Source organism: Setaria viridis, chromosome 2 (assembly GCF_005286985.2).
Source record: "Setaria viridis chromosome 2, Setaria_viridis_v4.0, whole genome shotgun sequence".
Classification (NCBI taxonomy): domain Eukaryota; kingdom Viridiplantae; phylum Streptophyta; class Magnoliopsida; order Poales; family Poaceae; genus Setaria; species Setaria viridis.
The window spans coordinates 32827891-32898284 of NC_048264.2; the positions used below are offsets into that span (position 1 = coordinate 32827891).

The window sequence follows — 70394 nt, forward strand, 5'->3', positions numbered from 1 at the left end:
ATGAAGCCGTCGCGGTCCGCAGCTTAGAGTTGTACCCCTCTGTTGTGTTGTTGTACTCGATCGTGTAGTGCGTGTTTTGACCTTACCCCAAAAAGTGTTGTACCCCTCCCCGTGGCGAATTAAATAAAATCATTTGTGCTTGTTGTTTGTTAGTCTGTGTGCTTGTTGACGGGAGGTGGATTCTGTCTTTTCGAAAATACGAATTAATAACCTTAAAGATCACTAAAACCCAAATCCTAGTCTCATAAAATTTCTCTCAACCTGCAGATGCCTCCCAAGCGTTCCACCAGGACCTCCCCGAGTCAAGCCCATGCCACCCCCAGTGTGGAAAGACAGCCAGAAAGGCAAGAACCACCTCCGACAGTGCTTCACGAGGAGCAGGAAGTGAGTCAGCCTGAAGGTAGAGGAGAAAGCCAAGTGGGAGTACAGCAACTACTGCCCCCACCATTCATTGATCTGATGCAAGTGATGAACAACCAGACCCTTCTGCTGGAAGCCTTGGCCAACACCATCACTCTCCAGAGGCTCCGCGGATAGAGTATGAATGAGAAGTTGACGGACTTCCTCCGGACCAAGCCACCCACTTTTGGTGGGTCCATCAACCCTCTGGACGCAGACGACTAGCTACGAGTCATTCAGAGGAAGCTAGAGCCGTTTGGTTGTGAGAGCAGGGATAAAGTTCTCTTGGCTGCCCACCAGCTCACCGGGACTGCCTTAGCTTGGTCTGAGAATTACTACTCTGCCACCCAGGATGCCTCCACTATCACCTGGGATGAGTTCATGATAGAATTCCGGCGGCCACCATGAAGCGCAAGGCGGATGAATTCCGTGAACTGCACCAAGGCAACAAGTCTGTGGAAAAGTACACCTATCAGTTCATGGAGCTGGCCCGTTACGCTCCAGAGGAAGTGGACAAGGATGAGAAGAAGCAAGATATGTTCAAGAAGGGTTTGAATGCAGAACTGAGGACCCTGCTTACTCCTCAGATCTACCTCGACTTCAACACTCTGATGAACATGGCCATCTTGGCTGAGAGAGCCAAAGCAAACGAGCGGAGGGACAACAAACGTCGGTTCCTGGAAAGCAAGGCTCACCAGCAGGACTGATTCCAGAAGCCGAGAAGCTTCGGCCACCCATTGCCTAGATCCCAAGCTCCCATGCAGTACCAGACCCAGTCCCAAGCATCCGGCTCTCATCAAACCATTGCCCCATTCAAGAGCCAGAACCCTATCAAGGCCCCACAGAGCAGTGCCAGCCAAGTCACCAGCAACAGCAGGGCATGCTTTAACTGCCGTGAGCCAGGGCATTTCATCGCCAACTGCCCATATGCCAACAAGCCAGCAGCGTCGGCCTTCTCCAACTCGGTAATTGGACCGAGGGCAGCATTATTAGGAGCCAACCGTGTGCCAATCCATAGCAACAACAACCCCAGCAACAACAACAACCAGCAGATGAGGCCGCCCCAGCAGTTATTTGGACGAGCCCGTGTCAACCACATCAGCGCGCAAGAGGCTCGGGAAGCTCAGGGCGTGGTACTCGGTGAGTTTCTAGTCAGCTCAGTCCTGGCAACAATACTTTTTGATTCTAGGGCATCACATTATTTGATATCCTCAAGCTTTGTGGAAGAGCACAATATACCTACAGTACTACTAAAGTTATCCCTATTAACCCGAACTCCTGGAGCTGACATTCGGTGTCAACTAGGTTGTTCCCGGGTAAGGATCAATTTAAGTGGGGTAGAATTCTTAGCGGATCTAGTAGTACTTAAGCCTGCATGATGGTCATATAGGGGGTGCTGATAAGGTAATACACTTGACCAATCGGGACGATGTGCAAGTGACCTATCACACTCGAGGAAGTAGCCCAGACCCCATGGTTTTTAGCATGGAGGCCAAGGCCATAGAAGAGGTCCTGGTAGTAAGTGAATACCCAGATGTCTTTCCCGAAGAACTACCTAGAATGCCCCCAGACAGGGATATAGAGTTCATGATCGACCTTATTCCTAGAACCTCCCCTATAGCCAAGAGACCCTATAGGATGGCAGCATCTGAGTTGGCACATCTGAAGAAACAATTGGGGGGAATTACAACACAGTGGTTTTATCAGGCCTAGGTCATCCCCGTGGGGAGCCCCAGTACTCTTTGTCAAGAAGAAAGATGGGAGCATGGGGATGTGCATGGATTATTGTGCACTGAATGAAGTCACTATCAAGAATAAATATCCCTCCCCAGAATAGATGATTTGTTTGATCAGCTGAAAGGAGCCAAGTATTTTTCCAAGATAGATCTGAGGTTAGGGTACCATCAGCTCAAGATTAAGGAAAGTGACATTCCAAAGATGGCCTTTGTCACCCGCTATGGTCAATTTGAGTTCACTGTGATGTCTTTTCGACTGACCAATGCACCTGCTTACTTTATGAAACTAATGAATAAGGTGTTTATGGATGAGTTAGATAAGTTTGTCGTAGTTTTTATCAACGACATACTTATTTACTCCAAAAGTGTCCAAGAGCATGAGCAGCATCTACGTGTGGTGTTGGAGAAATTGATAGCCCACCGACTCTATGCTAAATTTGGCAAGTGTGAATTTTGGCTCGAGAAAGTGACATTCCTTGGTCATATCCTGACCGTGGAAGGAGTAGCAGTTGATCCTGAGAAAGTTGAGGCTGTTTCCAACTGGCAGCAACCCACCAATGTCAGTGAAATCAAAAGCTTTCTTAGTTTAGCCTGGTACTACAGGAGATTTATTGAAGGATTTTCCAAGATAGCCTGACCCATGACGGAACTACTCAGGAAGGACAAGAAATTCGCCTGGACAGAATCCTATGAGAAAAGCATCCAAGAGCTGAAGAAGAGGTTGACGACGGCCCCAGTGTTAACCTTGCCGGATATTCAGCGGGACTTCATCATCTATTGTGATGCATCCCGACAAGAATTAGGATGTGTCCTAATGCAGGATGGGAAATTAGTGGCATATGCTTCTCGCCAGCTTAAGCCCCATGAGCAGAACTACCCAACCCACGATTTGGAATTTGCCGCTGTAGTGCATGCTCTCAAGATTTGGAGGCACTATCTGATTGAGAATAAGTGTGAGATTTATACCGACTATAAGAGCTTAAAGTATATATCTTCACCAACCGGATTTGAACTTAAGGCAAAGAAGGTGGCTAGAATTGGTTAAAGACTATAACCTGGAAATCCACTACCACCCCGGCAAAGCTAATGTTGTGGCTGATGCCTTAAGCTGGAAATCCCATGGACAACTCGGACCCAAAGATACCCGTTTGCAAGAAGAAATGGCCCGGTTAAATGTGCACATTATTCCCTAAAATACCAGCCGCAAGCTAAGTGTTCAGCCCACTTTGGAGGATAAAATCCGAGAAGCCCAAGGTTCAGATCCAGACTTAGTGAGAATAAAGCCTCGGATTTCAGAGTGGATGACAAAGGAACCTTGTGGTATAAGGACAGAATTTGTGTACCCAAGGAAGGTGAATTTCGGCAAACCATCATGGAGGAAGCCCATAACTCGGCATACTCCATCCATCCCGGGTCCACCAAAATGTATATGGACTTAAAGTAGAAGTACTGGTGGAATGGGATGAAGGCGGACATAGCTCAGTTTGTCGCCTATTGTGATACTTGCCAGAGGGTCAAGGCCAAACACCAGAAGCCAACAGGCTTACTGCAACATTACCTATCCCGGTTTGGAAATGGGATGAGATCGGTATGGATTTTGTAGTGGGCTTGCCCAAAACTCAGAGAGGAAATGACTCCATATGGGTAATAGTGGACCGACTCACCTAAGTTGCTCACTATTTACCCGTACGGACTACTTTTGGTGGAGAAAGACTAGCTCGGCTCTACGTGGATAACATAGTAAAGCTGCATGGTGTGCCTAGCAGAATTGTTTCAGATAGGGGAACCCAATTCACCTTCAGGTTTTGAAAAAGTCTGCATAAAGCCATGGGCACTAAATTGGACTTCAGTTCAACTTATCACCCACAGACCGATTTCCAAACAGAGAGAGTAAATCAAGTTATGAAAGATATGTTGAGAGCATGTGTCCTTACCTATGGCAAGGACTAGGAACAGAGCTTACCCTATGCAGAGTTCTCGTACAACAACAGCTATCAAGCCAGTCTAGGCATGTCACCATTTGAGGCCCTCTACGGAAGGAAGTGCAGGACCCCTTTGATTTGGTCCGAAGAGGGAGAACGCACGCTAGTGGGACCCGCCTTTATCAAGGAGGCAGAAAACCGAGTGGCCGAAATCCGAGAGAAGCTGAAGGTAGCACAGTCCAGACAGAAGAGCTACTTAGACAAGTGGAGATGGGAATTGAGTTTCAATGTAGGAGATTTTGTCTATCTCAAGGTCTCCCTGATTCGGGGTACCCAAAGGTTTCAAGTACAAGGGAAACTAGCCCCTCGGTATATTGGACCGTACCAGGTGCTAAAAAGAGTTGGAGATGTAGCATACTATATCCAACTGCCCGAAGAAATGTCAGATATACACCCGGTGTTTCACGTCTCGAAAATGCTTGAGAGTGCCTGAAGAGAAAGTACCGGTGAATACAATAGACTTGCAAAAGGATCTTTGGTATCAAGAGGTACATGTCAAAATTCTAGACACCGTCACTAGAAGGACAAGGAATTCAGTGGTCTGAATTTGCAGAGTCCAATTGAGTAGACATGGTGAAGAAGAAGCTACATGGGAACGCGAGGATGTGTTAAAGAAGGAGTTTCCCCATCTTTTCAGGATTCAGCCGAATCTCGAGGACGAGATTCAATTTAAGTAGGGTAGGTTTGTAACGTCCACAAAAATCACCAACTTAAATCACCTGCTAAAAAAAATGTTTTCAAAATCTTTCAACCGTTGAGCTCCCAAAAATCTCAATCTTCCCGGCAATTCCACCGTCCTGACACCCGAAGCCGACAACCATCCTTTATCCTCTCCGTAAACCTCACCGCGTGCCAGTCAACAAACTGCCGCGCGTGCTCCGACCGCACTCCGCAATCACCACCGACTCTCCCTTTCTTTTTCTCTCTTTCTCCTATTTTCCTTTTTTCTTTTTTCTTTTTCCTCCTTCTCTTTCTTCCTTTCCTCTTATTCCTTCTTCTTTTTTCTTCCTCCTTCTTCTTCTTCCTGGCGCACACCCCCCCGATGCCACCCTCCTGGCCGAGCCTCCTCCCACGCCAGCCCCCCCGGTTGGCCCTCCTCCCCTCGGGCGGCACCCAACCGGGCCCCTTTCCCCCTCCTTGCTGCACCCCCCCTTGCAGCACCATGCCGGCCCCCCTCCCTGCAAGCACCACACCGGCCCCCTGCATGTCGGCAGCGCGCCCGGTGCCGGTACCAGCGCTGCCCGCCACGGCCGCGGCTCTCCTCCCCGGCCAACACCGCCCCGACCCCTACCATCGCCGGCCCCTACTCCATCGTCGGCGACTCGACCCTACCAGCCGCCGCCCTGCATCGACTCCGATCTCCACCGCCACCAAGGCTACCGCCGGCCTATAAAAGGGGGAGGGCGATGCCCTAGCTCACCGCCACCCCAACCTCCTCGCCACCCAAGCACCTGCCTCCCTTGCCACCATCTCCCACGCCAGGAACACCATCACCCGAATTGCCGCCTAGACCACCACCGGCGCCCCCTTCCCCGGTGCCGCCGCCCAAGGTAAGGGGGCCAAAATGGGCTCCCCTCACCCTCCTCCACCTTCCCTCGCTGTGGGCCTCGCCGCCGGCCATCCCCTCCTCCCCATCCCTCTGTCTTGGTACAGAGAAAGAAGAAGAGGAAAACACCCCCAATTCCGATCTAACCCCCTACTTCTCTCTATTCGCGAAATAACCCTCCCACCTCTCTCATACTCTTTTCATAGATCCGCCCCTCCACCTCCCAAAAGTATTTACAAATAGGTCCCTAGTTTCTCGCAGATTAGTGCTAAAGCCTTGTTTTAACCCCTAAATACACGGTTATCTCGTCATTTCATGCGCCAAACTCCCTCCAATTAATCCCAAATTCGACCACGTCATCCTCCAGTATACTTCCACCGAGCTATATCAAAATTTCCTGAAAATACTCACTCCTTCTATTTTCCGTTCGCGTTCTCTGATCGAAGCTCAACGGGTAAAACCTTATTTTCTTTTTATTTATTGTGTGCTCGTTTGTGTGTGCCGTAGGAGGAGCCCGAGGAAGAGTTTGACCGCGAGCTCAAGCCCGAGGACCAACACCGCGAGGAGGAACTCCCGGAAGGCTTTGAGGACGGCAAGTCCAATCTCACCCTTTGATGCATATTTATTCCTAGTTTTTCAAACACAACCTATTCGCCTGTTTTATAAAATTGCATATTGTTTTACTGCTGAAACACGGTTGGATAGCCACCCCTTGATTGTTATGACATTCCTTGATTATTCTATAATTATCTCTAAATATGATTTGCTCTATTGGGAGGATAATTGCTGCTAAAACGCTTAGGACCTTGTTACTCAATTCAATCATGACTACAATGGTGTATTTAAAGAATAAATGTGTGAGTGTTTTCAAATGAGAAAAATAGGTTTTCGGAGATAAAGAAAAGAAATGCTTAGATGAGATGGATGGGCATTTCTTGTGTGAAATGCCAATAAGTTGGGCTCGTACCTTTGTGGTTGAGCAAAGTTGGGAGATGTCCATCTTGTCAACAAATTAAGGACCGAGTTGATGTGTCATATTGCCTAACCCAACTATCGTGCAACCACTCGACCGTTGTATGTGGCAACGGCTTAGCATAAATCCAACTAGCTAGTCTACTAGTCATCAGGAGAGCTGGTGAGCAACGGGAGACCATGGACAAGGTCTAAAAACTTTGTGAACTTAGATCCCGATTAAGACCTTGTTGGAAGGTCGTTAACCCCTTGGATGCTTCCGTGTTGGCTAGTCATTCTTAGCTAAGGTGGGTAATGGCTTTGATAGGATCTGCACCGACACTAAGGTGATCGTGTTGCGGTACCCTACTTGTTGCGGTACCTCTGCAGAGTTAAAACCTATCCGGGTAGCCGTGTCCACGGCATTGGACGAGTTACAGCTTGATCACATAACTAGTGTTTGGAGTTGGGTACTTTTCATGGCGTGTGTTGGATTTTTGGACGTGTCCGGCTGTTGTGCCGTGAGCTACTGCGGACGGGGAGTCCGGTAGCATTAAAACTTGGATCCTTTGTATAGGATCGACCCCACTTGATGATTCGGTTACCAAACAAAATGCTTTGCGAAAACCCTTTTGAAAATGAACACTTGCATGTGTTGAAAAACCTAGCTTTATGGCAAATTAAACCTTAGCCTTATTCTTGATATATCCGTGCATATTCCTGGTTGTATCCCCCTCCATGGATGGGGTTGGACTTGTTGAGTACTTTTGTACTCACCCTTGTTTCGTTGCTACAGAGGAAGACCCGGACTTTGTCGCCGAGGATTTTGAGTAGGAGGTCGCTTCCGCACCCAACGTTGCCTGTGGTGTTGGCCTTCGCAGAATGCTCCTGCTACCGTGTAGTCCCGAGTGTTGTCTTTTGGCAGTCGCTTGGCTCGCTGCTGTTATTTATTTGCTTATTATTGCGGTGTGGCTTTCGTGCCCGCTCCCTCGGGAGTTGTACGGTATTTGAACTATCTGTTGAATAAATGTGTTATACGCCTCCTGGGACTGATATTTGTATCACATTTAGTTTCCGCTGATGTGGGGACGTTTCACCATGCCTCTCATGTTTGTCGGGGGCAATGTCATCAAAGAAATTCTTTTGTTAATATGATTTTTTGTTAAATAAAAATTTTCCATAAGCCATCAAGATGCTCTTGATTTCATATACGATGGCCACAGCTGATCCTCCCTCTTGTATTACATTGCTATTTTTCCTGTCGAGTTCATCTGCAAGGCGAAGTCTCAGTTTCAACCTTTGATATTCTTTATGTCTCAAGATGAGCTTACTTACCTAAAACTGCCACTGCATTACATAAAAAGTTGCCTACCCTTGTTGATACCATCAAAAAAAATGTTTTAAATCCTAAAACTCTCATTCACTCAAACAAATCTATAGTTACCCTTCCCACGATCCATTTCAATACCCATAGGAAGGTCATCAATATAGTATTTTGCAGGGGCTTTTCTACCCGAAGACCCCTAATCTTCACATGTGAGTTCCTGCACATGTCGCTCCGTATGCACCACACCGGCCTAGCTTGTAGAGCAATAAAGAGTTGACCCTACTTGAAAGCACCCCATTTGACACCCTTCATTGTCATCAATGGTTGTCTAGATAGAGGTGACACTGTCGAGCTGTGCTTATCTCCCCGTTGTGCTGCAGCCGTCGACCATCTCTTGCCCATCCATCAATGCATAGGAACACACAAAATTGGTTGTCCTACTTGCGAGAACCTTATTTGGCCCTGTTAATTGTCCTCCATCCATTGACATGCCATTGAGACACTATTGTACGAAGTTGTCTACTTGCCTCCATTGGGAGCAAAAATTGCTTCATTACAATGTCATGAGTTCCTCTTCTAACGGTGGCAGCAGCATCAGGAAGTATCTGATTTGTTCAAGCTATGTTGTGCAACCATTTAACAAAGTCATCACGCCACATGCTAGGAGCTCTGCAATGTTGCCACTCCAGCACCAGGTACCATCGGATGCCATGTATCACCGTGAACAATCAGACCACTCCAAACTGAGCAACCTTGCCAACCTGAAGTTGGCGATATTCAAGAAGATGTCATTTAGTGGTTTGGAACACGGAGTTGGAGATTTTGGGTTCGATTTTTTTGACTAAAACCATTTGGCCATGTCTCCTCCACCATTTCATACGGTGACCAGAGCTGTCATTCGCGTCCACAACAGCCTTGAGCCAAGCCGTGCCAGAGGTTTGCTCTTGCCACGCTGGAGCCATATTTGACAATTGAGGTGCTGGTAAGGATCAAAGATCCGTGGCAGACAGAGGGGCGTCATGGTGATGTAAGGAAAGGAACGACGGCTAGATTAGGGGTGCCTAATTTGTTCTCAGCTTCTCACAGATCAATCCCTCCATCTGTTTTCTAGTCATCTACTATCTACCATCTTCATCGATGATGCCGAGCCTCTAATCAGTTTCACCGTGACGCTGAGTCATTGTGTCTCTATCTCTCTGTACGCTATTGAATTGGACATACACATGTCGTGCACTAAAATACTATGTTCGTAGCTGATGAGCACTACAAACCTATAGATAATAATGCTTAAACATTTGATACAGAAAAACAATATCAAGACATGATTGACATTCTTTGAAACACTCCTTCAAATTTAAGGACTTATGCAGATTAAATTTAATAAAATAATTTCTTTGAAACGCTTGCTCTCAAACATTCTAGATAATAAATAAGCAAACAATCATGATATATGTTTCCTAATACGACTTTATTTGCATTCCATTCAATGTCTTATGAAATGTGCAAATTCCGAAGTCACGACCAACATGATGTTTTTTCTTTATTTATCTATTTCATTTTCCAATTCATAGCCTTCTAATTTCAAATAAATATATTTATTAGTTATATTTAACATGGACTCTTTGGATTGGTATAGATTGTTAGATCATCATAAAATCTAATAGTGTAAATCCTTCTATTTTTTTTTTGATTAACGCGGTAATTTCTAAACCCTCTCCTACAGATTTGTTTATAAAAAGATGTTTACTTCCATTGTAGTACTACCATATGAATTGGCATCTTGTCTATGTGAGCCACCGTTTGCCGCCGTCGGTCATGACTGCCTTACCACACCAATGCTCATCAATACTTGTCTGTACCTACCATGCTCGACCTACTAACCGATCGTAGACTTTCATGAACTTAATATGAAAACAAACCAAAGTCTATGATACCTTTTGTGGTCTGTTGAGATTTCCGCTCAGTTTATCACAAATCTATTCTTACCCTTCTCCTCATGAAAAAGTTTACCATGCTAGCAGCTTAGCCTCGCTGCTCTGAACCTTCCTTGCTCCCTAGTCTACTAAGCTTCTTTGATCTATCCCAGCCGGACGCCCCGTATCTTGTCCCGGATGTCAGCGAGGGATATCACGACCTCAAGCAGCATAGGCCAGCTCGCAAAAGGTGACCATGGCTTAACTGTTTCCGTATCTATTTAGCCAACATTTGGACTTTTACTCCAAGATAAACGTAGGCGGGTAGTTTTATTTATTTGGGTCATTGTAAATTAATTGTTTTGTCCTAATGGTCATGAAAGAGTCCCCTAGTTATTTCTTCTTTTGTATTACGTTTTTTTCATATTCTTTTCACTAGTAATCCGTTGTGCTTAGGGACCAATAATTAAACAATGTGATCCTCGTTAAAAAAATCAAATAACTTTTTTGGCCTAGTTGTTGATTGGATCTATCCAGATTTGTTTATAAAAAAGATTCTCACCTCAATTGTAGTAACTACCACATGAATTAGCATCTCATCTATGCGAGCCACCGTTTGCCGCCGTCGGTCATGACTTTCTTACCACACCAATGCTCACCAATACTTGTCTGTACCTATCATGCTCGACCTGCTGAGCGATCGTAGATTTTCATGAAATTAATATGAAAACAAACTAAAGTCTATGATGCCTTTTATGGTCTGTTGAGATTTCCGCTCAGTTTATCAAAAATCTATTCTAGCCCTTGCTCCTCATAAAAAAGTTTTCCACACTAGTGGCTCAGCCTCGCTGCTCTGAACCTTCCTCGCTCCCTAGTCTACTAAACTTCTTTGATCTATCCTAGCTAGACGCCTCGTATCTTGTCCCGGATGTCAGCGAGGGATATCACGACCTCAAGCAGCATTGGTCAGCTCGCAAAAGGTGACCATGGCCTTGACTGTTTCCGTATCTATTTAGCCGACATTTAGACTTTTACTCCAAGATAAGCGTAGATAGGTAGTTTTATTTATTTGTGTCATTGTAAATTAATTGTTTTTATCCTAATGGTCATGAAAGAGTCCCCTAGTTATTTCTTCTTTTGTATCACGTTTTTTCATATTCTTTTCAGTGGTAATCCGTTGTGTTATGGGGCCAATAATTAAATAATGTGATCCTCGTAAAAAATCAAATAACTATTTTGGCCTAGTTGTCGATTGGATCTGTCCAGCTTGACGGAGCTGTTGGCACCTTACCTGTTATTGTGTCATTTAACTGTGTTTCTCGATCGGCTCTATGGCCTGGTCTGACTGTGAATACGATTAACTATATTATTTTTATTATTTCCCCCTTCACGGTAATAGTTCTTGACGCAATGCTGATGCACACCTTGTTGCTAGCTATTGTGCTAAATACAAAGAGATCGAGCAGTCTCACCTTATTTTTAAACTCTCCAAGGGATCCACGTTTCTTTATTTGACCTTCAATGATAGAGTTCTGATCCGATACTTACATGTTAGTAAACCTTGTATTTCCAAATTTTGCTATTTAGTAATTGTATTTTGCATAGATATTTTGGATCTTTGGATTAATTTGCACCGTTAGATCTTAATAAAATCCAACGGTGTATATTTTCTATTTTTTGGATTAATGTGGTAATTTCTAGACCCCTTGGGCAAACGTGATGACTTTTTTTAACACTATTGCATTAAGATAATAGATATTCCCGGTTCCGCTGAATTATAGATTTTTTTTGTTAGTGTAACCTTTGGCGTTTGGTTCCAATTCCTAATGCACATTAAACCCATAATAAACATCTAAATAGTGGCACTAGGATCTAAACTTATTAGCTGGAATCATGCATCATCAACCTAATTAGTACTGTATTGTTCTAGTTAAATTAATGTTAAAGCTCTTTTGACAAATAGGCTTCATTAATCCAACGAAATCAGAATTAGTCAGATATATCCATCTAGTCTAGTCTTAAATAGCTTGACATTTTGTATAGTGACACAGTGTATTTAATGTATAGCTTTGGCCACTATTTTTAGATGTATTTATAAAATCATCGTTTTTTCATAAAAAATAAAATCATGGAAATATAATTAGATATGTGTGTATGGTTTCCATGTTTTTGAACCAAATTATTTAATCATTTATTTCATAACTAAGATCTTAGTTTGATAATAAAAAAACTTAGGGGATGTTTGGTTTACGCCCACGCCAGCCACGCCAAATCCAGGGCTGACCAACTTTTTTTGGAGAGACTTGCCCGCCTCGATTTCACCCTCGCGTTAGCAGCAAAATGAACTGACGCGAGCGCAGGCGTGCGGGGGCGCCAATCACTGGTTTCCACCCAAATGCGCTCCAGCGATGCAGTCAACGACCAATATTTTGATCGAGCAAACTACGGCCACAAACCAAACGGCTCCTTATACCCAAAACATTGACTATTTGCAGCCAACTGACGCTCAAAAATTGTGACTTTTTTTGCTAAAAGATACCTAAAAACTGATTTTGTTGCACAGCTGTCGATAAACATGCCTTTCATTGATACTTTCTTATTGTTTACCCAAGCAATATTTCCTTGTTTTTCTTTTTCTCTTTTTGAGAAAATTGGTGCTTTCGTATTGGTTGCATTTTTTCTTCAAACGTGGCATTTACTTTTATGTCTCCCTTACTAGTAAGTGCCACATCCCTATCTCAATGACATGTAGGTTCATTAGCTATGCTGCTACTACTACTTGTTAGGGGAAGTTACTAATATGAGTGCTAAATGATTTCCAATGGAAAATTGAGATTATTTTTCGCAATTTGGCATTCGAACATAAAACAAACAAATAGATAGGAATATGTATAAGACACTTGTATGTTTTAAAGGAAAATGGGATGTCTCTTACCATGCCTACTTGACATCTGAGTTCTAACGCTAGTTCCAAGCTTGTATTTTTATTATTATTTAGAGTGCCTTAGGTAATTTAGCAAAAAATATGTTGGCCTTTATTTTTCTATATATCTAATTAGAATTTCTAAACATATATTACTCCAGTTAGATGTTATCATAGTAATTACGTGCTTTTATGGGGCTATTGCGTTCTTACCCTAATTCTGAACTTAAGTTGTGATTTTGCCTCCGTTTTCTTCCACTTTATGATTGTACCCCTACCATTTGAAGATGAAGTTTATGTTTACCCCTATTTTTAACTCTGTTAAATCCATTTAAAATAAAGTAATTTAAGAAAATAGAAAATTCCTTCACACACAAATATCACTTATCCCTTCCAAGTTCCTATCCCCTCCACTCCCACCCGACGCCTCCCCTCTCAATTTCTCTCAGTTCCTCTCCTCCCAACCTAGATGTGGCGGCGGTGCAGCGAAGGATGTGTGGCCTGGCCAGGCGGCGACGGGCGGAGCGGGCGCGAGCCGACCAGGCGTAGGTGCAGGTTTCCGGATATCCAAGAGCTGCTCGCGGAGGTGGAGGTGACGCTGACCGAGGTGTCAGAGATGTTGCTGATGAGCGAGGAGGTCGACGTGCGTGGCTCTCGGCGGTGCTTGCAGAGTTCTGATAGTTCTCTAGCATAGGCATGCATTAGTTTGGAGCTGAACAGGGGTAATCAGTGTAGAAAATCAAACATTCTGATGTCGTTACCTAGTACCGTTGTAAAATTCGGTAGGTGTTCTATCCGATATCTGATGAAGGGTGGAATATGCGCAGTTTCACGTAGGTGAATGTGCATTATGGATCCTTTTTTTTGCTTGCATATAATCATGCTGGTGTCCAAGATTGGGAACATATGAACGCGCTTTCAGTGGGATCATGCTGGTCTGTTCATATCTATTGAAATATATTAAAATTTTGTTGGCAAATTTCTATTCATATACTATGTTGAAAAGGTGTCTAAATATATGTAGTTAAATAGGGGTAAAATCACAAAGTTCTCTAAAAAATAGGGGCATATTCGAAAGGGTAAAATTGTCTTCTTTGAGGTTATTTGACACCGTTATGGGGTGATCACATAGTAGGGGCAAACATGGAGTTCATTTTTAAAAAGTAGGGGTAAAATAACAAAGTGGACGAAAACGAGGGTAAAATCACAACTGGAATTCAAAACAAGGGCAAGAATGCAATTACCACTAATTTTATTTAAACTATGCACCTTTATACAATCAATTAATTTCTTATCATATTATAAAAAATTAAGTTCTTATCGTTGTATTAAGTATCTAAGCGATACTTCATGTTACCTTCCTCTAAAAAACATAGTTTGAGATGACCAAGAAGTTAAGAGCTCCAACTTTGTCTTTCGAGTTTCTAGACTAACTTCCTTTTTATTGGCACCTTTCTACTCCCTCCATGTAGGTCGTTTTAGTTTCCTCCATGTAGTTCGTTTTAGTTTCATTCTAAGTCAAACATCTCTAACTTGAACAGACTTATAAAAGTATACTAGCATCTACAATACCAAATAAATACACTCACAAACATATTTCATGGTGCAATTTAATAGAATTGATTCGATATTGTAGATGTATAAATTTGGTCAAAGTTAGGTATTTTGAAAGGAGTGATAAAGTAATTGACCTTGCTTCACGAGATTCACCAGGTTTGTGTAAACGTCTGATTTGAACAACTTTGTAATTACTTATCAACTTGATAATTCATGCAGGGGCAAGTGTTGGAGGTGTTGTCCTTGTCATCATAATAGCATGTGCATATTTGATCCGAGAAAGAAGAAACCTACATCACATGAAACAGAGATACTTCCAACAACATGGAGGCCTCCTGCACTTTAAAGAGATAAATTCACAACAAGGCATTGCCTTTAAAATATTCCTAGAATTGCAAGAAGCCACTTACATGTTCAACAAAAAATGAGTGTTGGGTCATGGTAGATATGGAACTGTGTACAAGGGGTGCGTTTGGTAGACTGTATAGGCTCCTGTGAGCCAGGCTCGAGCCAGACGGGCCAGTCCCATGGGGTGCAGAGATGTTGATTGACAAATCTGCACCCCATGATGCTGGTTAGGACGGAATTGTGTTTGTTATGGTGGGCTGGCTGTGGGCCCCCCATAACTACCCCAAACTACCATCTAGAGATGGCATTTGGTGGCCTGCACAGGGGAAAGGTGCCCTCACCATGCGCAGACCATGGTGAAGGTTACCACCCAGCCACAGGCGCTCAGAAATGCAGAGAGCAAAGGATGAATGCATAAACTCTTATTGAAAAGATCTAATTAGGAAGGTCATCAGTTCAAATATAACACAAATTTACATAGAAAGCTAATTACATCAGTTTGAGAAAGTAATTAACAAATATGGTAACATCATTAAGAGGTATGTTGCATGACAGTTGCATGTGAACCAACAAGGAATAATGTACACTTGCACAAATGACTATAAGTAGAGAAATTAGAACCACAAAACTCGGATTTTGACATGAAATTAGGTCAACCAAGGTTATTAAGACCTCCCACCCATAACTCCAATAGGAACATCGGATGAAGAAGAAATTGTGCATGCAGCATGACTGGAGCCAATCTTCTTGAAATAAACACCATCAAAAACCATGAACTTAGCAGCAGCGGGCAACATCTCCAAGCACCATTGCCACTAGTTGAAACCACCAACATGGGAACAGAAACACAATTCACAAGTCAGGGAAGCTATGTAGGTGTGAATGAAAGCCTCAAACAGAATGCATTTGGGGAAAGGAAATTCTATCATCATTGGGAAAAAAGTAAAGCATGGCTCAGGTGAAGTTACTTGCCTACAAAATAGGACACAAGCAAGAGTTGCCTCCTAGTGAGGCAGTCAGAGGAACCCCTGACTGCATCACTAGGAGCTAACACTTGTGAGGATCCTGTAGTTGCTAAGGCATTTGGTTATCGCCGTGCATCATCATTGCCATGGACATAAACGTCACAACTAATGAAAAACAAACAAGGCAGCACAATAAGAGACAAGGCTTCTTCTTTAGGCTTAGCTCAGGTGCAGATGCATGTGGCAAGGAGCTGCCCAATAGTGAGGCAATCGAGGCAAGGTATACCTCGTTTGCCTCAGTATTAGGCAACATCTTGCGGCATGCATGCTTCCCACCTTTAGATCATTGCCACTAGGAATATGGAGGCGTCAGAGAGGGTTGCTTGTGTCCTACCGAGAGGTCGTACTCGCCAAGCTCGAGTGGATGTTGGTGAAGTTACCATACGGCAACATTACCAGGGTCCACATCAAGCTAGGGGAATAGAACCCTAGCTATTGGGATACGACGTAGGCTACGCTAGCGCAAAGCAAAATTTTTCTACTACGTAAACTAGGAAAACTGCCGTATATGGATCACAGGATTACCACTCGATGCACTAGTGCGGAAGATGTAGAATCGCATCGGGGCAGCGAAGTTGATCAGCGTAGTCGATCACGTCGACATCAAGCAGCTCCTCAGCATCTCGTCCACGTGCGGCGAGGTCCTTCTCGTGCCACGGCTCGTCATCGGCTCATCGTGGCTCGGCGGCGGCTCGTCGTGGCTCATTGGCGGCTCGTCCAAGTGCTGCAGGTGCAACACCTCCAAGGTATCCACACGTGCAGGGAGGAAGCGTCGCAAGCTGGACTGCTAGGTCCGTGAGTTGCAACAGGGCGAGGGTGTGGGAGGCGCGGCGGCTGTTGATTCGGCCAAAAGGGATGAAACCCTAGGGCGCACCCACCCCTCTATTTATAGAGGTTCCTGATGGGCCTCTGGGTCTGAGGCCCATTAGTACTTCTAAACCTGATCCAACTCGAATCATATCCGAATTGGGCTTCCAGCCCTTTAAGTGTGTGACCCTATGGGTTCGGATACGTATAGACATGACTCGAGTACTCCTACTCGGCCCAATAGTCGGTAGCAGCCTCTAACAAGACGTGCCAACTCCTATACGCACACGAAGATCATATAAGACGAACCGTCACAACATCACGTACATGCTATTCCCTTTGCCTCACGATATTTGGTCTAGTTTCAAGCCTACCACTCTTTCTCGATCCTGTGATTCAGAACCCCTTTGTAGGTTAACTCTTAACCGTACGTAGCATGGCCATGCATTTCCGGATCCGATCACTCGAGGGGCCTAGAGATATCACTCTCAATCAGAGAGGGGCAAATCCCATCTTGATTGACCATGCCTCACAGCATGCTTCCTGACAAACCCGAAAGCTACCTTTTTAACTACCCTGTTATGGTGTAGCGTTTGATAGCCCCTAAGTAAGTCGATCCACATCTTGAGTACATGCGATAATCTCAAGTCTAAGGACAAAGCGTATATATTGTGTAAAGAGAGAACTACTTCTCATGTTGGGTCAGTCCTAGCACATGTCTCTACATATGCCTACATTATTAGTTTGACATCTCCATGTCCATGACTTGTGAAACATAGTCATCAACTAATACATGTACTACTCTAATATTCATGTGTGTCCACACATGAACTCCGACTAGGGACAACTTTTAGAATAACCATACAAGTAAAGAGTTCCACATACAATTCACATAATTGCAGATCAATTAAAGTAGCCTTTAATGGATATTCAATGAACACAATATACAAATCATGGATACAATCAGATATCATCATCTCTATGATTGCCTCTAGGGAATACCTCCAACACTAGCTCGGCACTCGCAAGCTAGCCTATCATCATCGGCACACATTAGTAAGACATGCAAAGAAATCGGCAAAAAAAAGAGCCTGACCATGCTGAAAACAGTTGCCTCACCAGTCTGAAATCATTCCTGAAATAGTTGGATTGAAAATTGCAATTTGATCATCAAAAATCACAAGGTTAGATAAAGAATGTGTTGGGTCAGAGAACAAATAACTAAGCTTATCATCCTCAAATAAGCAAAAATAACAGAACAGCAGCCAACATAAGATTGCCTCAGTACAAGTGCATTATAGTCATAAAAATAAGTACGAGGGGCCTCAGATCATAAGTCAAATATCCACAAACTGCCATACAGACAGGTGGACTCCAAATGGCAGCAGAAGAGCAGAAAGAAAGAGTAGAACAGAGGCAATAAAGCTGAAACACACCGAACAAAGAACGAACAGAGGCAATAAAGCTGAAACACACCAAACAAAGAACAACATGTACAAGAATCATAACAGAAATGCCTCTTCATCATTGCCCAACCCAGTAGTAATTATCACAGGCCAAAGAAAGAGGGAAACAATAGCAGCAACAAGGTAACAAGTGAAATAGATGAAGAACAACAGGAAAACGGTATCAAGTTCAACACATAATTCAACATCAGAAGGAACATGATCACAACTTAAATAGAAAATTAAAGAACAGAACCAACATGTGAACATGGCAACCAAGTAGGTAAATAACAGCAAAAACTCTCACCAAGTTAAATATCAAGTTAAACAACAGCAGTAATATGTCAACATGGCAAAGAACAGACTTAGATCATGGCAAAGTAAAGTAGATCGGGAAAATGTCAAGATGGAAAATTGCTAAAGTAAAGCTAGCAGGCATCTGATGTAAACATGCATACATGGCATGACATCACAAGCATCATGGGCATATAGCAGTATATAGCAGTATTAGATCCATCATATTACAATACTTACTTACCATGCAATTCCTTAACAAATAGTTGTTCCAATATTCTTAACCTTGCCATGCTGCCATAGAAGTTAATTAGTAATTAGCCACCACCCATGTGAATTCCAAAACCAACACAAAAGGTCAGGTGCAAGTGAGGCTACACCCTAACAGGTCAGACTTACGTATATAGAGATCTGTGCAAAAAGAAGTGAGTGGTCAGGGATGGAGACATGCTCAATTGTTTTCCCTAAGCTAGAAGGCAGTAGCAACTACTACATCACATGTAGTAGTGCTTGCCCAGCCAGGTCCTGAGCTAGAGGGTGCGGTGGTTCTCGCCCATCTTCACAAAGGCATAACCCTGTGACTTGTTGTCCAGAAGGTGGCTAAAAGCAACGATGAGGGCCTCCTCAGAGAAGCCAAGGTCAGCATCACGGCATTATAGAGGTCAGGGTGCACTTGCTAAGGCCCAGTCTCCCTTAGTGCAGCAGCCACATTGTTCACAGCATCTATCATGTTGGTAAGGATAAGTACCTTCTCCTCGGACATAGCAGTCCTCTTCCTCTTGTTCCCAGCATAGCATCCAGGGGCCTTTGAACCCTCACCAGAGACAGCAACCTTGGTGACCATCTTTTGGTCCACATGTTGCTCAGTCGAAGTCAGGTCAACCAGTTGTTGCTTGTCCACCTTCTTCTCTGATGTCTCCCCAAACCTAGAAAACACACCCAGCGCCTCTCCAGAACCCATGGCCTAGCAGCCTGTTGCCATACCCCCTCCAAAGATGATCTCCATCTGCACGTAGTGTTCAATGGGCTTGTTCAACAGCTCAGGGTGTTAGTACTTACCAAAGGGAAATGAAAGTAGTTAATGAAAAATAAACAGAAACCATAATGAACCACTCACCTTGCAGTGTCCTAGGTAGTGCTCTTGCTCAAGAGTGATGCTGCACGTGTCACCATCCCAAAGAGCACCACTGAGGTCCCTGAGCTTGCACACCCTACCCTACATCTGCCACCACTTACGCAGGTGGTTGTACACCTGAGTGGAGGTGACATACTACCCAGTCCATTCCCGCAATGCCTTGGCCACCTTGTTCACATGCACCTCCTTGAAGCCCTTCTCAGGCCTCACACCAGTGCCAATGAGCTCACACATGCCATGCAGCACAAACTCGGAGGTGGCAATGGTCCACCTCATAGGAGGGTGAGGTAGACCACCACCAGCTCCACCACCCTGTTCCTAACCACCACCACCACCAGCAGCACCACCCCCCATCCCGCAGAACCACCACCACCACCCACCCACCCCTAGAGCCTGAGCAACAGCACCAACAACACCACCCACACCAGCCACAGCACCACCATGCAGACCCAGGCCTGAGGCAGCAGGAACAACACCCTGACCAGCAATTAGCTGAGAAGCACTAGCAAACCTAGCAACAGCAAAACCAAAGAACACATCCTCATCAGCCATTGGCCTAGATAACCAATAGCATAGATTGCACCACAAACCATTAAGTATCAGACATATCATAGGTTAGGTCATTGCTGCCCTTGTGTCCCCAGAGCAATAGCAAATTAACATGCAGCAGGGAAAACATCAAAGTAACCAGAAGGTGATGAAAACAAAATAGCAATAGCAAATGTGCAGAAACAAACATAATTTAAACAACAGCAGATGCAGGGAGAAAGCAAATTAAATTAAGTACGGTTGATGTCTCAACAAGTTCTAGCCAGCATCACATCACCGCCACACCATGGTTCCTTACAGTTCCACTAAAGCACACAAGACACTACACCCTAGAAGACCCCTTGTTCTGCCACATAGCTAAATCCCACTCATCCCTCTTAGCACCCCGGGCCCTAGCTTCCTGTGACATGGCTGCATTAGTGGGTGCAGGCTATGTTTGTGAGGGTGGTGGGGAGAAATTCTCCCCTGAGACAACTTCATCTACCCTAAACCCCAAGATCCAGTTATGCATAATACAACAAGCTATGGCAACCTTAATTTGAGAGGGGTATGGATGGTATGGCTTATTGTCTAGCATTCGAAACCTGCCCTTAAGAGCCCCAAATACCCTCTCAATTGTTGTGCGGAGGGATTAGTGCCTTAGCTTGAACAGTTCCTTGGCATTACAAGGGGTTCTCCTACCCTCGAACTCGGACATGTGGTACCTAACAACTCGATACGGAGGAAGGAATCCAGGTCGCAAAGCGTAGCCGGCATCAGCAAGGTAGAATTTCTTTACAGATGAATGGATTTATGGTACATGAGCTACCTGGTGGAAGAAAATAAAATAACTTGTGCCTGTAACAAGCTGGGTGGATAATGTACCTTGTGGCACACTCAGTCCATCATCCCACTCTAATGCATTAGCTACGATCAGCGCATCATGAGCTGATCCTTCCCACCCAGTAAGGACATAGGTGAACCTCATATCGAAATCAATAGCAGCTAGCACATCCTGTGTTGTGCTACTCTTACGGCCTCTAAAAGCAGCCTGCATCTTAAATGGCACTCTAGTAAGAATGTGGGTGCCATCAATATCTCCAATGTAGTCCTAGGAGAATTAACATGCATGCATCAGTGTACCATGTATTGTGTAAATAAAAGTGCAACAACAACATACAATACAAACTACCCAAGTACCTTGAAGTATGGGTTCCATCTTTGGCTCCCAAGGATTTTAGGATGGGTGGCACCATCAAGGCCTCTGATCATCTCACCCCTCAGCTCCCCAACTGCATAAAGCACATGTGCAAAGTACCTACTGATAGTCTCTATGGATCTCCTAAAGGTGTGATGGATCACCCTAAATCTCTGGTTGTGTCCCACAATGTAGACGAACATGGCAACCTGTTCCTCAACACTAGTGTGTATGTTGTTCTCTAAGAGGTGCCTCTCCCTAAACAGGATAACCAACTAAAAGAAAGGAGCTTTACGCATCCTTAGCATGCTTACAGACTCAACCTCTGTGCAGTTATATATCTTATCTAGGATTGCCTGCCTCTCAGCATCGACCACTACCCAAGGAACCCAAACAGAGTTCTCTTCCTCATCTGAATCAAACCTGTCCCTCCTAAGCCTAGTGTACAGAAATGCGATGCATACAACAATAAGAGCAACAGCTTGAGAAGCCATACTCGCACGATAGTCATGCAACTCCATCTAGATTATGGCATGGTAATAAATAAATTTTGGAACTTGAGTACTGAAATGGAACTAAAGACATCCTAAGGTGTGGCAGTATACACAGCATGGCAACAGAGGGGTCATTGCCTTGGCTGTTACCAAAGTAGCATCCCAGAGGCTCCTCAATAACACATCATCAACCAAAAACACCCAAAAAATAAGTCAACAAGTCGAACAGGTATCACTGCCTTGGCTGCTACCAAAGTAACCTCCTAGAGGCTCCTCCTGAACACATCATCCTCCAAAACCAGTCAGCATACAAGGAAACAGGTCCAACAGGTATCATTGCCCCGGCAACTATGTGGAAACTCCAATAGGTATCATTGCCCCAGCAGCTACAAAAAGTAGCCTCCCAGAGGCTCCTCCTCTACAGCATTGAACAAAGAAAATCTCACAATAGCATCATTGCCATGGCTGCTACCCAAGGTAGCCTCCCAGAGGCTCATTATTTCACAGAACAACCATATTAGCCCCGGGCAAGCTCCTCGTCGTCAACACAGACCGACATTAGAGATAGGTTCATGGCAACAAGTCCACATCCACGCGGTAACTAATCTCATGAATCGACTGTAAACAACAAGCCAAGGCATAGAAGCCAGGACAGTGCATCAAATAGACATGCAGATCCGGCGAGGATACCCCACTAACCGCATAAAGAAACCGTAATATCAGATCCACTCTGCAGGAACCCTAACCCGAGGGATTCCACCCAACAAATTGTAAAAGATCGAACAACAATACGAAGACTCCATTGTAGGAGACCCTACCCCATCGCAAACAAGACAAAAAGCCACCCTAACTGCAAGAGGATAGTAGATCCGGGCCTAACCCAAGGGATTCAACCCAACAAATTGTAAAAGATCGAACAACAATACGAAGACCCTACCCCATCGCAAACAAGATGAAAAGCCACCCTAACTGCAAGAGGATAGTAGATCCGGGCCTAACCCTAGGGATTCCACCCAACAAATCGTAAAAGATCGAACAACAATACGAAGACTCCATCATAGGAGAACCTACCCCATTGCAAACAAGACGAACCTCCACCCTAACTGCAAGAGGATAGTGGATCCGAGCCATACCTCCGCGAAGATGAAGACGACCATTGTGGGGAAGATGAGGAAGTAGCACGTGCCGGTGGACAAGCCGAGGGACGCTTGGAACAGCAAGTAGACGACGCAAATCTACTCAGTGGAGAGGAAGAAGCAGGTCACGCCGGGGACGAAGATGTTGCTCAAGTTGCCAGGGACGAAGAGATAGCAAATCTGCTCGGTGATGAAGACGAAGCACGGATACAGTGTTTGCTGCTGACGGAGACCCGGAGCTTGCCGGTGAAGAAATACCCGCGACCACTGGTGCAGGCAACGACGGATGCCTCCGGATTAGGCCCCCGCCACCAACCGCGCCGTCGCCTCCACCCTAAAGTCGTCAAGATGAGAGGAGAGGAGTGGAGGAGCCAAGTGTGAAAGGGAGACAGGAGAGAGGAGTGGAGGAGTTGGTGGAGGTGGCACGTCTGCGGGGGAGGAGGGCGACGCGCCCGGGAGACCATCGCTATATACCGGCGGAGGTAACCCTACCCGGCCTAAGTAATGGCACCAGGCCGCATCCGTCTCTCGCGCTTCCCTCCGCGTGCGTGAAAACATACTTGCGTGGGCCTGCACCGCATGAAACGGCCAGCTTTTGCGTTCCACGCAGTGCAAGCTAGCAGGCCGTTTTTGCACAGCGCGGGCCTGGCCCGAGGGGCCGACCATGCTAGCAGCTGGTTGCACCAGCTGAGCATGGCCCAACCTCCATGTGGGCTGCCAAACGCGCCCAAGGGTCTTCTCAAAGGCAACGTGGAAGTAGCTATAAAAAGATGCATGACAATCGATGACCAGCACAAGAAAGAGTTCGGCAAGGAAATGTTGATCCTCTCTTAGATCAACCACAAGAACATCGTTAAGTTACTTGGATGCTGCCTCGAAGTAGAGGTCCCCATGCTGGTATACGAGTTCATCCCGAATGGTACATTGTTCCAACTCATCCATGGCAACCATGGCAGACAGATTTCTTTGGCTACTCGTTTGCAGATCGCCCATCAATCCGCTGAAGCGCTTGCCTACCTGCATTCATGGGCATCCCCGCCAATCCTCCATCGGGACGTAAAGTCTTCAAACATCCTCATTGATCGTGACTACACCGTGAAAGTGTCAGACTTTGGCGCTTCCATCCTAGCACCAACTGATGAATCGCAGTTCGTCACAATTGTTCAAGGAACTTGTGGGTATCTGGACCCAGAGTACATGCAGACATACCAACTCACAGACGAGCGATGTGTACAGCTTCGGGGTTGTTCTTTTGGAGCTGCTGACACGCCAAAAGCCCTTCAATCTTGAAGCACCTGAACATGAGAAGAGCCTAGCACTGAGGTTTATCTCTGTTACAAAGCTGGATAGACTAGAGGAGATACTGGATGACCAAATTATGAATGACGACAACATGGAGGTTCTAGAAGAGGTTGCAGATTTAGCAAAGCAATGCTTGGAGATGTCACCTATCATGCATAATCTTGCCATGCATAGTAATAATTTGTCGAGTGTGTTAATGACTATTGTGTATGATGAGCTACGTGTCGTTGTTCGAGCTATTGATGCAGTGTGAAAGTATTTTTTTTATTGATTGGTGTATTTGGCCTATTGGCCTTTCAGATTGTTTTTACTAGAGATTTTATTTTTTTATCTATCTACTACTACTACCTTGGTAAATTGGTAGGTGACAGATTTTCCGCTGGACACTCAACTTGTTTCAATTTTGGAACTGGGCCGAGCGACATATACTGGACCTAACAATGACTCCGCACGCAGGTCCAGCCTACCAACTTTTTCCAGGCCCACCCCAACTAGGCCTCGTTTTGCCGTCCGTGACCGCGAAAGGCCCATTCTAAGCCTTGCCGACGTTCCCGCACGGCCGCACCTCACTCAGCTCGTCCTCCGATCGTGACAGTACGTTCACTAGCCAGGCAGCGTTTCCCGCCCCTGCCGCCATCGCTGCCTCCGCTCACACATTTCGAATGAAGTGCTAAATTTTAGTTCTTTATGGTGTTTGGGTGAAGAACTAAACTTTAGCACCTGTATTGACAAAAGATCCATTTACTCCCGCTTTCTCTCCTCTCCTCTACCCCTCATCTACTTCTTCCTACCCATAGCCGTCGTTGAGCGCCACCATCGCCGAAATCGAAAACCACCTCCTCTTTTCCCCTTCCGGGCGAGCTTGAACTTGCCGCGCGACGATGCGGTCCATGCGCGCACTTCCAGTAAGGCGAATCACTTCCACGCAGCACCATCAGGTCCGCCACCGACCGCATGTACTCGACGCCCACCTCCCCCTTGGTCCGCTTCACAAGCTCCACGGCATGCCCCAACGGCCCCAGCCATCGCCACGGCCACCAGGAAACGGAGGTACGCCGGATCCAGGCCCTCCCCTGCGGCGGCGGGCACGGTGGCGGGGCCGGTCGAAGGCGGCGGGGCCGGCGGAGGCCGCGGGGGCTGAGCGGGGCCGGCGGAGGCGGCGGGAGTGTTACGGGGGAGGAGAGAGAAGAGTGCGGGGAGGGGGGCAATGGGGGAATAAAGGGTAGCGGGGACCACTTTTAGCCCCTTTAGTCTATTTTAACACCCCTCGGATGAGCTAAAGGATTTGGAGGTTAAAGTTTAACCTTCCTATTTTATCCCTCCTATTTGGAAGGAAGAGACTAAAATTTAATTAGGGAAGATAAATTTTAAATCCCCCTCCTCAAGCCAAGCGGTCGCCGTCACCACTCACCAGTCCGGTCGCTGTGCTCTCCCTTCCCGGAGCACACGGCACCCGCCCCGCGCACCGCTCGAAAGCTGTCCGCCGCGGGACGGGCTGTCCCTGCGCTGGATGTCAACCGGTCGCGCTCACCCGGACGAACGCAGCCGTAGTAGTCGTCTCCAGACTACTGCTGCCGCGCCGTACGTCGGTCGAGCTGACTAATCAGAGGTACCGGGCGCATCGCTGGTCCGGCTCCGGCTCCGGCCCCGTCCGGCGTCGCCCGTGGCGTGTAGCGCAGGATTTTATCCGGTCCCCATCGGCCCGTCCTCCCTGTGATGCCACTACGCTTCCGCTGTTCCGCACGCGTCGCGACGAGTCGAACTGCCGTGTGATGCTGCCGCGCGGGGCGAGTTGTCGCGCTCGCGTGCGCCCCCGAAAGAAACCGGTGCTCGTTGTTGCCGCGTCGTTGGGTCCTGGAGGCCGGAGTTTGGACTCGGCGTGTGGAACGGAATCTCCTTTCCTCTGGAGAACGAAGTGGTGGACGATGCTTCGGTTTCGCACTCTCGCTTAAGTTGGACGCTGGCATACCATTTCCGTTCCGACCCTGCGTGAGCTGGCGTTTTCCAGTTGGGATGAGATGGTGGCAGGAGCCTGGAGCCTCTGCTACTAATAATACTACGGGGTGTTTGGATACACCCTCCTAAACCTTATTACCTGTTACATTAAATGTTTGATACTAATTAGGAATATTAAATATAGTCTAATTACAAAACTAATTGTACAGATGGAGTCTAATTTGCGAGATGAATCTATTAAGCCTAATTAGTTCATGATTTGACAATGTGGTGCTACAGTAACCATTTGCTAATGATGGATTAATTAATAGATTCGTCTCGCAAATTAGTATAGGGGTTCTGCAGTTAGTTTTATAATTAGTTCATATTTAGTCCTCTAATTAGCGTCCGAATATCCGATGTGACCCTCCTATTTAGCACTTCGTATCAAACACCCACCGTATCGCTGCACCAAAATACAGAGAATAAGAGCTTTTATATACGATGATCGGGAACATGATAAGCTGCATGGCGGCATGGGCCAACAGTTTCTCATGTTTTTGCAAGTGGTAGGATATCATGGCATATCATGGGAATCATGTTGACTAGGATAAGATAAAGAATGAAAGCGACCGCATACTAAATAATTAAATTTTCTCAAGGTACTAGTAGTGCGGATGGAATATCTGCTGCTGCAAGCATGCATGCATATGGTTCCCTTGTGGCCGGTCATGGATTGAGGGCCCAGGAAAGTGCGGGTCTTATTCTCGAGTCTAAAGAGAACTGCAGTCCTGTCCTCGTTGGGCTGGGCGGTCCTACTTGGATTTTCTTGGTGGACGGCTGTTCGTTGCTATGTGTCTTGAGCTTGAGCTTCCTTTACTTTTGTTTACTTTGATAGTGCAGTCTTCCAAGGTGTTGGTGAATTTTACGTATAAACAGAGGGGCCAAGTCTTACTCTAAAGTGGATCATGGGCCAAGGATTTTTTTTTTACAAACAGTGAGTTTAATACTTAAGGTCAAGCAACACGAGAGAAGATTAAAATCCCAAGTAATCAAGAATAGGTGGGCAAGTGGCAGAGGTTGCAACACATTAGATTCATATTTAGGAGCACGGATTACATGTCACATGAAACACTGCACTAAAGTTAATTACATTTACAATGATTAGAGATAGTACTAGCTCTATAAGACTAATAATAGTGGATAGAGCAATGAGGACTAGGCACAAAGATTAGCATTGGTAAATCTAATGATGATTTATGATGAGTGTAAATTTGCCTTTAATTATTTTATGGTGTTACGGCTCAACACATTAAATTCTCACAACGTTGAAAATTTAGCGAGCACATACTTCCTCCCCCGTCAATATAGGATACTCTATTTTGGAAAAGTAAAACTTTGTAAATTTTGACAACAATGAGTCAAATTGTATGCATGGGAGGGCTCCTCCCAAATCGTTTTAGGAGAAGCCAAAATCGGAAGGGAAAAAAATGTGACTTCACCCGCTCCTGATTTACCTTCTCATCGTTTCCCAAACCGACTTCTTGTTTATGAAGCCAAAGCTAAAAAGAGTCATGCAGAATGGATCCTCAGTGTCTAAAAGTAACTTTCATATTCAATAGTACTTCCAACGTGAGATCCCACGTATCGACATGCAATTAATCGTGTTTTACGAACCACAAGTGTTAGCGTGAAATACAACACGAAAATGATGAATTGCGAGGACATCTTTTTTTTTTCACAACTCCATTCACCCCGTTCACAGCTTTGACTAGAATTAGAAGTCCCCATTGTTTTCACCTTTGCCCAAAATGTCATGAAAAACCAGGGACACAGTGACACGGAGGCGCGCACAAAAGATGTCCGGGTCAATGCTTCCCTCCTTCCCTGCCTGCCAATAGCCGGCCGTGCCGCCATCACCCTCCACCGCGACACGGAGCACGATCCGGGGCCGATATTTTTGACGCGCGCACGCGCAACCCAACGCGATCCCCGTGCGATCGATGCCGTCGCGCCCGCGCGTGCTAGGGACGTGTGGGTGGGTGCAGGCCGCCAGGACGGCGCCGCGCGCACCCGGAGCCGACCCGGCCGGCCGCGCGTGCTCGCGCCGTCCGCCCACCCACTGGCTGGCCACAGCTCCCCGCCGCGTCGCGCGAGGCCCGCGCCCCCGCCTCCCCAATCCCGTGGTGACAACCCATCGCCGCCATGGGCCTCGGCCTGCAGCCAGCGGCCAGCCCTCGTTTTCTATCTATCTGCAACAACCCGCCGGGGCGTCGCGGCTTGGACGCTACTACTAGTACGCTGCCAAACAGCGGAGCAGAGCAAAGTGCAGCGCGGCGCAGTGCAGAGCGACCCCTCTCGGAGCAGAGCGTGCGCGCTTGCTCCACCCCCTCCTCTCTCTCGTCTCTCCCCCGGTCTATCGAGCCATGGCGGCCCGCCGCGGGAGCCTCCCCCTGGTCGCCGTGCTGGTCGCGTTGCTCTGCCGCGCCGAGGCGGCGGTGAGGGAGCTCAAGGTCGGGTACTACGCCGAGACGTGCCCGGAGGCCGAGGGCATCGTCCGGGAGGTCATGGCGCGCGCGCGCGCCCGCGAGGCCCGCAGCGTCGCCTCCGTCATGCGCCTCCAGTTCCACGACTGCTTCGTCAACGTGAGTCGATCGCTCTACCCACGCATCTGATCTCGCCTTCGATTGCACCGCACGACGTGGTTTTTTTCTCCGCGACCGATCTGACGAGATGATGATGGATTCTCTAACCTCTGTTCCTCTTCGTTCCTCGCGAGGTTGCAGGGGTGCGACGGGTCGGTGCTGATGGACGCCACGCCGACGATGCCCGGCGAGAAGGACGCGCTGTCCAACATCAACTCCCTGCGCTCGTTCGAGGTCGTCGACGAGATCAAGGAGGCGCTGGAGGAGCGCTGCCCCGGCGTCGTCTCCTGCGCCGACATCGTCATCATGGCCGCCCGCGACGCCGTCGTCCTGGTACGTGCCTGCGCCTTCCCTCCCCTTCCCCTCCCCTCCCCTGCCCCCACGACCCGCAGATCCATCGCGCCGCTCGCCTCGCTACGCGGTGGTGCCGACGCGCATGCCGTTTCTCTTCCGCGGCCAGCCGTTTCCCGTGAGAAATCCAGCGTCTCTACTCCGCTTTGTCTGCCGTTTCCGGTCCGAATCCAGGGCTTCTACTCCGCTTTGTCTGCCGTTTCCAGTCCAGAATTCCTACTCCCTCCGCTGCCTGGCGTTTCCAGTGCAGAATTCCGCGTTGATCCTGCTCCCCCAACATTAGTTTCAGTTTCAGGATCCACCGTGAGGACAAGACAAGAATATTGACTAGGAAAGCTTTTTCACGAATCTCTTTTACCACCACGGCAAAGCTGCGCGCACGGGTACTTCGTTTCAGCGTGGCCACCAACGCTCACCGTTCCGTCACCTGTGGACGCATTAGCCTTTCTGCCACTAGCCTGGCATTATTCTTCACTCCCCAAATCCAAAGTCACCGCGTCCTGACTAAAATCCACGTAGAAAACGAGCATCTGAGGATTTTCTGAGATATTTGGCGTGTGCCACCCCGTCACTTGCGTGTGTACACCACGGCTATGCATTCACGTTTATCTTCTTGGTGGAAACACACGCTTCGGCGTCTCTCTAATCTCAAGCTTCTTTCGCATTTTACTTTTTATAGGAGATCGTTTGATGCTTTCCGAATTTACAGTAAAAATATTTCCTAGTACAAATTTTAGGGTGCAAATTGGCAGCCTGATGACCATGTCACTTTGCCATTGATGAAAGCGATGCTAGCAATACATGGAGCCATAGAGATGCATGCACCCCAGGTCGCTGCTCCCTGTAACCACCGCAGCTGGGCGGGCAGGATGGCATCGCCATCACGCGCCCCCCATAGGCAGACAGCCAGGCCCAGTCAGGCGCATTTAACGGGGGCACGGGCGCGCAACCGAGCCGGGAAAGGCCAGGCCAGAGGGCCGCGCCCACGAGGCCACGAAAGGCTACCCGCGAGCGACCCCGCCAGGGTGGGGCGGGTGGCGCGGCTAGATTGGTGTGGTGCACTGGTGGTAGGCTTCGGCGTCTAGCGCAGACAGCCCCGTACCGGGCCCGTTGCTGCCACTGCCACTGGCGCCCCGCGAATGGCAAGGCCGCTGGCCCCGCCGCGCCGACGGGGTATTCTGTTTCTCTCGATCGAGTGATGATGGGAACGAGACTCCCGCCGGGCAGGGCACTTTTCCCGTGCTCCCTTAGGAAGGTTCTCGGTACGAGTGTGCAGACAAGCGACGATGCCCGGGACGGAGTACGATGTCACTTTGTCACTATGCCAGTTGCCAGGGATACGAATTCTCTTCTTGTTCCCTTGGCGAGTTAACAGTCGACTGGTGGCTGCACTGAATTGGTTGATCGCTGATGCAGGAGATGTCACTCATAGCCATACCACCTACGCCTACGTTAATATTTTCGCTAACGTCATCCTACAACATTCCCGTTACTTGTTCAGCTAGTGGGGTACTATTACAGGGTACAGGCTCTGTTGGTGTTTTCCTGTGACCAAATGAATGCAACAGGAAGATTGGTTCATCAAAATGGCCGTAGTGCTACTAGTTGGATTGCAGTGTGCCACGCTGCAGACCTGCAGCGTCCGTTCACTCTGATTTTTGTTTAGTTTTTGTGAGGGAAAACGGCGCAGATCATATTAATAGTATCAATCACTGTCAGTGAGAGTTTGCATTGCAATCTTTTTGCAGTACTAATACATGTCTGACCGATGAGTCAAAAAAAAGTGTTTCACTTGGATTGACCTCTTGATTTTGATTTGTTCTCTTGCCACAGACCGGTGGGCCCAGCTGGGAGGTGCGGCTCGGGCGCGACGACAGCCTGACGGCGAGCCAGGAGGACTCGGACAGCATCATGCCGAGCCCGCGCGCCAACGCCAGCGCTCTCATCCGCCTCTTCGCGGGGCTCAACCTCAGCGTCACCGACCTCGTCGCGCTCTCCGGCTCGCACTCCATCGGCGAGGCTCGCTGCTTCTCCATCGTCTTCCGCCTCTACAACCAGTCCGGCTCCGGCCGCCCCGACCCCCACATGGACGCCGCCTACCGCTGCGCGCTCGACGCGCTCTGCCCCAAGGGCGGCGACGAGGAGGTCACGGGCGGCATGGACGCCACCCCGCGCGCCTTCGACAACCAGTACTTCAAGGACCTCGTCGCCCTCCGCGGCTTCCTCAACTCCGACCAGACGCTCTTCTCCGACAACGCCAGGACCCGCCGCGTCGTCAAGCGCTTCAGCAAGGACCAGAACGCCTTCTTCAGGGCCTTCGCCGAGGGGATGATCAAGATGGGCGAGCTGCAGAACCCCAGGAAGGGGGAGATACGGCGTAACTGCCGCGTCGCCAACAGCTCGCCGGCGACGACACCCAAGGAGGTGGCGGCGTACCGCGTCATGGACTTCTGATCGAGCTCCGGCTGGATTACTGTTTCAGAAGAGATCGTCGAGCTCTGATATGGTGGTACTAATATGTTGACAAGGTTTTTGATCGTGTGTAAGTCCTGCCTGCACCTACCTATGATTGTGGTGCGCGAGCTTTTGTGCTCATTGCTGATGTCGGAAATAATTGAGATAGTGTGCCTATATACATGATAAGGGTAGCTTAGCCGAAAATTGCCTCATGTGATTTAGGTCATTCTGCTGACCAGTTTTATTCACAAAACAAATAATTAAATGGGTTGCACATAGAGCGCACGTGCATTGACAACTGTGAACAATAGTTCAAGAATTTGCATAATGCGATATATCTAGCTTTTACTAACGTAACATAATCCATAGCAGGAAAATTACAGCTTAAAGCATAGCAAGATTGCATATGCATGTAGTAGTTGTAAGCCTACCAATGCAACAGAATGATACTATAACCTCGACAAAGAAAAAAGTCATGATAAATAGTCACGCAAGTGAGGGTCGTCGAGGTGTGGTAAATTTAAAATTTTGGTCTGTCACAGGGCGCACTTATGTTTGATGGATGTCGTGATCAGATGCTTAGAGGAAAAGCTAAAGTTCACTAGGGCATTCTTTCAGCAGTTCAGCCCCCTTTCACTTACAATTGTGTGCATGGGGAACATGATGGCAGTGCTTGGAAGCACTTGTCAGATCAGTGTTAACTTTGTAATGTTTGGTGCTCGGTAGCCAGCGATTTGGCTGGATGGCAAGCGGAATGGAACCATTTTGGTTTCTTCCAAACAAAATTCCGTGCATCAGATCCGTAGAGTGTTGGGCTGGGGTAGAACAATTGGGCCAGCATGTGAGATGGGCTGATGAGTGTGGGCCATAATTTTGGGGCTGCGAGACCTTATCACAGTATAGGATGTGATCATTAGAATGATTTATTATGTGATGTATTTTAATCACTTTTCATATCTAGTTTATGCTGGAGTTATATCTAATTATATTAGAAATATAATTTTTTTAGAAACACTTCGCATACGCTCATATAATAGATTTTGGGTTCTTTTTTCATAATGGTGAATGTGGGTGATTTTTTTTCTCTAAAAACGCAGTGCAGAGCCTCACAATGTCACGCGCGCGCGCACTCTCGCATGCATGTACAGATATGACAGATTCACACCTATGAACATGTATTGTCTTAAGTGAGATTGGACTAGCTGAGCTTCAGATTAATGAAGTCCACAGACATCTCATTTTTTAGGGCACACATCGCCCTACCAGTGACAAAATAAACAATCGCGCATGGAATAAATTCTACTTCTGCTGAGTATGGGCTCAAATCTTGTTGGGTGGTTCCACCATAAACAAGCTAACCAACTATAAACTATGCTAAGTTCACCAAATGTTGATGTAGAGTTAGAGGATCACTTTAGTTTATTTTTCTTAATGATGGAATTGGGCAATACGTATATACATAGATTTAGGGGTTATTTGTTTTACAATTATAGAGGTGTGCAACTTTTCTAATTAGAAGGTTACTTAAGTTACTTTTCATAATGGTAGAGGTGGCCTAAATTAGATAGAGTGGTTATTGTTATCAATCACTCTACAAAACCGATGATATCATGGTTTGCTTTTCTTAGAATTTCTACTCTTGTTTTCTATCGCATCTCAACATTAGATCTAGTGGCTACCGTTATCAACAATGATTGAGTCTATAAATAGATGCTAGCTAGGGTGGTTTGTTTTCTTCAAGAATTTCTACTATTATTTTCTATCACATCTCGTCACGATTAGTAATAGTAAGATGTTCTAAAGACGGAAGCCTTGTGCCTACTACTCTAAAAACTTGGATGCGGTTGGTCAGATTTTGCTAGATAGGAGCAGGTCCAGTGGTCTAGTCTGTGGTTAAGCAATGAAGTATATATCAAGTTGCTCTCATCTCACAAACTTGTTCACAAAGAGTGCTTCAGACCTCAATCACTAGTTGCCGAAAAGGAAAAAATAAACAAGAACTCAAGAAGGACATATCAGCATGGAGGTGTATGTACAAGCAAAGTGGGAAGGTACAACGTATTCTCCTGACATGCACACACATGACACAACTTGCACGCAGCTACAAAACAGTGAGCTATCTATTAGTCATACCAATCCACATCTACTAAGAGCTCTGGCCCTACGTATGGCGCCCCTACAACACGAAAATCCTCGGGCAACTCCGCCTCTTCCAGCACTGCATAACCTGAACAGAGACGATCCGATTGTATTTTCGTCAGAGACTAAAGCATGGCTTTGCAGACAAGAAACAGATGAATTCTCTGCTAACGGTGCCGCGATGCGTGAATGCATATGTACCTGGGAGAGCAGGAACGGGCATGTCGGAGAAGTAGGTGGACGACCGGCCGAGGTCCTCGGCGTACGGCGGCGCGTGCACGTCGAGGAGCGCGCACGGCGTGACGGCGGTGAGGGTGTGGATGTTGCCGCCGCTCCGGGGAACAGCACCGACGCCTTGCACGGCGCCTCCCGCAGGTCGTCCACGGCAACAACCTTGGCTAAACCGTCTGCATGAATTCAACTTTTCAATCAGCGTATGTGCAGTGGCTTGTCAAATGCTAGGTCCCCTGGTTTGTCTATGATCAGTTCCACTTTTGTTTTCTTTGTTCCATTCCGGTACTCCCTTATCCCAAAACAGGGTGGACTTTTGGATTGAGCAGTGGAATTAGCGTCACGTACTTTCTTTTCGCAGAATAAATAGCGTCACATGCAGATACTACTAGTTGTGCAGTTGTTTTCATGAGCTCACAACCAGGTATACTCTGCACACGCTCTGCATATTTTTCCCCCCAGATCGAGCCCGTGGCTCCAGACCTCTGGGGATGCCGCGTACGTGCCCGAGACGTTTAACTATACTTGTCAATACGGTGACAAACTGGGAACGAGAGAAATCGACGTGCAACATGAGTGGCCACAGCCTGTAGAAGGGATTAGAGATTGGTGAGGGTGAGACAGGCTTACCCTTCCTTGTGCCGGAGCGCGGCGCGGTGACCCAGTCGTAGGAACTGGCGCATGGAGCCGTAGAGCAGCTTGCTCAGCACCACCATACGCGGGTGGTCGTGCAGCGGCAGCGTCGCGCCCGCCGGGAAGCAGAACACGCCCATCTGGAAACACCACCACCACCCGCGCAGCCGGGCCGGATGCATCATGATTCATGACAGTCCATCTGCAGAAAATCAGGCGCACAAGTGCACAACACGACCAAACTGCACGAACGTACCGAGAAGTCCTCGCATTCGTGGATGTGCACGTACGTGATCCGCGTGAACCCCCGCGTGGAGAGGAGTCGCCGGGCCGCCGCCGTCGGGCTCGCCTCGTCGTCCGAGGATGAGGACGACGACGACCTCTCTCCTTCCCCGCCGCCGGCGTCCGCGCCAATCCCGACGTCGGCCGCCTCCATCCCGTCTGCGAGCGAGAAACCAACGCGGAACGCGCCATGTACACTGAATCACTGATCACGTCGATCGGTTCGAGCCAAGGCGCGAGGCAGGCAGGCGCAAGGACGTGCGCGACGTACCGAGGATGTCCTGCAGCCACCTGATCTGCGCGAGCGTGGGAAGCCCAGTCCCCTTCCCGGCGAGAACACGGCGTCGCACGCGTCGTACAGCCGCCGCACCTTGCTCCGCCGGTTACCGTCGTCCATGGCGCGTGCCGGGGCGCGCTGTCACGGCCGGCCGCCGCCGGACACAGGCTGATCGACGACGAGTAGTGGCGAGATAGAGCGATCGAGCACGAGGCGAGACCTTTGCGTGCCTCGTCTGCACGGGCTCACGTGCAGGGAATGGTATGAACTATAAAGGTTTGTGCGTGCGTGTGCAAGTGCCGAGGCCGGAAGAATTCAAGGGGAGGAGGGAGCGTACGTTTACCGGAGGTAGAAACCGTGGGCTACGCCCGGCTTTACAATGGGGCCAGCTGGCCGCTGGCTCGCCTGCCGCGCGTGCGTACACCGCTTGCCCGTGTGTGGCATTACCAGCCGGCATGTTGATGCATGCTGAGTTGCACACACCGTCACGAAACTAAACAATTGGCATAGGCAAAGCTTTTGTTGGTCGCTTGGAATTCGGACACGGTCTGTCGAGTCTGCAAGTTGGCCCACATGAACTGAAATATGGTTAAAATAACCTGTGTTTTTTTAGGAATAAAATAACCTGTGTTAAATTCGGTTCAGAACGATCTGGATAGAAAAGAACTGTCATCGTTGGAGATTGGAACAGAATGGTCGTACGGTACGCTGGTGGTACAAAATTAACTTCTACTGACTTTAAAACTCATTTTCAGGTCAAACTTTAGGCACGTCATGACCAATCCATGAAAAGTAACACTGGAAAGAAACAGGTTTCAAGCAGAACAATGTCGCACAGGAATATCGAAGCAGATGAAACCAATCACGAAAAAGTTGAGAGCGAGGCAAACTAAACGCAATGAAAGATCGGGGTTGTAAAATGCCGTCAATATGCTGAGCTAACCAACCCCTACAAAACAATTGCCTTCCAGAGTACTGAAAAAAACGCCTCTTCCAGCTTACAAACTGTCCTCTCCAAGACAACCCAAAAAGAAACTGAAGACAAGCCCTACACGCCTAAAATGCCTAAGCAAATCAGAGAAACAGAACAGCTAAACAAACTTATACAGACGCACAATGGAGATGAATCGGCAGGCAAAATTCTTCGTATCACCATTCGATTCACCCAATCTTAGGATGCAGCAGCAGCTTGTTGATGCCGAGTCATTCTCCATTGGCGGTATAAATGCGAAACAATCAACAAATTGCTGGACTATATTTACCACGGAGGTATCTACAGAAGGCTTGAGCTATGGTTATTGCTGTTGATCATCATTTCTTGTTGTGTCTGGAATCCCGGAAATTAAACCGGTTGCTGACGACAAGGTTTTCTGCGAGCAGGAGGATAGGAGTTTTGATGGCTTCCGCAGTTGGAGAGACCGAATCTGGGAGACTAGGTAGGCATGTTGGTAGATGTTGTTCATGATCCTCGGGGTGAAAATAGAAGAGCACTGCTCGACAGAAAATAAACCTGCAATGGAAAAAAAATCGTATCAAAAAATTTCCAGAAACATGAAGTTGAGAGTATATCATGTATCATCCACAGGCAGCCAGTCCTTTAGGGAGGGAAAAAAACATGTTCAAAATCATAACAATCAAGATCAACTCAAATAATGATTGTAAAACTTTCTTCTGCAGCATATTTCCTAGAGCATAAACATGGTTGCAAGCATCACAAGTTTTTATTAGAAAAAAGGTTTATTTCCTTTTAGATTGTTGATGGACTATGAGAGATAAATCATGGAACCTGCTAAACGAGTATATCCAGTTCATATCCATATCTCTAAGGGATAGTCACAAACCCACCCACACCCCCGACATGCACACTAGAATGGTTCCCAAAATCCCCACACAACCCTGCACATGTCAGCACTCAGCACCAAGCATACGGTGGATCTTATTAGAGTTTCTTGGTTAGAAACCATTCTAAATGTGCCTCATATTTCAAAACACTGAACTTTTAGGAGCAAGCAGTTTAAAGAAATGGTATAGCAGCAACTAACTGGCGCAATTTGCTGGAAATACTACAGTAGACCAGAAACTTTCAACCTTTTGCATACTTTGGAAGGACTAGGCCCAACTAACTCCTTGAAATGACAAATGGTAGAAATGAGAGGGATTTAGGGTAACATGTAGCATTTCCCTCACCAAAAGAGATGCAAACAATTCAACAGTTTGCTCTTTAAATACTATTAGTAAACATTGAAGCGAAAACACTTTTTCCCCAAGTTATGTTGCTAAATTAATGTTATGGCCAATTGCCAGATGCTCATATTGCTTAGTAGTGGAAAATATATGGAATAAGGTACCTGAGAATCAGTCGTCTGAGAAATGGATCAGGTACAACTTGTCCCCAGACATTATTTAACCCAACAGAAGTGCAAAGTATTCCTTCATATTCTTCCAAAGCAGAGAAAAGTATGTTCTCTGCATTAGCATACGTATCCTGAAAACCAAGCAGAACAAATCTGAATATAAAAATCATTTTTTAGGGAATAAGAATAGTCAACTCCTCAAACAGAGAACATACAGTGTCTATGTCGGAAGTTATTCCAGCTAGTTGGCAGAAGGCTTGCATTGGAGCAGTGAGGAAGTATGTAAATTGGCTTCCATGACCAGTGGATTCTACACCAGACATGGCTGATGATATTCTAGGAGAAAGCAATAAAGCAGCTGGTTCTCCCTTCTCTGCATTATGTATGGCCTGGCAAAATACACGACCAAATGATAATTTGCTCAAATAAATTTGTTACCCAGTACTGTTAAAGAAGATTAGAGAAAACTACCCAACAAATATTAAATAAGAAAATCCAGAAGTCATAAAGTTTAATTGCAATAAATGAAAAAAGGTTAATTTAAGGGATAATATATGGGATCGCATGCTACCAAGTAAATTTGGGCATTTTCCTTTACAAAAGCAGGTATAGATAGGTTTCATCTACACATTCCAAATCGAAACAGAAAGTTCCTTAACAATTACTCAATGGCCAAGCTCTAACTATGTGTCCAGCTTATTCATACAATGCTGGGCATCATGAATCCTTAGCCATCTTCTGGCATCACCAGTTAACAGGCTGAGAACCCTCTAGAAATATTTTAGTGATTTGGAGATCAAAAGGTTGTCAAACCAGTAGAACCAGATAACAATAATTCTGCCTTAACCATTGCACATGCTCATATTTTATTCTACTAGGAAAGAAGTTCACTTGGGAACAAAATCAGAATATGCAACTTCAAATGAAAAAAAAAACAATAACATGTGCATGGAAAAAAAATGGAAGATGTGAAAACTCAGCTAATATGTTTGACTTTAAAAAGCAACAGAATGCACATTGTAATGGTTTTCTTCTACAAGCCAAGATTAAGTTCTGACAAACCTGCCTTGAATGCATGGCTATTTTCGCTATCGATTACAAGGAACAGGGGGTATCTTGTAAACGGAATCAGATCTTCTGGATAAAGATTGTTCGGACCTGGCAAAAGGATGGTAATGACAACATAAGCAAGTGCATGACATGCCATCCTAAAAGAAAAGGGTCCATTGATATACTCATCCACCAAACTAACTAATAAGTGGACTCTGTTGAACCATAAAATCGCCATCGAGCTTTACCTCCACTTCCACGGGGACCAAGCCTTAGATGATTATCAGAACTCATATGTGAATTTGGCTTATCAATAGGGAAGGCAGAAGCAGCCGTTGCATGTGATGAGGAGCTAGAGGCATACTTTTGGCTTGCCATATGCTGCTCGGCACATCCTGAAAAGTAAGATAATCACAAGTGTCAGAAGGGTAGCAAGTGATTGAAACAAAATAAACTAAGATGCCAGAGAGAGAGAAATAACCTGATGCTGATATATAGATGAGTAAAATGCTATCTTGAGAAAGCTCCTCACAGATTGTTGCAAGAACCTGTATCGCAAAATGATGAGTCAACAGTATGAAAACAAACTTCTATATGACAATTTGGGTGGGTGGGTGGGGTTGACATCATTTGTCAAATCTAATTATATTAAAAAAAATCGACCACGGTGAGATTCCCCTGGCTTTGTCTTAAGAAGGGAAGAAATGAACCATGGCTAACCAAAAAACTCACTGAAACCAGTTCTCAGGAGGTACCCACATTTTGGGAGCACCCAAGTTCTAGCCTTGGTGTGTGGCTAAAGGAATGCAGGAAAGCCACCTGTTTCTGACTAAAATTATGCTTATGGTAGTATATTCTCCTCTTTTTGTTACAACCAACATTTTGAGATACAATTGGTACTCTTTTGAATGGTTCGACCACCTAATGAATGCTTCAGGATTGTACAAAAGTAAAGCACACTTCCTTCGTAATGAATAAAAGCATCTGCCACACCACCGCACTAAAATACTGATACCATCATTCATATACCCGATTCCTGAATAATGAGCAACGTACAAGAAGACATGCAATTCTACTGGAAATTCATGTGCCTCCTAATATCATGCAAAAGATGGATAAAAGAGGAGGAAACAATCAGGATAAACTCCATACCGCTAAAAGATGAGATACTGTAGGATGATATATAATTGCCTTTTGAGGATTTGAAGGAAGACTTCCATCAGAGATTTCCGTAGACAGGTGAATATCGATCAGACCAGAGGGTCCACTCTGATCACTTACAGTGCCATTTTCTGTAAGTTCTTTCGCAGCGATCTGATAAGATCCAGTGGGCTCCCATTCCAAACACTGTAGCATTCTGAATGTGTCCAAAGTTAGTTCTGTGAACTTGACCTGCATTGCACAAAAAAGGCTGTGAGGGATGTTTTCAACTGTTGAGCATCTTTTCGTGAAACAAAAGTGAAAACCAGGTTAACACTAGAATTATTGGTGATGATCTAGTAGATATAGGCTACCTCATTCCGGTGGTAGCTTGTTAATACAGCTTCCTTCAGTTTCAGCACTCTTTTTGAATGGAATCGTGCGATCGATGCAAGATTTGATGGATAAGAATCAAACAAGTTGTCATATCTCAGTGATCTAGATCCCTTGTACGCCCCATCAGCCTTCAAGAATCTCCCAAGCTCTTGAATCACTTGTTTCCACTCCTTGAAGTTTGTTTTCTAAGAAGTACAATGTCACAAAGTAGGTATCAGGACGAAGTTGATGGTAAGCTCAACAGCCTAAAATATGCAGATATGACATACTTCACTGAAATGGTAAGCACTACAAGTTTCAAACATGAAGTTTTTTTATTTACAATAAGGAATATTCATCACTCAACCATAACCATCATGCATATGTTTCAGGTTTCAATTAAGCACTGAGAGAACCATGCGGTATTTTCCTGACAGGCCATGGTGTTTGTCCAATTGCCATAATTTTTACTTTCTTGTATTCGCAGAAACCTAGGGATTATCAAACAACTCAAAAGCTCGTATTTTGTCTCTTTACTTGGACATTAACAAATGTAAATCGCTATCAGCATCCAACTATCATAAAAAGTCATCAATTCACATAGTTGAAGTTCCGAATCACAATCGTAAAGCAATCACTCACAGTCCCACTAACTTAGTCACCAGGAAATCATGTACCAAATACTGGGGTGGAGGGGCTCTCAAACTCAAACAGCACTGAGTCTCAATCCTCCCTTCTTACAATTTACTCAAATGTCAAATGTGCACCAAAATTATCAGGGGCAAGCATGTTCTTCTGCAACTAGATTGTGCAGGGGGAGCAAGCATTATAAGATTTCAAGTGCCGTAACACAAGATAAAGCTTGGCATAGATACTCAATTTACAAGGCAATTACGAAAACAGAAAACTCCTGATTCAACAGCATTCCAACTCCCCATTGTGGATGTTCCTTTCAGAACAAAGAGCGTCGTGCATATCACTCCCCCCAACAAGTGACGACAGGCAAGGGCTAACTTACTTTTTGTATATAAAAAAAATCTTAACTCTTCGCTGCTAACTTAAACATAAATAATCTCCTCGGGGTAGGTCCCTAAATATACAACAAAAGCACCACAAATCGTAAATTTCACTCACGTTCCCCAATTCAAAAGACAAGAGAAGCAAGCTCCTTACCGGGTACGCGGCCTTCGTCTCCTCAACAAGCGCGCGCAGGCGCCCGGCGAGGTGGTCGACCGCCTCGGCCCGCCGCATCAGCATGGCGACGACGAGGAACCGCGCGATGAACCGCAGCTCCTTGTACCGGATCAGGAGCGCCTGGTGCCGGCTGCCGCCGCCGCCTTCCGCGCCCGCCGCAGCGCCAAAGTACCCGCGGCTGTAGATGGCCTCGTAGAAGACGTAGGCCCCGACGAGCGACCGCGGCTCGGCGGTGCGGAGGTACCGCGCGTAGTAGAGCTGCCCGATCCGCGAGGCGACCTCGCCGATCTCCCAGCGGCGGAGCCCGCCGGCGACGAGCTCCCGGCGGCGCTCCTGCTGCAGGCGCCACAGGCGCGTGTACGCCTTGAAGGCCTTGCGGCTGTGGTGGTCCCCGCCGCCGTAGAGCGGCAGGTCCCGCGCGCGCGCGAACTTGCGGTCTGCCGCCTCCGCCAGCGCCTTGAACTCTCGGTACGCGCCGGCCTCGCCGTCGGCCATCGCCGGCGACGAGGTGGAGGGGGGGAGGCGACTGGAGGCGAGGTTTTAATTCGTTGTCCCCTCTCGATTTGGGCGAATGGGAGGACGAGGTGGTCAGGTGGAGGACCGGAGGTGGTGGTGGAGAAAGAGAGAGAGAGAGAGTAATAAAAGGAGGTGTTCGTTGTGGTTCGAGAAGGGGAGAGATAAAAAGCGGCAGTCGGGGAGTACGGGATGAGCTGTTGTAATAACTAATAACTTGTAGTACTAATTGGGGAGCGTCTAATTGGGCTCTTATGAGTCAATCATTTGGACTTTGTTTAATGGCTTCTCCCATCTTTTTTTCGTACAATCCGACTTGTTTCTTAACCTAATCAAGCATGAACTTGGAACAGATGCAGTTGTGGATCCTCCTCCAAAATTGACCCCACGTCAGACTTGTTCGGTTGAGGATGATTCCGAGGGGATTGGAGGCCCTGCAAGTCAAAAATTCCCTCGGCATTAATCGAACCAGACTCCACTTTACCTGTCCATTTTTTATTTTAGATTAAGTTTTTTGGATTGGTTTCAACCCATGTCGTGTTTGATCAGAGAGGTGAGTCCATTCCCCTTTTTTAGTTAACACCATCGTTGTGTCGTGTCATTCTCTTCTTCTTGCACTTTTTTCCTTTAACTCCGCCTTATCTTCGACCGCCTCCACTGCAAGCTTCCTCGCCGCACCGGCCAGATCCCTCGTCCCCCGCTCCGAGCGGGCGGCGGAGATCCCCAGCGTCGGCCGCTACGTGCCCCTCCCTTTCCCCGACCTTCGCCCCTCCCGCGTCCCGCCCTCTCCCCGGTGGCGGAGCTCCTCGGCACCGACCGCCACTCGCCCTGCATCTCCCTCGCGCCGGCCGCAGGCCGCCGCGCGCCCCTGCCTTCCCCCGCCCCAAGCCGGCAGTGGAGCTCCCTGGCGCCGGCCGCCGCGTCCCTCCCTCTCCTCGAGGGCGGGGCTCCCCGGCGCCCCTAGCCACGCGCCCCTCCGTCTCCCCGGCCTCCGCCCCTCCCTCTCCCCGGCGGCAGCCGCCACTCGCCATGCCTCTTTCTCGTGCCGGAGCCCGCGCCCGCACCCACGGGAAACGGAGCAACGATGGCGATGGTCCGATCAATCTTGGGTGGAAACCATCCAACCCGGATCTTGTCCCACGTAACTTTCCGTCCAAACGCGGGTCCATATGGTCGAACCCATCCGACCTACACCAAACACAATCTAATAAATGCACGAAATCTTGGAAGCGATTTTTAAGAAAATTTTACATATAGAATTTATATTTCCAAACTAAACTTTTTGGAGATACTGATGGTTAAAATTTCCAAAAAAAATAAGTAGGGCTTTAGTCAAAGTGTCAGGTATTATGAGCGGAAGTAGTACTTGATTGTCATTACATGTCGCCGTGACGTACAGTTCTGAGAGAGTAAGAGATAGAGACGGAGAGCGTATATTATTTTCGCATTTCACTATGGCAACTCTGGGCATGAAAGAGCTATAGCTAGGGCACCGGAGAAGGCAAGAATAAAAGATACGGAGTACCTCTTTGAGATAATTGAGATAAAAAAAATATTGCTATCGAATGTGCTGAGTCTAATCGAGTAATTTTTCAATCAGTTGACATGAAAATACCATCCTTTTCTTCTGCAAGTACCATGGACTAAATACAGCATCTATGAAATAGAGTACTCTCTTATTTTTGTTTGCGTATGGTGTATAATTAGGATCTGAAAAGGTTAAACTTCGTATGTATCAACTACTTATCAACTAACAACTAGTCAGAATATACGTAGGTTTAGTGTCTAAAAATTTAAAATTGTACAAATAGATTTATACAACATTTGTTATGCAGTACTTGTTGAACACCTTCTCAAATCCTAATACTCTTTACCAAAAGAAAAGGACGGAGTAGACGATTTGTACTTACAAATCGAACCACCATCTCAATCAGCAATCGAGACGGATGAACTTGTCACACGACCATCAACTGTCACCTATTTTTTTATCCCCTTCTGAATCCCAAAAGAGATCTCTCGGTCGCCAAACTCACACATTGCTTGAAATGAAAATGAAAGGGATGTCTCCTCTATAAGCACCCTGAGGGAACAAGACAATATGCTAATTTTCAATCACTTCATCTCAGTCCTTGGTGCCCAATTCGATTAGATATATGGAGTACTCAGAAATAATCTCAATATAGTGGCAGCAGGAGGCCCTACCCTACAAGGCTACAACTGATGCGCGACGACACGACGCGAAGGATTCCGCGATCTCGTCTGGGGGGCATGGATCTCAGTTGCGACTTGCGACGCGTCGACGCATCGCTCTCGCCGTCTCGGGTGACGTCCGACGTCGAATCGACCTGCACCTCTCGGCCGGTCGAATCGGGCGAAAGTTTTCCGATGCCGTCATGTTTCGGGCTTTTCCGTAACCCATGCTAGCTTGACGCTGGCTGTTCACGTTGTTTTTCCTGCAGGTGGCCTGCAGTTGTCACGTCTCCTTATGTAACATTTGACACTGCATTTATCCAACTAACACAACTGCCTTATCTGACAAAAAAAAGGACAACCTGACGCAGCTGCATCTTCCGCCTACCTGCCGCAACAACTGCTACGGAATACATGCGGCAGCGTGTTCTCGAGCCTCGACGCAGAGTATCACTCGCGTATCTGCACATATTCCCTTTCCAGCTCGAAAGCGCGCCCAAAAATTCCTGCAAGAATCATGCTACCAAGGAATCCTGCTACTACAAGGGTAGAGAGAGACACCACAGCCCAAATTCTGCTGCCAGAGCGACGGCAATGCCACTTTCGCTGGCCATCAATCATCCTGCTCGCGCGAGGTTGCCGCCGGGGACCTCGTAATCAGTATCATACTAGCATCATCGCGTCCCCGGTCGCCGCAATCATTCGGCGGCGGCACCGACCGGAGCCAGAGCAGCAGAGTCCAGAGCACCCGTGAAACAAATAGCTCGCAGGCTCGCAGCTGTCCCCGAATCCGCGCGGACGACTGCCTGCTTGGAACAGGTTGGCCTCGCATTGTCGGGTCGGGCAGCCGTGTCAGGGGTTCAAACAAATCGATCGGTGGCTGGCTAGGGTTTAACCTTAATGAAGCGGAGAATCTTTGTGGCGCCGGACAGGATTAGCTGAGGGCGGAGGCGGCGGTAGTCCCCGTTTCCCTTCGCCACGAAGGTTTTCGGCCGATGCGGATTGATGGCACGCACGTCGAGACAAGCGAGGGCGGCGAGGCGGCCACGCTTTCGGCATGGTTCCTCGTGATTACGGGCTTGTACGACCATTATTATCATCACGTGAAACGGAATTGAGTAGGAGTACGCCTGTCACCAGTTTAGAGCTTGCGATGCGATGGCATGGCACCGACATAGATTCTTGGCTTTTGTCTAATAAGAAGGCAGGATGTCTAATAAGAAGGCAGGAGTAGGAGTACTGCCAAATGTTTTTTTTTCTTTTTTCTGACCGTGGAAGAACTGAAACGTGGAGATTTCTCTTCCACTGGTGCGGGAATTCAAACGGCTTGCCTCGAGAAGTCTCAACGTTCCAAACGGACCTAACCACCGCGCAGAATGTGCTGTCCGAAGACCTTGATGAAGAACTCTGCTCAGCAGTGGAGATGGAGGGCATTTGTCAGGCTTTGTTCTGGTTCTCGATACACTTGAGCTGCAAGGCAGATACCCTGCGCACAGGAATGGAAACTCCTCTGTTACTCCAGCATAGAAACCATGCCAATCGTCGCAGTCATTACTCTCCGACTCCGAACAAGACGGTTGAGCACTGACGCGCCGTCACCCGCTACAGAACGATTTTATTCAACGATTCTCGCTGTCTGCCGATCCATACCATTCCATGGAGCGTGACACTGACAATGTTCGGGGCTCGGGGCTCGGGGCTGGGCCTCTGGGGTCCGTGGCCAATGCTCACACTGCCACGCTGGTGACGAGTGAGAGCTCAGTCAGCTCTCAGCTGTGCCCGTGGACAGCCTCACGGTGGCTCGCCGCATCTACATGGAGGCTCGTGACGGACATGGCGTTTTGGAATCTTTCGGGAGCCGGGACGCTGGATCTTTTCTTATCGTTTCCTTGCTCTTGACTTTGATGCGTGTCTGCTGTGTACCCGCCCTTTCTTTCTGTTTCCACGTCGCTCTGCACACTGCACCTGCCCTAACCTCTAGATTTTCCTCGGTCCTTGTCTCCTTGTTGACCCAATCGAGAAGGAAACAATGCAACAATAATGGCATGCGATTGACCGTACATCCAACCTCCCGGTCTCCGGAGGAGTCAACTAAAGGGGTGTTTGGCAACTCCCCGTAAACTTTAGTACCTGTTACATCAGATATTTGGATACTAATTAGGAGTATTAAATATAGTCTAATTACAAAACTAATTACACAGATGAAGTCTAATTCGCGAGACGAATCTATTAAGCCTAATCAGTCCATGATTTGACAATGTGGTGCTACAGTAACCATTTGCTAATGATGGATTAATTAGGCTTAATAGATTTGTCTCGCGAATTAGTATAGGGGTTCTGCAGTTAGTTTTATAATTAGCTCATGTTTAGTCCTCCTAATTAGCGTCCGAACATCCGATATGACATCTCCTAAAGTTTAGTACCTCACATCCAAACACCCCATTAATTTAAATTTGATCAAATTTATATAAAATAGTATTAACATTTGGTACAAAATAATATTAATAGATTAATTATGTAATATATTTTTATACTAAATTTATTTGGAGATGTGAATATTAGTATTTTGTTTTATAAATTTGGTCAAACTTGCTACTGTTTGACTCTTCAAGAAGCGAGAGTTGCATTATTTTTAGAATGGAGGTAGCAGGTAGACCGAGTTCCAGCCAGGTCATGTGGCTCAAGAGACGGCACGTACATATTAACATATTATATACGCTACCAATCCCGGATCCTTACCAAGAAAAACGCCACCTATCCACAATCCTCAAATGCTAGGGCTAAGTACGTTGCTGTAACAGCCCGTTACAGTAGAGAACTGTACTCTCTTACATAGCCGGAACTTCGCGGCCTACGGTCCCCGTGCGATCATTTGGCTTCGATCGGCTGGCCCATCGCGTTGGCACAATCATACTGTCTCTCTCACACAAAACGCTTGCCCAGTAGCTGTCATTTTCACTGGACGCGGGTGCTTGGCCACGCCGACCCCACCGCCTGCCACTGGCAGGCAGCACTCGTGCGAGCGTACACCGGATGGGACGGTATGCCATGCAACGCTGCCGGAGCGCCGCTGATGCCGGAGCCGGACTCGAACCCATGCGTGCGCAGACGAAGGAGCTCCGCTGCTGGCAGTTGGCCGGAGCCGGACCTCCTCAGTCACCGGCACCTGAACTACCAGGAGCGGCGGCCTAGTGACTGGCACAGTGGCACTCGTGTGGCGCCGCCGGCACGGGGAAGATGACACGGATCGCACGCTTGGCGCGGAACCGCGCGCTGGCCACAGGCACAGCTTTTGCAATCCGTCAAAGCTCGGTGGTGGCGAATGGCGATGGATCAAAAGCATGAGGAAGGCGACTGGTTTGTACTTTACCAAAAGCCGACGCGCCCCCTGTATCCACTACGAAGAAAAAATTTAGCCGAGCGCAAGTCAAATCAGATGAAAAGGAAAGCGGGAAAAAGGGGACGCAAAGAAGATACCACCAAAGATGCTATGCCCCCCAACTCGATGATCGCGTCAAAGCCGAGCGCTCGTTTTCTTCGTTTCACGCCGTGTTTTCCTCCCGCGGCAACAACTCTACGGTACGCTGTGGCCGTGCGGCTATGGAGGAGTCAGACCGGCAGGGCAGGCAGCGACGTTTACAGCTTACTAGCTTCTGAACGCGCAGGGCACGGCCTCATCTGGTCGTACCGTTTGACTGCTCGAGTGAGTGAGCCACCCGGCCCACTTGGAAGTTGGGAGCCAACTCGCGTGGACCCGGTGCGCCGGATCGGCTCGTCGAGAGGTGGGGTGCATCAATGCCTCCGTGCAACACTGAAAGGGAGGGAGTGAAACACTGAAACGAGTAGAGAACAAAATGATCGTGTCTCTCTCTCTCTGACGGCAGAGACCACCAGAGCCCGCTGCACGGTCCACGCCCATGCACGAGACTCGCGGGCTTGGCCCACGCGGCTCCGCTGCTTCTTCGTTCGTTTTTCCCTCCCCGTCTTTCTGCATGATTTCTCGGCCCGGTAATCCCATACGGGCCCGTCTCATATAGGAGACCCAGGCCTCCCTGCCAAAGCGGTCCGATTGCCCCCGGCATGCGGCATCGGACGCCCACGACAGAGCTCCTTTCCACGTTCCACACTTCATGGAGTCGTGTGCCGCCTCGCCTTCGCGTCAGGACGAACCCGCAGCGCCTCCGCCGTGTCCCGTCTCCGCGTCACGCAGGCCGCAGCTGCCAGCTCTTGCTTCCGAGCAGAGTCAGCCCCCGGGACCCGCCGCCTGGGTACGCCCGCGTCGCCTACAACCACTGCTCATACGATTCGTGCTCCCATTTTGTGCAATATTGCTGCATGGCATGTATTAATGTTTCCAGAATAATTTATAGGCCAAGTAGCCAGATGTGGAGATGCCAATTGTCTCCATACATACTGCTGGCCATTGTCCATTGAACTTGGATGAAGATTTGGATAGGTTGCCGAAGTGATACATATCATGTACTCAGGCAGCTAGGATTGCAGAGTAATAATGGTTGGAAACCAAGTCAGATAACGCAAACTGTATTCAACACACTGGTATCTCTACCTCTCTATCACGTCGATTTCTACATTTATGTGATAGCAACATTTTAAAAAAAAAAGTTAATATTTATTTGATAGCGCTGCTGTTGCAAAGCTCGCAAAGCCATCATATCCTCATCCTTCGTAAGCTCGTGGCTTCTTCCACGTACATCACGTATGGTACATGTGGCCTACAGAGAAGTATATATACTCATAGTAAATACGCGAGTCACTTCAGCATCTTTATTTACAACCGTGCTCCACGCGCGCGCATTTTTAAATTGAGAAAGCCACATATGGTTTCCATCATTGACAGTTACGTGGTGGATGTTGCTGTATAAGCTATGTACCCGCCATATACATGTCCGTCTAGCTGATCAGTGACTGATGGAGAGATGAAGACACCACAATGTCTATCATCACAAGGTACACACGAAGTCACAAACCGTCCTGATCCTGAATCATCACGAGCTGGAGTTAAAAACTGGCCACAAGATTTAGTTTCTTCTAATCTCAATTCGTGGGGCACTACATGCCACAGATTCTCCTAACGTATCTTGTTTTCATTGGCCTGATCCTTCTCCACTCGTGTGGCTGTAACTCAGGTCTCGCTCGTCCGTCGGCACATAGACGTCGTCACATGTACTTGTATCATGTCTTAATGCCTCGGTTAGTCAACTGAACACTAGAGGTCATGCTGTCATCTCGTTATGAAGAAACATATGGCCGGACCTCGAGCAGTCCATTCGGTGTCTTGCCGACCATGCTGGCCAGAAGCAGATATACCACAAATTAGCGTCTTGCTATCTTGATCTCGCCGTCACAAATGCAAGAAAATGACTTAAGACCGAATTTCGAGGAGCGAGCGATTGAGGCACTAGACCTAATCAACTTTAAAATACACTCCCTTCGCCACAAATATAAGGATTTCTGAGTTGTTCTGACTCAACTATTCTTGAGTTTGTCAAGATTATAGAAAAGACAAATAATACCATGATATCAAATGAGTATCATTAGATTCATTATGAAATATATTTTCATAGTTTACTTGTTTAATGTAATAAATAGATGTTAATGCTCTTCTCTATCAATTTGATCAAACTTGATATAATTTGACTTGCGACAAACTTGAAGTTTCCATGCTCTTCTCTTTCTTATATTTGTGGATAGAGGGAGCCCTGGATATAGAAACAGGGGCATCCACTTTATAGTTTGATTGAGCAAGTCAGTGTCAGCCTTAAGGTTTCCATGCTGCCTTTCTGGTTCCAGACAAGTGTGGCAATCAAGTATGATTTGGAACTTTTTGACCACATGTATTTTGCTTGTTATTTTTATAGGGCATGTGTTTGTATTGGTGAGATTTAAATTCAGTTTCTTAGCATATCTAGTTTGATATAGTACCTAGATACTATCTTTCCTCATCTTTTCCCCTTAAAAGAAGGCTCAGTCTGAGGAGCTAAAACTATAAGCAAAATGCCGCTTTTCAACACAGTGCTCTGTTTATCTTCCAACCACAATTTCACAAATGCAAGATGATGACTGTCGTCCAATATCACAGGTTGCCCTACAGCCTTGAATGAGTAGCTAGAGAAGCAAAGCGCGTATATCATATCCTTCAAGGCTTAGGGACCATCAGACCATGTCAGTATGAGCCATAAGGTTTCCTTTGCTGCCTTGCTGCCTACAAACATGTGTGATGTGATGAATGATGATCAATGGTCGTTTGGGACTTCTTTCGGCCACATATCGTTTCTGCTCGTAATTGGGCATGTTTGTATATTGAGACCTAAATGCAATCTTTAAGAGGTCTTTTACGGTGCACAATACTACCAGGTGGTAGTATAGAGTATAGACTTTTTTTAGTACGGGTAAAATTGTAATTAGCACGACATATCGCCCTTCTTCATCAGCGAGAAGACGGGCGTGCCCAACGCCAACTCGCTCAGGGGCTTTGAGGTCATCGACGCCATCAAAGCTGAGCTGGAGCGAGAGTGCCCGGGACAGCCTCCTGCGCTGACCTCCTCACCATCGCTGCCCGTAACTCCGTCGTGGTGGTAATAATCACATATATACATGCATGCAATTATCATCCACAAGCATTTAGATGATCACTGATCGCCGAGCTGGGAGGTAGAGGCCGTCCGGAAGGATGGCCGCACGGTGATCCTTCAGGGCGCCAACGTCAACCTCCCGGCGTCAACATCCGGCGTCGCTACCTTCGTGCAAAAGTTTCAGGAACGTCAGCCTCTCTGCCAAGGACATGGTCGACCTCTCAGGCACGCACACCATCGGCAAGGTACGGATGGTGCGCAGCTGTCCGACCAGGCGCTAGCGTCGCCGTGAGGCGCAGCTGTGCTCGGGGCAGAGGACGACAATAGAGTCGCCGGCCTTGTGGCCGCCTACGCGTTTGACGCCTCGTCTTCTTCCAGAACTTTGCGGAGTCCATGCCCGTCAGGCGCGGTCGGCCTGGCATCGTCGACCTTGGTTCCTCTAGCCAGTCTCCACCGCCATTGACATGCAAGATCATTTCATGCTCGCGTCTAGGCACAGGATTACAAGACGTGCAGGGCCGGGGGAGTGGTCGCTACCGCCGGCCGCGTCGCCTCCACCGTCCACCCAGTGCTATTTTACATGTTTCCAATCATACCCCTATAGTACCCATACTACTTATACATACTACCTATACTACAGCTTAAGATTTTAGTAGTATACAATTAATCTAAACCGTCGGATTCCTTACGTACGAGTCCTTTTCGAACGGTAGTATAAGGTATAAGGTAGTATTGTGTGGGCTCATTTTTAAGTGCAAGCAGTTTGATTTGAGCCGAATTCTCAGGATATACCTGTTGTCACCTTTAATTTTCCGGCCCTTAAAATAGGGCTCATCAAACTCTCCCAAGTGCGCCACCTCCATACTCCACAACAACTTAACAAAAGAACAAGGAAACAGTTTGATCTCAGGGGCACAGAATCCTTCAAATACTCCTATCTCCGAAATGATCAAAACTACAGTAACATTTGAACAGGTCCTGCAGATATCCTGCTCCTTCGGGAAACATAAACAATGATGAATAAAACTTTGACAAGTTGATTGAAAGTGCCCACGCTGAATCGTAGTGATGGTACTAGAAGTCTATAGAACTATAGAGACTCTGGGTACGAGGAGGCTGCAAGTCTTATTTTACTCCGTGCTGGTAATCATTCCGACAGCCGAAGGTCACGAGTACCACTGGATGGAACAAGTGCTGGAATACGACCTACATGTCGTAATGCCGTGCCATCTGATCGCATAAACTTTCCGTTGCACTCGATGGCTTGGAGGAACGAACGAAAACGAACTCTGAATCTCCAACTGTACCGGATGATGATACGCTGCGGTGACAGCACTGTAGAATCAGGGTAGCAAAAACTCGGCTCGTACAGGAACCGATCGCCCTCTCCCATCTGACTATGATTTGCTGCTTCTCGATCGGAGCTCCCTGAGCGAGAGAAGACACAGTCACACAGACACCGATCGCCAATTCGCTCCACGGCGAGCGGCAAGGTTCCAAATCAGATACAGAGAAGCACAGCAGGTCGATCAAAGGAGCCAACGCTTTCGCAGAAGAGGCCACCGGGAGCGCACGGCCAGGCACGTTCACGTCGCCGATCGGCGTCACTGCCAGGTCCGGCGGTCAATGGGGGCGCCAACAATGCCTGACTTTCACGTGGCCCCGGGCCCACCAACAGTGACCTGCAGGTTGGCCGTTTCCTCCCACAGCTCTTCCTCTACATTCCTCTCTTCTCACTGTCACTGTCTCCATCCTCTTCAATCTTGCATTTTTCTCTCTCGTTTTTTTGCTTGCATTTTTGCACCCAGCGTCCAAAGTTAACAAAGTACTCCGTACTAACTTGATTCTCTTTACTGGATTTCTAGGTTGCTTATTGCTAGTACTACCCTGCTAATACGCGCATTGACAAAAGAGGACTAGGTAAAGCTCCATTTTACAAAATTTGCAGAATAGCCCCCGTCTTTCGCTCCGAATGCTTTATTCCCCCCACCGCTTGTCTCGGCTCAGATCCCAAGTCTACGCCCTCATCCACCAACTCCAGTTCAGTTCCAGTGCTCCGTGGGCTCGGTCCACCACGCCATCGGCGGCGGCTGCTCCACGGCGAAGAACCCGCCGCACGGCTCGTCGTCGTCCAGGAACCCCGTCTCGTCCTCCTCCACCTTCAGGAAGTTCCCGTGGAAGAACACCCCGCCGTGGTTCCCGGCGGCTCCGGCGCCCGCGGCCGCGGCGGGCGTGGGAAGGAGAGTCCCCTGTACCTCCGGCACCGGCGCCTCCGTTACGAGCGCGTCCGCGTCGTTCAGCACCGCGCTGGAGTCGCTCTCGGACGACCCCACACCCGCGGCCGGCGGTCCGTCGGAGGCCGCCGGCTCCGCCTTGACCGACGTGAAGCTCGCCGCCGCCTCCTCGTCCCCGAGCTTCGCCTTCAGCTCCTTGATCTGCGACACAATTCATACATCCAACCAAGAGAGGATCAGCCATTATGCACGCAAAGAATCAACGCCGCCTCGGCCGTGCTCGTGCCGTCGTGCAGCAGCTTAGAACAACATGAGGCCAACGATACATACCTCTGCAACGAGGGCGTCCTTGTCGCGGCGGAGCGCGTCGTGGTCGTGCCGGAGCGCGTCGTAGGAGTGGCGCAGCGCGGCGTAGTCGCGCTCGAGCTGCTTGGTCTTCCAGCGCGCACGGCGGTTCTGGAACCAGACGGCGACCTGGCGCGGCTGCAGGCCGAGGTCGCGCGCCAGCCGCGCCTTGCGCTCCGGCTCCAGCTTGTTCTCCACCTCGAAGCTCCGCTCCAGCGCGCGCACCTGCTCCGCGCTCAGACGCCGCTTCTTCTCCCCGCCGCCGCCGCACGCCATCATCTCCTCCTCCGCGTCCCCCTCCGCCTCCATCATCCCAGCCGCGCCGTAACCATCATCTGGCAATCAACACACGCGTCAATCTTCGCACGCCAAAACATCACCCTTAAAGAAGATGAATTCATCACGCAAGAAAAGGAAAATAGAAGAAGCTGGCAAGTTACCGTCCGGATTAGCCACCGGAAGGAGGGAGGGGCTGCCGCCGCGTGGCCGCTTCATGGCGAGTTCGACCAAGCGGAATTCAGAGGGCACCGACTATATACCTTACAGCGAGAACAGGATCAGAGCCCGGGATGAGCGCCTCCATTGCTGCCTCCCTGCTCGTCTCTGTTCCCTGCCGTGATCCATGGCGAACACCATGCACCCCCGTCTACGTCCTCAAGCTCCGGCCGACACAGTTCCCTACAATTTGCAAGTTCCCCAAGTTTCTCGCGATCCAAGAAAGCGCTGGGACTGGGAGGAGAGGAGGGAAGAGTGGAGTGTGGAGTGAGGCCTTCTCTGTGCTGCTTCTTTTTTGGTTTCCTTTCAGTTCCCGCAAGACTGTGTGCTGTACTCTGCGTTAATAAAGGGCGTGCGAGAGAGAGAGGGGCAAAGAGGGAGTTCGGGGTTCGGAGCCGAAGCCGAGCCTGGGTTAGTTCCCGGCGGTGGTGCGGTTAACGGGTGACCATGGTTAACCGTGTGCAAGCACACGCACAACGGCACAGCCACAGCAAGAACGGACTAGGCGTGCACGATAATATGAGTTGTGTTGTGTCTGGGCCTGATCAGGCGACCAGAAGAACGCAGAATCGTTGCTCAACTTGACATCGTCCATTCATGTTGTGCAAGGCGATCCACAGCTCATACCATACGTTACACTTACGGAGTTACAGCCCACTAGATAGCTGGTTTTCGCCTGGCATCGCACGGTTTCACTCTGAAGTGGAATTTCTACCGTTGCACGGATCTTTGGGTTGTTTTTTGTTACCTCTTGTTTTACGTTACAACCAAATTGTGAACGTCATCCCACTGTCTTTTTTCCCCCACTATTCCTATTCCTAAAAACGAGAAGCGGTGGTCAAGCTCATGACACGCCCATGAAGCGAGTTGAACAGATCGAGTGATCGACGAAGCAAAGCCGGAAGCAAGCGGGCAGGCACGGCAACAGGCGGCCGGGGCCGGCGTCAGCGAACGACACCCCACCCAGCGGCAGGCCCGGCAGCCGGCAGCGACGCAGCGTGAGCCGCGCGAGGCGATCAGCGCGGGTGGTGGCCGGTGGGGTCCTAGTTGTACGTGCGCGACGCGCGTGGGCGCGAGAATTCGGCGCGCGGTGCCGGTTCAGCGCGCCAGCCGCGGCAACGGGGCTGGGGCGCGGGGCGCGCGCGGGGATTTTCGCAGCGGGCAGCGGCGGCAGGGCCGCAGGCGGGGATTTTCGCAGCGGGCAGCGGCGGCTCGCTTCCATTGGTCGGGGGGATCAAAAGGCAGACCCGGTAAAAGCCAAATCATACGGCGGGGCAGCTTTCTGGGAAATGGACACGGAGGAGTGCTGAACATATTTCAAAAAAGGGATTGGGAGTAAAATCATTTTGCACTTCGCTCCTTGAGCCCTTCACCCTGACGCTGTCAATTCGCATTTCACTTCTCATGTTTGTCCGCGCCGATCCGACCTCCAGCACGCAGCCACCGCGACTCCACCGATCAAGTCCTGCACAAGTTCGATGCATGGCCGGGCAGAGACACACAAAGAGGGCTCGCTCCGACTGTCGTAGCTGCTAGCTGGGATAAAAATACCATCGATAATCACAGCATATTTCGGCCCCGTTTCAGCAGAAACAGCGACCCAAATCGTTTTCAATCGGCTCGCTCGTCGATCGGCCGGTGGAGGAAAGCTAGCGGTCGCGCCTTTTGGTACGTCCTTCCCCCCATTTCTTTTTGTTCAACCAGCACCCAGTTGCATATTCTAACCTCCCCAAATCCCCCGCGAATCCTTGGACGCAAAATGTCCCCCGTTTTTAAAATCGGCGGGTGAGGCTATACAATTCGTCCCGCGACAGCGACGCGTCGCGAAAGCTGGGAATCCCTTGGATGTTCCATTGGCCCGTGTCGCATTTTTTGCGTTGGTGACGTACGTGAATGTTTGCGTCCGAAGAAGACACGGAGGAGGGGGAATGAAAATGGTGAGGGACGCGTTTAGTGACGATTTTGAAATGTTGGTCGTGCGAGTGGTGGCGAGGCTTCAGTTCAGTCATGGCGCACTTCTGTCGGTCAGGGTTTTGTTGGACTCTATACTGTTTTCATCGATCAGGTGTGCTACCGCCCCGGGATTAGCAGTAGCGGCTCGCGGTTTGTGTCTCGATCCTCATGCGTACGTAACTCATCTGGTAAAGCTTTGTTCAAGTGCTTCGAGACTGGGACGAAACTGGGAAGACGCAAGTTGCGCAGGATGCGGTGAAAGATACATCTCAGCTACTGCAATGCGCGCACAAAAGGTGCACCATCTAGTAGTACGTGCGGGCAAAGTTACTCTCGCGTATGGTCGGCCCGGCTACGAGCCTACGACGCTATATATAGCAAGGCATCAGCGTACCACACGTCTTTCCCTTGATGGTGTCTAACTAAAGAGCAGAGTATACCAGGGGTATTTGGTTCCACGGATTAAAGTTTAGTTCTATCACATCGAATGTTTAGATACTAATTAAGAGTATTAAATATAGACTAATTATAAAACTAATTGCATAGATGGAGGCTAATTAGCGAGACAAATCTATTAAGTCTAATTAGTTCATATTGACAATGTGATGCTACAGTAAATATATGCTAATCATGAATTAATTAGGCTTAATAGATTCGTCTCGCAAATTAGACTCTATCTGTGCAATTGGTTTTATAATTAGCTTATGTTTATTCCTTCTAATTAGTATCTAAACATTTGATGTAACATGAACTAAACTTTAGTCCGTGGAACAGAACACTCCTAGATCGCTAGTTGCACGGTCACTCAAATTCAGTATGTGCTACGCATATGCTCCACGTCAGGTCTCGCCACGTGCGCATTTGTATCACCTCGAAGATATACTCCCTCCGTTCTTAAATAGATAACACCATTGACTTTTTACTCCAACTTTGACCACCAATATCTATTGAACAAGTTTGTTAACGAAAGTAAAATATATATCATTATGCCTATTATCAAATGCATTTTAGATTTAACTTGTAAATTTATCTATTTGTAAAAATATTTGTAGAAAAGACGAATAGTCAAACGAGTGAAAAAAAGCCAACAGTGTCATCCATTAAGAACGGAGGTAGGACGTGTTAACGTGTGATCGCCTCACGGCCGCCCGTCGCCCGGTGAATCGCGTGCGCGGACCGGCACGGCCAAAGGGATCGAGAAAGAACGCGAGCGAGGCACCGCGTGCCGACATCCATGCCGCGATGGTGATCGGCGCGACGGGTGACGACGACATGCCAAAGGCCGGCAGATAGGAGAGGGAGCAGGTAGCCCGCGCTGTTGGCCTGAGACACATGGGGACATTTCCGTCGATCTCGCAGTCACAGGCGCTCCACAGGCTCACACCACCATCGATCGCCGCCGTACCAAGCCGCAGCTAGCAGCAGAAGGTGTCATCAGATGTCCGGTCCCTCGGGTCCGTCCCACACGGCGGGGCACCGCGGCAGCACCTGCTGGGCGTGCGACGTTTGCTTCTGCCGGAGCGGACAAGGGATCCGCTCGGAGCCCGTGGCGTGGGATTCCGGAACAGACCATGGTGGTGTCGCGGTGATGGGACTCGTTGCCAGGGTGCTCACGGTCTCAGAGTCTCTCGCAGGCTTTCTGCTCCCAACGGGAGCAACTTGCGTGCGCACCTCGCTCGACTTTTGCTATGCCCCCTGAGGCTGCGACCTGGCTGCCGTTCCTCACCGTGCGTGCGTGCACGCATGAGCCTACCACGCAAACGCAAAGCATGCCTCTTCCGGCCGCGGATGGCCGCGCACGCCGTCTGATATTTTTTCGTGTGTGCGGTCAGCGGACGGTGCCCATGCGGCAAGCAAGAATTGAAGCAACGTTCACCGTACCAGGCTCGTCGTGGGCTGGTGGCGCGCGCCACGGGATACCCGACACGGCTCTCCCCTGGTTCGCATCTCGTACGTGCTACGCACAAGCTTTTGCGTTGCGCGTAACTCGAACGCTTTCACCCTATCGCAACAAGCTGCCGGTGACCAAAACTGACCCAACTTGCAACAAGCTGCCGCAACAACCCTATCGCTGAGCACTGGCGCTCTCGTAAGGGTAGCCAGCCGCCTGCATCGTAGTTATTGGGCGGAACAGAGTTTGGGGGGACGCGCTGTGCCTGCCGGTGACGTGCGCGCATGCATCCCGGCTCGCGCAGAGCAGTCTGATCGATCAGAGTAGAGCAGCCGGGCCCGGGCGGGCAGGCGCCGGGCGCGAGCGCGACGCGGCAGGCCGCGATGGTCCCCGCCGCCCCGCGGCATCAGCTCGGCTACGCGTCTTTTTGCTCGGCCAGGCTCGCCGCTCACGTCGCGCGCGGGCGGGATGCTGCTGATGCCTTGATGTACAGTAGACTCTAGCGCCGGTGCTGCTGGCTACCTGCGCAAGCGCGCCGGTGCGTGTAGGCGTGTAACCGTACGCGTGCTAGGCCTGGGGCTACGGCTACGTACGGCTACCCGCTAGCCGACACATGGGAATGGGATCGTGGTCCCAGGAACGACGGTGCTCACCTCTACGCAGGTTCACCGTCCGTTTCTCGTATATCTGCGAAAGTTTCAGTGGTGCTGGGGCGGAGATCTTTTCTTCGCGACGTGGTTGGTTGTCCTGGCAGCGGCGATCAGGCGACCCTCCTGGGTTTCGTCACCAGGCTCGTTTTCTTCCCGAAAAGCCGCCACTTCGCCCGTCACCAGTGGGCAGTGGGTGTGGGCGTGGCCCGTGGCCGGGAGCCCGGGACTCGATGGAGTTGGTACTCTCTTGGACACACGCGGCCACGCTCAGCGCAGCGGGGATTTCTTGAATTTCACGGAGAGAACCGCGGTGGGGAACGGAAGACAAAAGAAGGGCAGCAAAACTGCAAAAAGTGAATGTCATTGGATTTTACTCTGGGCTGTGCCACTGTGGTGCCGTGCGGTAACGTCCAGGCACAGTAACAGCAGCAGCGGGCAGCGGCCCTTGCTTGCAGCAGGAGAGGACCGGGGACCAAAGGTGAACTCGCGGAAAAAGACGAAGAAAACCAGGAACCGAGCCGTGTTCCGGGACGAGATTCCAGTCCGGCACATGTTCGTGCTCCGATAGAAGTACAGTATGCGTAAGGGGGCCATGAGAAGGAAGAAACAAGCTAGCGGGTATTCAATTGATGAAGGTGCGTGTCCTCTACGTGCGTGGACTCACCTGCCACTGGTAGATCTTTCTTTGTGAGATGATGTTTCCCTTGTGTTTTTGAGATGTTGTTTCACTTTAGGAGGATCCGTTAAATTGGAACGTGACTCATCTTTCCAGAAGGTTCACGGCAGTGGAGAGCGAAATGGTACGTGCGCACAGTGCCCTATTCAGGTACGCCACATGCGTCCGTTGAACCCCCCCGGACATATTCAAAGACCGGGACCCTGTCTTTGTGGTACGCTCGAGCTACGTGCCCTGCCCCGGAGTAGTCATCTCCCCAATCGCGTTAGGCCACTGCTTTGTAGTAGCCCTCTGTACCCTTTCCGAGCTGACAGGGAATCGTCCAGACCCGAACGAGGCGCTGGCGGTGAGGGAATGGCGACCGGCGACAATCCAAGACAGGGGCGGCACCTGCCCGAAAGGCACCGGCGACCCCCGCCTATGGCGGCCTAGGAAAGCGATGCGCGACACCGTGGTCCGTGGGGGCTCCGGCTTGGGGCCTTGGCCCTTGGGGACGCCTCGCCCACTGCAGCTGCTCTGCTCTGGTTCGGTCTGGTCCATCTCCCCCACTTTTCCCTCCCCCACGTCCATCCATCCACAACGCACTGTGTGCACGAACCAACCCTGTGCCCTACTCGCACCCACCACTAGCGCCACCGAAGACCGAACGCTAGTGGCCGGCCGGACGGGATGCATGGATTCCCTTCCTGCGCAGCGCAGCGCAGAGTGTCGAAGCGAATGCTTTCGCTTTCGCTTTCCGTCCCCTCCGCGGCGCGGCGCGGCAGATGGAGCAGCAGCTAGCACTCTAGCAGCGTCAGAGAGGAACGAGTGGTGTACCAGAGGTTAAAACCGCTGGGGTGCCGCGCCGAGGGGGTCTGGCTCTCGCTTTCGCACGCACGGGCACGGGCACGGGCACGGGCACGGGGCTTGAGCGCTCCGGTTGTGCGATCTGTGGGGGTGGGGTGGCCGGAGGAGCAGAAAGCGCGCTCGATCGGCGCCCGCCTTTTGCAGGCTCCCGGCCATTCTCCCAGCTGTTGTCAAGGTCACAGCTCAGAGCTTGAGCTGGGGGCCAAAAAAGCTCGTCGTCTTTTTGACGGTCGGTGCGTTGCACAGGCCGGCCACGCCTTTACTGTTGCATGAGCGGCCGGCACGAGTTGCTAGCTGCTGTCAAACCGGGCAGGAAAGCCCTCCTCTCTTGTCGAGATCGCGGCATCGATCGCAGCAGGAGCAAAAGTTGCTTTTCCCCATTTTGATGGTTCGAGCTCGGCATCTGCTCGCAGTGGCGTCAGGTTAGCTTCCCATTACCCGCAACCGCAAGAGCTAGTAGGCTTTTCGGGCGGCAGATTTCGTGTCGGGCTCCGATCAGTTTGTCACGGTCGTATCCCCCGTGCTTTTGAGTTCCGGGTGCCTGTCGTGGTCGAGCATGGGCGCAGTAAAAGGAGATCGAGGAAGTTCTTTTGCGGACGCCGAGTGGGAAGGCAGGCCTGGCCGGACACGTTACGAACGCCTACTACGCTTTGCTTGCTACTACCTAGTAGGTGGTGCACCGCCCTAGGCGATGCTAGGTATAACGAAGAATAACGATAGCGTGAAGCAAGCAGGACGAGACGGAATCTTCGTGCCGGAATCTTCGTGCAGCCCACGCCCGCTGCGTTCTGCTGCGTCGACCGCCACCGAGCCTGTTTCCGATATCAACAGCGTCGTACTACCACTCCGCACGCGGTACTTCCAGAGACGCTCCAACAGTCACTCCCTCCTCCTACTCGTACTACACGGAACAGGAGGCGTCCGTCCCCGTCGGCGTCACGCTCGCACCCACGGCCCGCCACAGCTGCACCGTGCGGGGTCGGATGAATGCGCGAGCGCGACGCGACGGGACCCGACATGCGTCGCCCGGCCGACCGCCGGCGCCGGCCCAGGATATTTCGGCGTCGCATCGCACCCAGCAACAGGAGCTGCTGGGGGTTCGTTCGGCCCGGCGTGGGCGTGGACCGACGGACGTGGCGTCGCGCGGCACCCGTCGCGTCCGTGGGAAAGGGGCGGAAAACGACACGGCGCGCGTAGGGACCATGCCTTTTGAGTTGGTTATGATCAGGTGGTCCACGCGCGTCCGGGCGGGCGGGCGGGCGGGGAAGGGCTGTAGCTGGACGACCGTCCCCGTCTCCGTCTCCGTCTCCACTGGCGCGGCACCGACGTGGTGGACTGGCGGTACGGTGCCGGGGGAGAAGTTTCGAGAATTGATCCTGAATTAGCAAGCTTTTAAGATTTGACACCCTAACCCGACGTGTCATTGTGATATGAGTGTCAAATCTTGAAAGGCTTACGAATTGGATGTCAAATATCAAAATATCTCATGCCGGGGAGGGGGTGGTCGCCGCGTCGAGGTGGAGAGGGGTTGCTGTGAACGCAAGGAATCGCTAGGTTTCGGCCGGCGTAATGGGTTTTCCGGTCATCGTCACGTGCCATGTAGGGCGCCCAGATGGCCAGAACACGGTGCGTAGGCCCAGGAGCTGCGGGAAAGATTGGTCCATGGAGGGCGATGCACATACGTATATGTGAAAGATCGTGCATTTGTTTGTGCCCAAGATGAGCATGATGTGTTTTCTATTCTTAACCCATGGAAGAACAGAGCTGAATAGTAGCATTAGCAACCCTGTATAACTGTAATAGCGATGCTGAATGCGGCCAAGATAATAATGTTGCTATCCAGATGGCCAGGCAAATGCCTCTACGACCATCAAGTTGACGAGTTCGACAATGTTCTGTCAGAAACAGTTGGCTAAAAGCTGTAAAAATATCAGGGGCGGAGCTACAGTGATGCCTCTGTATTCCCAGGAATACCCAACTTTTTTAAAAAAAAAAATCAAGTATACTTCAAGCTTATACACATATACATATACTTCTGGGCCTAAATCCTCGTTCCAAGCACAGCCCACCGTCCAACGATCGATCTCTGGCCGGCCAAGTTGCGTCGCCTCCTCCAACCAGGCCGGCCCACTCGCCCATAAGGACCAAAAGGCCACTGTCCACTAAATGCTCTCCCTCTCCCCCATCAGGATTCACGCATCAGTCCGGCGCCCCGGCCCCGACCTCCGTCTCCCTCCGTGCGCGCGACCGCTCAGTCCCCAAAGCCAAACCCTAGGCGGCTGGCGGCCGGCGACGTCCGACGAGGTGGCGACCGGGACAGGCCAAGGGCGAGGGGCGGGCGGCGGGACCGCGGGAGGGGGGCAGGCCCCGGGGCGACAGGCCGTGGCCGCGGCGAGTCAGCGGGGCAGCGGGCTGCCGGCAGCGTGCGCGCACTCATTTGACCTCTCTAGTCTCTCTAGTATGTAGGCCAACTAGAAATAAAATTGAAGAGATTGAAAGTGTTAATGTGTTATTCTGTAGATTGAAGAGCTTTGAAAATGGAGATGGAGGATCAATACTTGAATGATTGCTTGGTCACATTTATTGAGCGTGAGTTTTTTTTGAAAGTCAAGGAATGTGATATTATAAACCGCTTTCAAGTCATAAAAGGAACGCAGAGTTGCTACTCTTCCAAGCCATGAAGGAACCGAAATACAAAGTTAGAGCTACCACGTAATTTCCTTTATGTATTTTGTAACTTTGCTTTGTTTCATGATTATCTTAGAGTTGAATAATTTGTACTTTTATTTCTTCGATTATCAGTATTGACAATTTGACATAATGTGAACTGTGGATTTTTTACTGTGAACTTTTTTTTTGTTAGACGGGAATACCCAACTTTCAAATCATGGCTCCGCCAAAAATGGACATCCTTATATAGAGAGATGATGCTTCCCGGCCCTGGTGATCAATCAAGAGTTGAGGGCTGACACTAAAAATCAGTATCTTCATATGGCTGGTATATATGGACAGAATCCAATCGGCTGAGGAACGCAACAAGAAAAACTGGCCAGGAGATCTGGAGCACAAGATGCGTGGGCTACCTGAAACCACTGATCACATCATCTTCTATTGCCCTGTAGGCAGCTAGGTTTGTTTGGACCGTCAGTAGGGAAGTTTTTCAGTGCGAACGGTCCCAACTAGAGTGGAGGAATTCAAGAGATTGTGAGGCTGCAGGCCACGGCGAAGGACACTGGATGCTCAATTGCTCATTCTGGGGCCTCTGGCCCATTAGAATTTTTTTTTTACAAATGCTAATATTTTCCCGATGGCACCTTTTGTTATAAATTTTTTTGGTGTGGTTCTGTTAGTTTCTTAGTTTAGAGGGAGTTGAGAGGGGCAGGACTCTAAATTGTTCAGCTAGAAGTATGATGTAAAACTCCGTTGAAAGCTGGTATCCCCAGCATACTCTGTTTGCTTTCATAATAAAGCAGGGCCAAAAAGCCTTTGGTATAAAGGAGCTGTAAAATGGAGGCAACGGACAATGAGAGCCCCAAGGCTGCAATGCTGTATACTGTTTCAATGCAGCTGCCCAAAATTTACATAGCGGACTGTATTAAGTACTAACAACAAACATACTGCAGCAAAATTGACTCAGCAAGCTTTCCACAAAACCATTTCCGGGCCAACTTAGATTTATGAGAAAACTGAGGAACTGTACAAGATGGAGAAACAAGACGGGCATAGCAGCCTGAGACAACTCCATGGTGCTGATCACTTCAACGAAAGCTTACCAGCATGAACGGTCGCTGTTCTGTCATTATGCTCTTTTCCTTCCAAACCATGAGGAAGAGCAATTTGTCGATCAGCAAAGGAAAGATTTGATCAACTTACATGGAAGTTGCTGTCAGTAGAGGCCCAAAAATTTCCACCAGATGGTTCCAATAACTCCCCAGATCAACGTGTTAACCAAGGCTGTTACGAAACCAAGCCTGAAAACATCTGGAAGATCAAGATACCCCGCTGCAGAATGAAAGCAAACAGGTTAATTGGCATACCAGTTTCAAAGGCTTGTAATATACAAAAGAAGGGACACTTAAAATAATTGATTATCTCAATCTATTCTATAGTATTCTTTCTAAAAGTGTATTTTTTCTTCTTCATGATATTGTTATTTACCAGATCCTGTGTGCAAATCCAGTTTCAAAGGATTTAATATACAAGAAGGGACACTTAAAATAATTGATTATCTCAATCTATTCTATAGTATTCTTTGTGAAAGTGTATTTTTTTTTCTTCATGATATTGTTGTTTACCAGATCCTGTGTGCAAATGAGAGGGAAACAAACAGAGAATTCAATTGCCAGGGTCAGTAATGGGAGCTAACGGATAACAATCTATTTTAAATTTGAATTACCTCCAAAGTATACTGCAGCCTGTCCACTACTATAGTGAGTTAGTGCGCCGAACAGATTTGTGTTGAATGCCAAAGCAAGTGCTGACAGCGCACGAGGAACGCCTGCTGCTATATGCATAGCCAGAAATGCTGAGTATAAGGCTCCAACATGTCCAGTTTGGCTTGCAAATAGATAGTGGATCAGGAAGTAGGAGGCCTCAAGAACACAAAATGCTGCTGGCCAACTCAATGAGAAAGACTGAAGTAGCTTGGCAACACAGCTTGACATCCAAGAAACAATTCCCAGGTTAGTGAGTTGCGCTGCCATTCCAACCAGAACTGCAAACCAAGCCAATGTATCCCATGCTGATTTTTCATTCAAGCAATCATCCCAGTCTAGCACACCGAGCAGGAGAAGAATGGAGAGCCCAAGCATTGCAGCCACAACACTAGATACACCGATAGCATCCCTGCACAGAGATTGTGCAATAGGTCATATAGCTATGCATCACAATAAAGGGAAAAAAACAAAACTATCAAGTACTATTTCGGTGGCACAATGCATGTAACATTGCTGAAGCACTTTACCTAATTAGTAAATTACTAATTTCATCACTTTAATGAATAAAAATGATTTACCAAGTATTTCAGCATGTAATGATGGATACAGATGAAGATGATCTCCAGAGATAAACCAATAAAATGTTATGTCATCAAAAGCAGAAACCAGATATATAAATGTCTATTTATCCTGGAGATTAATTGTTGTTTCCGTGCAAACATCTTAAACATAAAATAAAAAAAACTCGACCGGTGGGGGAAAGACCACCCCATGGCATTGCACTAAGAAAGAAAAGCCAAGCCGGCCGAGAAAACCCCCGAACCCCAGCTTCACCCTATAGGGCTGCACCGTAACCTGGGACTACCGCGACCCACTAGGTTGGCGACCGCGACCACTGCAACTACCCCCTGGTAGGAGGGCCCAAACCAACCCACAGGTGCCACAAGACGGCACCCTGCCACTATTTTTCGGGTTGCCAGCGAGGTTTTCTTTTCTACCACCAAGATTTGAACCCTGGTTGGTGTCTCCCTCAACTGGAGACCTTACCACTACACTACATCTTAAACATTGAATAAGAGAAACTTTTCTCGACAATGTTGAACCACACCACCTTCAGAGATTGCAATGGAAAAGGATAAAGTTTCCACATGCTAAACTAGGTATCTCAAAAAGAAAAAGAAAAGGAATGCTGAAATCCTCACAAGCAAGCAAGGAAAAGCAGAAAGAAAGAATAGGAACAGGATTATATGAATTAATTCGCTATGGCAACTTAATGATACAACAATAAAACAATTATGCTGCTTTCATGATTCATTTGACAATCCCATGATAAATGTAACAAAATCATATAGGAAGTGCTGGCTAAAGTCCATGCAGATCTTTTATCTTATTATGAGATGATTTTCTTTGGGCATGGCTTAACTTACCCAAACACCCATAGGGAGACCGCAAGAATCATTGTGCTAATCATAACCCATTCGTTTTTAGTCACAGGGCCCATGCGCTTCAGTTTCTCTGCAGCCAATGCTGGGGCATCAGGGGTGTCCTTTGTTTCAGGGGGAAATATTTTGTATAGCAGATATGGCGTCGCAAGCAGAGAAACAATAGCTGGCAAACTAGCAGCTTTGAACCATGATACCCATGGGTTTGCAATAATAACACCAAGCTCCTCTGCTAATTTCAAGCACAACAAGTTTTGTGCTGCAGCAGTCAGGAATAAAGCACTTGAGTTACCAGCTGCCTGCAAAGCAACAGAAACATCAAGCATACCATATCAAAGGAAGTATATAAACACTTACCTATCATGAGTAAACAGAAATCAACCCAAATAACCATGATGGCAAAGGAACATATTTAAACAATGGAATTCCTCAATTCAGAGGCACTTACAGAATTTGCATCCTATTGATTACTACTTGAGGATCTGCTGCTATTTGCGCTCGCATATGGGTCCCAGAGCTATTGCCAATGAGACAACAGGTTGAGAACTCCTACCAGACCCATTGAATGTGAGACGTGAATCGATGATTCTGCTAAACTTTGAAAACATATTGAATTTCTGTGACTCGATTTTGTAAGGCAACACGTGTCTAAATTTATGAGGCAACATGAAGAAACAGTAAACTGTCTTACTTACCAACCCACTTTGTGACATTTTACAAAAGAATGGGACTTGGTGATTGGCTTGACAGGAGGCGCTTCTAAACTAAAAGGTCAACCATCTTTTAATTAAAGCTAAGACAGTATGCACCAAGGATGTTTTTCAGCACTAGGGTTGTTTATATTATGTAGGCATCTAGCTAATACAACAATCCTGAAGAATTACAGTTACCTCTTGCATTAGTCTTATAATTTGAGTACAGTTTTAAAGTCATTTCGTACTTTTCAGTGAAGTATTATCTAGTGGAAACTATTTGGAATCAAGAAAGCAAAACCTAAGAGTAAGGTAGAATAAGGTAGCCTTTCTGCCAGGATAATTAAATTATAAAACTGCACACATCACTTGTTTCCTAAAATATACTAGTCACATTATGCCATCATAGTCATCCACGCGGCAAACCCCAGGCATCAAAGAATAGAAAAAAAGAAGAAGTGAATCATGCTGAGCAGAGATGACTTAGGTTCCTATCCAAAAGTCTCATACTGAAGAAGGCTAGGTTTGTTGACGCCGGATTTTGGCCAACAAATCCAGATAATCCGGGGTGAGGAAATACGAAGCGGCGTTATAAGCTATCAGGCTGAACCATACCTACCCCCCCCCCCCCCCCCCCCGCCCCGGAGAACTTGGGAGAAAAGATTCAACAACAACTGATATGAGTCAGCCGACACACGAAGCTTCCAAGAGTCAAGACCCTGCATTCCACCACTTGGTAGGTAGGAGTAAATCATACTGGCGTCTTATGAGTATTTTCTGGAAACAAAGAAATTCTGCTTCCAACTTCTACTTGTTCCTAACTCCATGACCCATACTCTGACAAGGCCAATACAACCATAAATCGACCATTTCCGTAATTAATTAGGTTCAGAAAATGAACACTCCTAATTTAGTGGTGATTAGTAACCAACTAACCAAGTGCATTCACATATCAGAAATCGACGGTCTCTGCAGTCTATAAGATCTATATGGTCTATGATAAGGTTGCAATAAGCAAGTTAATCGACTGACCCCATGCGATCTGATTAATTACATTACTCAATTACCTGGAATTGCGTCATCACAAGATAGGATCCGAGCTTTCGTGACGATGGATGGTTGGGTTTGCTCTCAGCCGAGAGGGATAGTGACTTGATGATGGGCAGGAACACGCCCCCAGCCCTTGCCGTGGTGCTGGGCATGGCCGGCGCGATGCAGGCCTCGCTGATGGTGAGCCCGTAGGACAGCCCCAGCGTGCTGCTCCCGAGCCACTTGACAAAGTAGGTGGCGATGCGGTCTCCGAGGCCGGTCTTGACGAACCCGCGCGCGAAGAAGAAGGAGATGACGATGAGCCAGATGACCTCGTTGGTGAAGGCGGAGAAGGCGGCGGTGAAGGGGAGCGTGCGCGTGGCGACGGCAGCGGTGAGCCCGAGGAAGGCCCACGCGCCGACGGGGAGCGGGCCCAGCACCAGCCCCGCGATAGTGGAGAGGAAGATGGAGAGGAGCTGCCACCCCTGCAGGCTCACCTCGGCGGGCCGCGGCGCGAGGAACCGCACAGCCAGGCCGATGGCGACGGAGATGACGAGCGGCACGAGCTTCGCACCGGCGGATTCGGGCTCGGGGTTAGAATGGGATGCTTGGGAGGCGAGGAGAGGCAGGGGGAGGCCGCGGCGAGGGGCGGCGGAGAGGCGATGGTGATGCGGGGAGGGAAGGGAGAGGGAGGTGGTGGGGAGGGAGAGGGAGGCGGGGAGGCGGTGGAGGTGGCGGCGGCGGAGGTGGCCCGGCGCCGGTACCGGGAGAGGAGGGCGGTGGGCGACGGCGAGGCGGAGGCTCTCCATTGGCGGCCGCGGGAAGAGGCGGAGGGGTCGAGGAGGCGGCGGTGGTTTCAGTCGTTCAGTTTCCGGAGAGCGACCTTTTTTGAAGTGTTTGGTAGCCAGAGCCTAGATACTAACGGCTGGAATCGAATCGATGTGCGGACGATGTGTTCAAGTTGTTGACTCGCTGACTGACATGTGGGGCGGGCAATGTAGGGACCACCCTGTGGTGTGGGCCGGGCAAGTTTGTGGGCTTGTGGCGGTCGCACAAGATACTTCGGTGTGGAAATGGGGCCCACTTGCAGTCGGAGATGGCAGCGGTGGATTCTGCGTGGTGCGGAACCAATGGAATTATGACAGGTGAGATGATGGTGGGGTCTGACGGGTTGCGCTGCGGCTGAGATTCACGCACGCGACTTTCGTTGACGTCCGGCTGGTAGTTCTTGTCGAGCTCGCTATCTGGACTCTTGCCAATTGCCACGTTTCCAAGTACCAACAGCCAAATTCTGTAGGACTTGGCTGAGGACAATTGATTTTGGGGGAGTTTGGTTCCCTTTGCTTATTTTTAGCAAGTGTCACATCAAATGTTTAGATACTAATTAGGAGTATTAAACCTAGGCTATTTACAAAACCCATTACATAAGTGGAGGCTAAACGGCGAGACAAACCTATTAAGCCTAATTAATCCATCATTAGCAAATGTTTACTGTAGCAACACATTGTCAAATCATGGACTAATTAGGCTTAATAGATTCGTCTCGCCGTTTAGCCTCCGCTTATGTAATGGATTTTGTAAATAATCTACGTTTAATACTCCTAATTAGTATCTAAACATTCGATGTGACGGGTGCTTAAAAATAAGCAACCAAACCAAACCAGGCCTTTCTTGTTCATCAGAAACCAGGGGCAAGGCGGGCCGCGGGGTCAATTGAGCCGAGTAACACGTCCGGTGATTTTCTCTCACGCGCGCACAAGATGCTTCGGTGTGGAAGTGGGGCCTGTTGTAGTCGAAGATGGCGGCAGTGGATTCTGCGCGGTGTGGAACCAATGGAATGATGACAGGTGAAGAATTGAAGATGGTGGGGTCTGACGGCCTGTTTTGAGTTCCGGCAGACTGGTTGAGATTAGGGGGCGTTGGGTTCCTTTGCTCACATCGAATATTTAGATACTAATTAGGAGTATTAAACGTAGACTATTTACAAAATCCATTACATAAGTGGAGGCTAAACGGCGAGACGAATCTATTAAGCCTAATTAATCCATCATTAGCAAATGTTTACTGTTGCAACACATTGTCAAATCATGGACTAATTAGGCTTAATAGATTCGTCTCGCCATTTAGCCTCCACTTATGTAATGGGTTTTGTAAATGGTCTACGTTTAATACTCCTAATTAGTATCTAAACATTCGATGTGACGGGTGCTAAAAATAAGCAAGAGTAACCCAACCAGGCCTCACTCACGCAACTTTCTTGTCGTCAGATCAGATATAAGCAATCCGGATGGTAGTTCTTGTCACGCTCGAGATTTGGTAGGGCTTCCGCGACAGCTCCGCGGCAGCTTCGGGCGAAGTCCTGCCAAACGGTAGCCACCAAAATGACTTCGGGACGGAAGCCCCTCAGAAGAACCCGCTCTCTAGAGTCATTTGACATAGCTCTACGGCTCTTTCCTATTGTTCCCACCCATACCCTCGGGGAACCCGTGGGTGGAGATGAAGGGCGCAGCTTAGGTCTGAGATGGCAACTAGTGGGAACAGGAGGTGGGGGTGAGCTGTAGTGGAGGCGTAGCGTCCTGGCGGTGGAGGCGCTCTGGCGGCGCGGCATGGTGGAGGTGGCCTGGCGGCGCGACGCGGCGTGGTGGAGGTGGAGCGGTGTGGGGATGGAGGCGCGGCGCAATGAATGGACGTGGCGGCGTGATGGAGGGCAGGGGCATGGAGGTGGAGGCACGGTGGAAGAGGAGGCACGGAGGGAGATGAGGTGCGGCGTGGAGGAAGGAGGCACGGTTGAGGATAAGGAAGAGGGAGAGATATTTTTTTAGACCGAAGAGAAAGGAACCGGGAAGGAAAAAAGAAAAGAGAAAAAAATAATGGGAAGAAAGGAGAAAAAGAAAAGGGAAAAGGAAAAAAGAAGGGTATTATAGATATTTTATCCTCTTATTCATGTTACACAGGAGAAGCTGTTTTGCCAAACGTTTTTCCAACTAGACAAGCTGAAGCTAAAAAAAGTCGCTCCACCAGACAAGTTAGAGCCACAGCCGTTTCAGTCAAAGCCACAACCCTGCTAAACGAACCCTTGGACTCTTGCCAAGCTCCACGTTGAAAAAGTTTTGTTGGAATTGGCTCAGGATAACTTAGCATGCGTTTGGTTTTGGGATCACGTGGGTCGGGTCGAAGCCAACCCACTTTTGTAGGTTGGAGTGAACCCAGCTCGTGTTTGGATGAGAGGGATGGGTTGGACCCAATCTTTTATTTGGTTGAAGAGGTTGAGAGGGTTGGGAGGGATATCCTTTTAACACC

The 70394-nt window shown here is 48.5% G+C and overlaps 4 protein-coding genes and 2 pseudogenes across 5 annotated transcripts; 2 read left to right on the forward strand and 4 right to left on the reverse strand.

Moving 5' to 3' along the window:
* Positions 1-23563: 23563 nt before the first annotated feature.
* On the forward strand, positions 23564-24299 carry LOC117844279 (putative wall-associated receptor kinase-like 16; annotated as a pseudogene).
* A 3778-nt stretch (positions 24300-28077) lies between these two features.
* Positions 28078-31712, forward strand: LOC117846611 (peroxidase 17). The gene is made up of 3 exons (XM_034727838.2): positions 28078-28626; positions 28768-28959; positions 30811-31712. Exons 1-3 carry the CDS (start codon positions 28408-28410, stop codon positions 31429-31431), a joined length of 1032 nt encoding a protein of 343 aa, XP_034583729.1. The 5' UTR covers positions 28078-28407; the 3' UTR covers positions 31432-31712.
* Positions 31713-33327: 1615 nt separating this feature from the next.
* On the reverse strand, positions 33328-35741 carry LOC117845283 (plant cysteine oxidase 1-like; annotated as a pseudogene).
* Positions 35742-35886: 145 nt separating this feature from the next.
* Positions 35887-41785, reverse strand: LOC117845282 (uncharacterized). Of its 2 annotated transcripts, XM_034726257.2 has the most exons (9): positions 41089-41772; positions 39915-40121; positions 39553-39792; positions 38882-38948; positions 38649-38795; positions 38417-38508; positions 37566-37739; positions 37345-37481; positions 35887-36506 (listed from the first exon to the last, which is right to left on the reverse strand). In XM_034726257.2, exons 1-9 carry the CDS (start codon positions 41602-41604, stop codon positions 36308-36310), a joined length of 1779 nt encoding a protein of 592 aa, XP_034582148.1. In that variant the 5' UTR covers positions 41605-41772; the 3' UTR covers positions 35887-36307. The 2 variants fall into 2 exon arrangements, with proteins under 2 accessions (XP_034582148.1, XP_034582149.1); XM_034726258.2 differs by lacking the exons at positions 35887-36506; positions 37345-37481 and having other exon boundaries at positions 37596-37739; positions 38413-38508; positions 41089-41785.
* Positions 41786-52161: 10376 nt separating this feature from the next.
* LOC117845872 (homeobox-leucine zipper protein HOX4) lies at positions 52162-53836 on the reverse strand. Its single transcript, XM_034726952.2, has 3 exons — positions 53425-53836; positions 52970-53319; positions 52162-52840 (listed from the first exon to the last, which is right to left on the reverse strand). The coding sequence occupies exons 1-3, from the start codon at positions 53477-53479 to the stop codon at positions 52448-52450; spliced, it is 798 nt and encodes a 265-aa protein (XP_034582843.1). The 5' UTR covers positions 53480-53836; the 3' UTR covers positions 52162-52447.
* Positions 53837-63019: 9183 nt separating this feature from the next.
* LOC117845328 (dicarboxylate transporter 2.1, chloroplastic) lies at positions 63020-67956 on the reverse strand. Its single transcript, XM_034726333.2, has 4 exons — positions 67133-67956; positions 65359-65672; positions 63892-64340; positions 63020-63497 (listed from the first exon to the last, which is right to left on the reverse strand). The coding sequence occupies exons 1-4, from the start codon at positions 67901-67903 to the stop codon at positions 63382-63384; spliced, it is 1650 nt and encodes a 549-aa protein (XP_034582224.1). The 5' UTR covers positions 67904-67956; the 3' UTR covers positions 63020-63381.
* Positions 67957-70394: the final 2438 nt, after the last annotated feature.

Excerpts from the sequence above, each read along its gene's own strand:
- LOC117845328 (XM_034726333.2), bottom strand. The coding sequence starts at position 67,903 with ATGGAGAGCCTCCGCCTCGCCGTCGCCCACCGCCCTCCTCTCCCGGTA. Across the intron at positions 65,673-67,132 it reads TTGTGATGACGCAATTCCAG|GCAGCTGGTAACTCAAGTGC; the intron begins GTAATTGAGTAA and ends GTTGCTTTGCAG. Across the intron at positions 63,498-63,891 it reads GGCTGCAGTATACTTTGGAG|CGGGGTATCTTGATCTTCCA; the intron begins GTAATTCAAATT and ends TTCATTCTGCAG.
- LOC117845872 (XM_034726952.2), bottom strand. The coding sequence starts at position 53,479 with ATGAAGCGGCCACGCGGCGGCAGCCCCTCCCTCCTTCCGGTGGCTAAT. Across the intron at positions 53,320-53,424 it reads TCCGGTGGCTAATCCGGACG|ATGATGGTTACGGCGCGGCT; the intron begins GTAACTTGCCAG and ends GTTGATTGCCAG. Across the intron at positions 52,841-52,969 it reads AGGACGCCCTCGTTGCAGAG|ATCAAGGAGCTGAAGGCGAA; the intron begins GTATGTATCGTT and ends ATTGTGTCGCAG.
- LOC117845282 (XM_034726257.2), bottom strand. The coding sequence starts at position 41,604 with ATGGCCGACGGCGAGGCCGGCGCGTACCGAGAGTTCAAGGCGCTGGCG. Across the intron at positions 38,509-38,648 it reads TGGTCCCCGTGGAAGTGGAG|GTCCGAACAATCTTTATCCA; the intron begins GTAAAGCTCGAT and ends TCCTTTTGCCAG. Across the intron at positions 36,507-37,344 it reads CTCAGACGACTGATTCTCAG|GTTTATTTTCTGTCGAGCAG; the intron begins GTACCTTATTCC and ends TTTCCATTGCAG.
- LOC117846611 (XM_034727838.2), top strand. The coding sequence starts at position 28,408 with ATGGCGGCCCGCCGCGGGAGCCTCCCCCTGGTCGCCGTGCTGGTCGCG. Across the intron at positions 28,627-28,767 it reads TCCACGACTGCTTCGTCAAC|GGGTGCGACGGGTCGGTGCT; the intron begins GTGAGTCGATCG and ends GCGAGGTTGCAG. Across the intron at positions 28,960-30,810 it reads CCCGCGACGCCGTCGTCCTG|ACCGGTGGGCCCAGCTGGGA; the intron begins GTACGTGCCTGC and ends CTCTTGCCACAG.